Source organism: Silene latifolia, chromosome 1 (genome assembly GCF_048544455.1).
Source record: "Silene latifolia isolate original U9 population chromosome 1, ASM4854445v1, whole genome shotgun sequence".
NCBI classification, from domain to species: Eukaryota; Viridiplantae; Streptophyta; class Magnoliopsida; order Caryophyllales; family Caryophyllaceae; genus Silene; species Silene latifolia.
In genome coordinates, this window is record NC_133526.1 from 289,586 (window position 1) to 358,282 (window position 68,697).

Sequence of the window (68,697 nt, forward strand, 5' to 3'; positions counted from 1 at the left end):
CGTTTAAAGTTCTCGTAGTTCGAATGCATTTTTCCTGCATCATTTGACGACAGATTTATGTGCTACACTATTAGTAGTCGTAATCAATTAATCGTAATAGATTCGTTCCAACAACACAAAATCTTATTAAAACCATACTAACTCATTACAATCATATCCGCATTATTAATCAATGAGCTACTGAAATCGAAGATTAGAAAACAAAACTATGTATCTTTTTGCATTTATCTCGAGAAACAACAATGGTTTTGAGCGATGAATGTTTAGGCAATTTGGGGTCTGAATATATAAATGCATCATAAACACAGTCCTCTAAAACTTTCTTATTCTTCAGATCCTTTCGCCTTACACTTAGCTCCATATTATAAAAAGTTCCCCCTCGCCGCTTGTCTTTCAAGTACTCGACTTTCAACACATTCAATAAAGGTAAACCGTAGCGCTGTTGTGGTGGTCTCTTGGACAAAAACCAAGAGATGGTTGAATCTGCTAGTTCAAGTATATAGGCATCATGGTAGTGCTTCTTATCAATAAGTGTATATTTTCCGGGTTATTCTGAGGGCGATGGTGACGGAGCTAAGCCTGGGCTTAGGCTTCGAGAAGTGGCTGTGACTTGAACCAAAATTATAAGTGTGAGTTTTGTCATATTTGTTTCACTTGATGATGATTGTTTGTAGTGAATGTGCATGTTATTATTGATGTAAAATGGTCGTATTTATATATACACTACAAGAATTCATGACACGGGCCGACTACAAATTTTCATATCAAGTATATAGTGATCATATCTTCATTTTACCAAATCTACTTGATTATGATATGTTTAGTAATTATGAGGAGATCTCCAGTTCCATTTATAGAGTTTTACTTATTCTGGTTGCAAATAAAGAAAACCCAATTGTTACAATTTTCCAATATTTGTAACACAAAAATAGAACAAAGTGATGAATGAAAATAAAAATTTTTTACATATGCATGCTCAATATCGCATGTCCTTGTGTGTACTGAGTAAGTACAACAATTTTTGTATAAAACTGATGTAAAATTAATTATTTTTTACCTAAATAATCCCATCAACATAACTTCCACTAACCACTTAGTACCAGGTTCCAACATTAATCGGGTAAAATTTGATCATACTATAATTCATTCTCATTTCTTACTCAAATTTATCTTCTAATCAATCTCTTTCGGCATTTCATTCCTCGTCTAAAGAACATCATTCACCCCAATTCAACTCATTTCCTCACCTTAAAACAACGCATCTTATTCACGTAAATTCAACTTGATTTCTTTTAAAAGTGTGCATAAATTGTGTCCAGAAACCATGAACACGTACAAATCCGAAACGTGTCCAAATAGTCAAATACCATGGGCACGTTTAACCGTAAATGCACTAACATTTAATATCTCTCAAAATGCATCAATAACACACACCAGCAACTCTCCTATAGGATCCAATAGGAGAAAAACCCAAGCAAAAACATTAATATATTAAGTTTTTGTTTTTATTTTGATAACTTTATAATTTATAATGAAAACTAACATAGTTAATTATGTAAGTTATTAATTTAAAATATTGGGTTACTAAAATAAAAATATTATTTCAAATTTTTATTAAGTAATTTTGTTGGGTCTTATGCTATTGGGTTAGTCTTATCTAAATATAGGTCTTATAGAATAATTTGTGCACACTTGTGGATCTCTGTAAACCAAAAAAAAAAATACAAAAAAAAAATGTAACTTCTATAATCTTAATTAACATATTCTAATCTCTTAATAAACATTTGTAAACTCAATGCAGAAGCGATAAAAAATTGATTTTTATTTTTAGTTAAATTTTTCAAATATGTTTAAAATTACCTTATGTTATTACTCTCTCGTTCTTGGTAACTTCAAATTCTATCCCCGTCACTGTCTCACTGATACTGAGGGAGTGAGGGCTACATTGATGCAGACTAGTTATCAACCTTTGGTTAAACTATTTTTTCTAACGCGTTTTTCAACATTTATTATGAATGATACGGAGTATGATTATATAAATATGTTTTGAGTATTCAAGTATTGGCTTGTTAAATTGTTACAAATTATCCTAATTGTTATTAAGCAAATTATTATTTTTGGTTCAAATGAGATCATTTATATTGTGGGTAGCCCAACTTCATGATTGGTGATTAAACATATGGTCATTTTATAAGAAAAATCGTCATATAAAAGACTTAAGTTCTATTTTCTAAGTAAAAATACCTCGAGCCAATAGTCATGCATCGTATTATGTGAGGTTTCTTATGATGTTATTTCAAAGATAAACAAAAGCCTAACCTAAAAACAATGACGATAAATATTTAACTGAAGAGTTTGATAAATATTTCATGTTATATTTTATTTTCTTAACCCTTCTTGAATCTTGTATTTTAATGTCAACGGGATTTGAACTCGTGTCATGAACATGACCGCTCACAATCCATAATTCATATTTCTTAGCATCATTTGACAACGGATTTATGTGTTACACTATTAGTAGTAATCAATTAATCATAATAGATTCGTTGCAATAACACAAACTCTTATTAAAATCATACTAACTCATTACAATCATATCCGCATTATTAATCAATGAGCTAATGAAATCAAAGATTAGAAAACAAAACTATGTATCTTTTTGCATTTATCTCGAGCAACAGCAATGGTTTTGAGCGATGAATGTTTAGGCAATTTGGGGTCTGAATATATAAATGCATCATAAACACAGTCCTCTAAAACTTTCTTATTCTTCAGATCCTTTCGCCTTACACTTAGCTCCATATTATAAAAAGTTCCCCCTCGCCGCTTGTCCTTCAAGTACTCGACTTTCAACACATTCAATAGAGGTAAACCGTAGCGCTGTTGTGGTGGTCTCTTGGAGAAAAACCAAGAGATGGCTGAATCTGCTAGTTCAAGTATATAGGCATCATGGTAGTGTTTCTTATCAAGAAGTGTATATTGTGACTTGAGCCAATAATGCTAGGAAGAGGGGAACCAAAATTATAAGTGTGAGTTTTGTCATCTTTGATTTGTTTCACTTGAAGATGATTGTTTGTAATGAATGTGGATGTTATTCATGTAAAACAATGTTCATATTTATACACTACAAGAATTAAAGACAAGGGCGACTATAAATTTTCATATCAAGTATATAATGATCATATCTTCATTTTAATAAATTTACTTGATTATGATATGTTGAGTAATTATGAGAAGATCTCCATATCCATATATAGAGTTTTACATAAATAAAAAATCATACCTAATGATTTTCTACCTTAATTTACGAGTACAATTTTTCAATATTTGTAACACAAAAATAGAACAAAATGAATGAAAATAAAATTGTTTCACATATGCTCAAGATTTCGTGTCCTTCTATTTAAGACTACCTTTGGAACCTGGTGGTGACTGGTGAGTGTAACAACTTGTATAAAATTAATGTACACAAATGTTATTATAAAACCAATTATTTTTTACCTAAATAACCCCATCAACATAACTTTCACTAACTACTCATTACTCAGTACCATACTACCATGTTCCAATATTAATGCCGTAAAACCGTTTTATAGAAGAATTACTCAAGGGAGTGAGGGCTATATTAATGTAGACTAGCTACTTAGCTAGTTATCAATCTAAAAACTATTTTCTCTAACGACTTTTCAACATCTATTAATATAACTTCCACTAGTCAGTACCAAGTTCCAATATTAATACCGTAAAACCATTTTACAGAAGATTTATTTGAGTGGGCGAGGGCTACGTACATTGATGTAGACTAATTATCAATCTTCAGTTAAACTATTTTCTCGGACGACTTTTCAACATTTATTACGTATATTTGTATGACTATATAAATATAAAATATGTCTTGAGTATTCAAGTATTGGCTTGTTAAGTTTTTAATATTATCCAAATTGCGATTAAACAAATCATTAAGGCTACGTTTTCTTTTATCTTATCTACGTGTAAATGACATGGTGCTGCCTAATTCAATTATTTTGAGTCAATGAAAAAATAATCACAATAATCACGGAATAGAAAAGAATACTCATTAGGTTTCTTGATTTATTTGTTTCTTTGGGACATATCAGAAGTGATAACAGTTAAATAATAAAATTTTATATAATCGTTTTATAAAAGACTAATTATTCTAACTAAGTGAAAATGTCTCGAGTCATGCATATTAATCGTGTTAAATAACACGACACGAACCCGACACGAAATTAACGGGTTTGGGTTGAGGTTCAACGACCCATTTATGTAAGTGGGTCGACACGAACACGACACGATATTTAATTGGGTCGGGTTTGGGTTGAGCTCTCTAAACACGAACCCGACACGAATGACCTGTTTAGTAAATTAATCCTAATTTTTTTTATCCTTCATCACATAAATATACTTGAACTTTCCAAATATTGATGACACACGAAAACACGACACGAACCCGACACGAAATTAGCGGGTTATGGTTGAGGCTTGATGACCCATTTATGTAAGTGGGTCGACACGAACACGACACGAGATTTAAATGGGTCGGGTTTGGGTTGAAGAATTTGTGACCCGTTTACATGTGACACGAACACGAACCCAACACGACCCGATCTGTTTGCCAGGTCTAAGTTTACCTAAAAACGACAATGACTTGCCAACATATAAAACTTTATGTCTTACATATGGACGATATAGTCATATACCCTAATAATGTACGTAGTATAATTGTATAATATGGATAACTACTAAGAAGCCATAATTAATTTGTACTCAACAATGATTGATAGGTACGTGATTTTAAGAAAAAAAATATAATGCACTTTAACCTTAGTCTAATTTGTCCCCTAAGATAACTCCATATCTATAAATAATTGATACTCGATATTATATTCCGCTCCATAATTCACCCTAACTACACATTATACCAAGGACATATTCATTACAAATGTAAGTTTATGTCTTGCTCTTTCTGACTTAATTTCAATTTATTTCAGTTCTACATATTCAGCTTTACTCAGTTTAACTCTATTATGTAGTAAGTTTCATCCCAAAATTTTGATACTATACTTATTTGAAGTTTGATAAAATCGAACACAACTCCAAAAAAAAAATGCACCCTAAAACTACTTGCAACACAAAAAGATCAAGCAAACCCGAAATAAAACAGAAAAACATGCAAACTATTCAAACAATTATCCATCACACTCAAATAATGTATATGAAACAGATTGATCATGATTAATTTATGAATTAATCCAAAATAATACAGCAGAATACAACTTACCACCAAATTATTTTATTGGTAGTTACATAATATTATATAACTAGTAATTTTCAAGTCAACTAACATTCATAATCATGACAACTACATCACCCCTTCTTCACTACCAACCTTCATTTCATATCTTTCATATATAAACTTTACATTTCATATCCCTTTTTGATCCAAACAACTTTTTCTTTGTAATCTTCTATTTCTCACATAATTTTCTTTTTTCGATATAATTAATTAAATCGGCGAAAAATTTAAACTTTCCATTTCATATCCTTTTTTGATCCAAACAACTCTTTTTTGGTAATCTTCTATTTGTCACATAATTTTCTTTTTTGATATAATTAAATCGTCGAAAAATGGTGTGGAAATTATGGCAAAAGAAGGAAAAAATCACAAATTTACAATTTTTTGGTTACCCATTTTTATTACAACCATTTTACATACTTTCTATTACACTTCTTAGTTTATTATTACCATTATCATTTCTTCTTTTAGCAAGATTATCAAGTGCACAATATCTATTATCATTAGCATCAATTAATCCTCCAAAAACATTTCTTTTTAATATTTTCCTACACACAAATCCAAATATTCTACATGCCCTAATACTAGTTATTAGCTTATCATCCTTAATACATTCATTAACAGGGAGAATAAGCTTAATAACCGAGTTCCCGGGTCCGATATTCCGGCCACGTGTCCATGCAGCATGGATATTCCTATGCACCTTGCAAGTTTGTGTAGGGTTAGGTATTGAGGCTACTATAAAGGCAGGGATTGATGGTGCAGGATTCGGCGGTGGGCGGTCCATGATAAGTAAACTAGTTTTCTTTGTTGGATTACATGAGACCATGGTCCATTGGGCTAGGACAATTGTAAGGCCCGTTGTGGACGACACTGTCTACGGTGGGCCTAAGGAGGAACAGTGGCCGGAGAAGTGGGCTTTAGCCGCTTGTTTCGGTGTTTTATCATGGTGGAGGTTGAGAGATGAGGTGGACTCCTTGGTGGTTTTGGTTGAGGTTAAAAGGGATATGATGATGAAAGTTGGGTTGGGGGATTTTGTTGGATTATGGTTGTATTATTTGACGGTTGCGATCGGGATGTCGAGGATTTTAAAGGCAGTAATGTGGTTTTTTATGAGGTTCTTTTGTAGAAGGATAGTTGATGATGATGATCAAGATTCTGATTTTGAACTTGATGATAAAGTTTGATGATCCTTCTTTTGTTTAAGGTTTTTGGTTCAATCTTTTGTGGTGTTGATATTGTATAAATATTATATTCATCAGTTTTTCATTTTGGGTAATTTTTCCAACTTGTGTTACATTCTTAAACGAGAGCGGATTCTCTATCTCATTTTGTGTCTCATCTTGTGTCCCACTATACTCACCTTGTGACACATCATTAGTTTAAGACAAGTGTACAGGAGATGAGACACAAAAGTGGAACAAATGATCTCAACTCTTCTTAAGCTGCTGTAAATGAAATATATGAAAACAGAACATATTTGACTCGTATTCATCTGTAATGACAATTTTCTTTTGTTTGGATTATAACCGTGGTTTGCATAAAATCGTGTCTATGAAGCCAGGAGTTGTGAGTCGAGAAATTGAAACTCGAGGCAGATGTCAGCTAGGTTCAGGATGTTACGAATAATATTTCTGTATATTGATCGGAAAATCAGTCAAGGAACAAGATTTATCATGCTGATAATCCAGCATGGAGAAAATGTGCCGAGCTATATAAATCCGTACAATCGTTTCTGTGGTAACATATGAATCAATGTTTAATGAATACAGACTAATGCTTGAATCACTATTTCAAGGGAATCGGGTTAGCGAGAACCTATAACAGCTGAGCGGAAGAACAGCAGCAGCTTCTGTTGTGTCGGTTTTGTCATGGCTTCACACCAGAGCATCTGACCAACCATGATCATCATCTACGCAGAATGTTCGCTCTTGGGGTTTCATTGCCAATCTATCAGTGAACGAAATTAAAAACGTCAAAAATATTGGCTGTATATATCATTTTCCTTGAATATTATCGGTAAATCCTGAATTAGAAGAAAAATAGACATTACCATAAGGATGACCTCCTGAGAGAATGGACTCCAAGGTCGAGATCTTCCTCTTTAGCACCACCGCCGCTGCCACCTGTTGTAGAAGTTACTTGGCTATTCAAATTTGTTTTTCCTCCGCCCTCCTTAAGAGAAACAGCATCTACGTTCAATTCAGACGTGTTTGCAACACAATGTTTCTGCAGCCACCTATCTGTCTCCCAAAGAACATGCATGATGCTTTCTCTAGCTGAATACCCATGGCTCTCGTAAGGTAGAATTACCAAGCGACATAGAGCCCCGTGACCCTTCAGCGCAGTATAGAAACGGTCTGACTGGTATTTTGATGTAGAGACCACAAACACAAAAGTCAGTAAAATAACACCCCACAAATTTTAGCAATCTGTGCAAAATCATCTACCTGCATTGTCATTGTTCCTGAATTATTGTCTTCTTCTCCGTGGATCAGTAAAATAGGTTTCTTGATCTTATTTGCTGCCATGAACGGGCTCATTTCCACATAAATGTTTGTCGCCTCCCAGAGAGTTCTATCCTCATTCTACCATGTCCACGATACCAACAAAACAGAAGAATTGGTCGAGAATTAGATTATGAAGGTACAACAGGTATTTTGCTAAATTGTGAAAAAAAACAAAATAAGAGTCCAGGTTAGGATATAGTGATATTATTGTATGAACAAGCTACCTGAAATCCAAAGGGGGTTAGAGTTCGATTATAGGCTCCAGATCGAGCAATACCACAGCTGAAAAGATGAGGCGCATGTGCCAAAAGGTTTGCTGTCATGAATGCTCCGTAAGAATGACCTCCAACTGCTATCTTGTTCGGGTGAGCCACCTTAAGGTCAAAATAAGAGCATTCAATGAACATCTATGCAATTAAGTTTTCCCTGATAGCCAGCAAATGATTTGTTCAAGAAACCAAAATTAAAAAAATGATTTTTAGGGGGAAAAAACTCACTCCTCGTCGGATGACTTCTTCTACTGCAGCCTCAGCACTAGCAACAAGTTGCTCTACATACCTGGTGAAAAAGATCGTCAGAGCAGGATGATGTAGACATACAGGAAAAGAATAAAAAATAACATAAAATCTCGCACTGCATCAAGCTTTCAGCAAAAAAAAAAAAAAAAAAAAAAAAAAAAAACAGCCAGTAAGTAAACATTGTAGTATTGTACCAATATTTTATGCCGCTTTCTTTATTGCAATAGTATTTTGCTTGATACAAACCTGGTGTATGACTCGGTATGCTTGTTATGACAAAGACTGCTTGCCTTCTTATCTCTCCGACCCCCATCTAGGACTCGAATTTATAAACTACTACATACGTGAATAGCAATAAGAAGCGCAAGCTCACAATTACCTATCATTTGCTTCTTCATCGCCCTCACCAATTATAGGAATAGTAGGTCCCGACAAAACAGCAAACCTACATTAAAGCAACTCGATCAAATGTTGCTCAATTCAGCTGAACTTGATGTAGTGACGTCGTAGCTGATAACTAAGCCAAGTAACGCTGTTAACCATTCTAGTTTATGTGACAGCAAATGAGACACGCACCTTCTAGCCAACCAAAGAAGGGGAGAAGTAGAGCCTATACTAGCAAACTCATTTGGGGAACCACGTACTTGACTAGCAGCATCTTTGCTCTTGAATTCTCCCGGATAAAACCAGATAAGACAAGGAAGGGGTCCATCTTTTGAGATGTCATACCCTGGTGGCAGGTATAGTGTTGCAGTAAGTTGCACCCCGTCTTTCCTTTCATACCTGATCATCTCCTTCTGTAAAGAAGCTAACTGGGGATAAGGATGAGGAAAATTTGTGATCTGAAATGCCTTTTTATCTGCCCAGCTATGTAAATAATATTGGGTATTTTCAGTTTTTGATTCCTTTGATGTAAGTATTTTCAAATCGTCGAGAAGAATATCCCCTTCATCTGCGTCATTCATTAAGGCAACAACTGTTTCATAATACTTCTCCTTGTCACTCTCCCATATCGTTTCTTTCTTGCCTGTATTACTGTAAATATGTAGCGTCAGACTGAGATTAAAACACACTAATACATCTATTGCCAAAAGGGGTAAATTATCCTTAGAGCACTCACATGTCAAACAAGTCGAGGAATGGGATACTTCCCTTGGGAGTGGCTCCGTCACCATTAAGCAACAAGTAGGTGGCTTCATCATGTTGCTTACGTATTTTTGCAATCACATATGATCCATATGACGTTCTCCGAAACATCGGAGAACCTGGATCAGAATACACATCTTCATACGACCTATCAAACAATATTCGTGGACTGACAACTTCACTTCCGGGAGATATAACCCACGTCCGTGTTTTTCTTGTTTTATACCAAGATTCATACACTAGAGCAAGAGAATCATCACACCATGATATACCCCTGTCAACAAACGGTTCACACAAAAATTTCAGATATCCACAAGAATCGTCACATTTCTCTTTTATTTTCTTTGCACGGTTATTTGTTGTTGCAATGTAAGCAATATTCTAGATCACAGATCCGGTAAGTTTTACTGTCAAAAAAAAAATGATCCGGTAAGATTTCAGTACATTAAACAAGTCTTCTTTTCCGGTTCATTTATGGAGTTTTGTACAGCAACGAAAAAGGAAGGCTTTTTTTAAAAACTATCTCGCATTTAGTTCCAATACATTAGTGAGACTGATTTAAGCTTCCAAAAGCGTTTCTGTACTTGCGTTTTCAAATAAAATTAACTACAAGTTAAAGCATTACTGCTCCAATATATTGACAGGTTATTTCTAAACTGTTGCGAATTTACTGTGAAATCAGCTCATATCTTCAGTATATTCTTGAATGATCAGTAGGGAAGCATTAAACAACCTTGTTAGTTTGACTTGATTGCTTACCCGAACATTTTAAATGTATTTGGTTTGAGAATATGAACACACAAATTTTAACTAACATCAGGAAAAGTAACACAAAAAGAGTTTACAGTTGTACCCATATCGAAGATCAAGTTTTTGCAAGATGGTAGGTTGTTCACCCTCACTTGCTTCAGCCGGTTGCATATAAACAATATCTCGAGGAGAAACTTCCACCTTTGCATCACCACCATCTTGAGTCTCCACCCTACAACATAAAAGTATGAAGTGTTACAAACCCAAAGAAGAACCCTGAGACCAAGATAAATAATCATTTACTCCAAAAGTCAGAGTCGTAGCATTAAAGATTCAAAGGTACTGAAACCCTAATATACATCCCTTGCAAAAACACATAATATACAAGCAGAACCGTACCAGTAGAGCATTGAAGGCCTGTCTGCTCTCCAATTGAGAGAACGTATCCCTTGCCTCACACTACTATGAGTAATAGGAATATTCTCAGCCAAAGGCAAATCACAAAGCTGTCTCACAAATTTCCCGTCAGCTGTCCATAGATCAACCTTTTTTGGAAATCTTCCACACGGTACTGTATAAGAGTACGGCCTGTGGAATGAGCTAATCATTAAGTACTTCTCATCGGGAGATGGGTCCAACGATGTATACACGGCTGGTTTTCCAAAAGGTTCTGCCTTTCCATCCAGAGATACCAACATCAGTTGTGAAGTTGTATAATAGTCAAACAGGTCAGCATCATATTCATCTTTCAGTAGATCTTGGTATGTTCTGACTTGAATGGTATTCTTTTGCTCGTTCGTCTGAATTTTAGGGCCAGGTGGGACCAAAGGCTTCTTGGGGGGGTTGCCACGAGACGTCGGAATGGTGCACACCAGTAGGGTTGAATCACCTAACCACACAAAACTTGAAAAGCAGACAGTCAAGTAGGTGCTACTTGGGGACTTGACATCCATTGAACAATTCAAGAGAGAACAAGCACCTACTTGTCAAAGATGGAATTTACATAGACGTCTGCTGACTGAAACAAAGGTTTTGCTAATCCAGTTGCCACGTTAGCAACCCATAAGCGGAGCCTGCTGCTACTGCCATCATCCTGTAGCAACACGCCGTCAAAGCAAAGCTGGACTAGTCAATGCCATGCTAAAAAAAAGGTTTGGAAAAGAAAAAGACAAGGCAGGATTCCCTAGACATAATGAAGACTGGACTCTCAAGCATCCATTAATTGGGAAGTAATGTGTTATGCTGAGCAATTAGCTATAAATTCATTGGTAAACGGTTCTGTAACCAAAGTATGTTAAATTCAGAAATTGACTTGTGTAGATTATCAAACTAAATCCAGGGACCAAGAATTCTTTTTTTTTTTTTTTTCAAAAAAACGTAAACGGATACAACAAGATTCATAATAGAACCAGAGAACCATACAATTAAGCCAGAAAGATGTTAGTACCTCCTCAACTCGAACAGTAAATGCTATATGCTGACCATCGGTTGACCTGGCCAAGAATCAAATGGAAAAATCATTGACTAAAAGCAACACATTTTAATTTTTATAAAATCTTATGTAAATGGTGCTCATGAAGAAATTATTAAATATCCACAGTCAGTTAAACTAAATTTTTTTGAGTTATAAACCTAATATGAGAAATTGAAAATATGAAATATAAAAAGATGTTCATCACGATCATACATACAATGAAGAATTTGCAATGCAATATACTTCTAAACATGAGGTCGCTTCAAAATAATGCTCAACAAGCCTTGATACTACTAGCAGTAATCTTGTTACTTATAAGTTATAACAAACTTACACGAGTTAATGCACAGTAAGACCTCGGATTTTTTTTTTCTTTGACAATGTGAAAGCATTAGTGGCCATTTTCACAAGCAATCATATGAACATGCCAGAGTATGGAAATTCTCTAGAACAATGCCCAGTAACAAACTCAAGCGAATAGCTAATAAACCAGATACTACTTCAGACACTTTCAGATATACATTTACTTCAAGCCATTTTTCTTCTTCTAAGTTACAGAACACAACCCGTCTATCACAACTTCGCACAATGCAAAAGTGAACTGATTATAGTTTCTCCATAAGCCTGCCTACGAAAGGCGTATATTATTAATGCATCATTCATCAACCCCCAAAACATATTATAAAGCCAAAAAACTGAGGAAATTGACAATACCAGTTAACAAAGTTGATCCTAGCACCATCAGGCAAACCCTGTATCGTCTTTTCTGGCCCAAGGGTACCGTCGCCCATTAATTGATGGATCCCAATACCTGTGTAGAACGACCTGCATACAAGTTTACCACTCACAACTCAACAATAATTGTACATGTAGACAAATAGATAAACAAGGGCAAGTGAACCTAGCAAATTAATGCCATTATGGTGACTTTAGATTTTCCGTTCTGTAGCAGTATATGTGGTTATGCACTTCTAGTCAATTCTTATACATATATAGCCGCTAACACTATATAAGGTTATTAAAGCAGCTACAACTCTGAATCAAGGGTGATTATACGAGTTTGTATGTTTACCAAAACAGTAGGTGTGGGTGAAGATGTTTCTCCGTATAATTACTCACATTCGACTCCTGGTGTTGCATTTGCCATCAATGCGAACACCAGCAAGCTTTTCTTCTGGTCTAGCAAGGTCTGCCAGAGGAGTAAGAGATCTTCGCTTGAGGAATAATATCTTATCCTTGTGAGGAGAAAAGGATAATGACGGCAAGGGAGGAGCATCGACAATATCCCTTATTTCAGGTGGAGGTAGCTGATATCCACTGGCCGCTGACAAATCATCTATGGATAGAAGACAAAAAGAGGTACATTAAGAGTACAAACCAAAGCACTAATTGACATTACTCATGTGTATAGCAAGTATTTATTCTCATGCAGTTCCAAAACACAAAGTTTAAACTGAGAAAACATGAAGTCGGATTCAAAACTCTATAGTTCTATAACTTCACCAGTGTGCTCACAAAGCCAAGCTCTATTTCAATTCACCAAGTCCCCAAATCATTCAACGAATTAACTTACTAACCAAAAGGCCAAATACAATCCTGACTCAGTTCGATTCTTCATTCTACACTACCTTCTAAAAAAGAAGAGGCTTTCCATACAAAAGATACTCAGAGGAGCTAGCATTGGCCCTAAACCCTCAAAACACTGACAAATTCGAAATTTTTAGTAAAAATTTCGACAATTCTGCTAGTTTACGGTATTGCCATACTACTTCACCCCTGAAATTTTTCGCCACCTAACTACATATCTTGATTCCGCCACAGCTACCCATCAAAGGTTACATCCTTTACAAACCCACTTCATCAACAACACCTTCAAAACCTCAACTTCAACCCCAAACAAACATCAACTGCTACTAACTCTTCTATTATACTCCTATCCATTTCAAAAGATACTTCCTTTACAATCCCAATTCCTCAAAAACACCTCCATAACCTCAATTTCAACCCCAAATCAACATCAAATAACACTAATTCATCAATTATACTTCTACCCAATTCAGAAGATACTTCCTTTACAATCCCAATTTCTCAAAAACACCTCCATAACCTCAATTTCAACCCCAAATCAACACAAATAACACTAATTCAACAATTCTACTCCTACCCAGTAATCCCAATTCATCAAGATCACCTTCAAAACCTCTACTTCAACTCAGTGATGGACCTAGTTGGCTAGCTGGGCGGCCGCCCCTTGAACCATTGGAAATCCTGGCTCCGCCAACTAATAATACTAATTCTTCTATTAAACTAGTACCCAATTTTAAACAACAAAAACCATAAATAAACAAAAAAAAAAAAAGTATTTAATTACAACAACAAACCTTGATCATAATTGAAATTGGAAGCAGACCCATTAAACCCATTTGCAGCAGTAGAACTATTTTCAGCAGAAACAGCTTCAACAGGAACAAGATTATGAATCCTACTATTACTAGTTTTACTCATTTTATTACCAAAAAGATGTTTCCTTGAAACTGAAGAAACAGTCCTAAATTGGCGGGAAGAGTTGATAGTTGCAGGGAATTTGAAGGGAACAGGAGAAATAAATGAAGGTGTAGAGAGATTAGAAGGACGAAGATGAAGACATTGATGGGTTGAAGAGAGTGTTAAGAAAGGTATGCGATGATAGACTTTACAAAATCGCATCTTTGTGTTTTGTTATAGTGTTGTGTTGTGTTGGGAGTGTTTGTGATTGGGTCGTAGTGCTCTGTACTTTATTATGTGTGACTGTATGATGTGCACATGATTTCTCACACTTGCACCATTGTTGGTCTCTATTCTAAGATTTGGGATTTTAATATCCATGCCAATGTGTGTGGCCATTGTGGCCCACGTAGTCGGGTTAAAATTAACCCGGTTTGAATAATCAGATCGGATATTTGTATTCAACCGATACCCGAATTAAGAATCTGAGGTTGACGCGTAATTTGAATAAACCGATTCAATATAACCGGATTCAAATGTTTATTGTTACAAATCAATATTATATATTAATTCCAAAAATCAAGGTATTTCAATGTAATTAAAAAAATCTATACAAATTAATTATATTATATATTTTTAAATCGATAGTACCGTGTGATGGACTTGATAAAGGTACCTCAATGTAAATATTATATAGTTTTAGTTAAAAGTATAATATAAAGATGCCTTGATGAAGAATATTTATGGAAATTACATTAAATAAAGTAATTAAAATTAGAAAACACAAGAATATAGTGATTTTCCTTAAAATTAACATGCCCCACTTATGGAATTAATTAGGATCATCATAAAATTATACATTAAATTAAATATAGTAAAAGTAATAGTAGCAGCAATGAGATTATTAAAATTAACGGTATTAATGTGGGAGTAGTGAAGTTATAATAATGATAGTGGGAGTAATGAAAGTAACTACGAATGTAGTGAAAGTAACAGTGGAAACAATGAGAAAAAGTATGAACAATTAAATAACCAATCGACTCAAGGAAATATTTTATTTATTTAAATATAGCCCGGATAAAATTAACGGGAATAATGAATTTAACAGAAAAAAATAGAGGAATTAGTAAAAGAAGCAATTGTAACCACAAGAGTAGTGAGCGTAATGATATTAAGAAAGAATGTCGTAAAAGTAATAATATTAATAGCGGGGTAGTGAATGTGTCTCATAATTTGAAATAAATTTTACATTTCATCATAATTACAAGATATGCCGTAGAAAAATATATTACAAATAATAAACGTGTGAGTTAGACAACTCCAACATAGTTTATTTCATTGTAAATAAAATTTAACGATAAATAGAGGTAGCCCGGGCGAAGCCGAGCACCAAACCTAGTTGTCCATTATTCCTAAATAATTTAATAACACATCTAATAATGACTCTACCAAATTTCATCTGAATTTTGAAAAACCCAATATGATCTGACCGCCTGACCAGTATCTGATCTGGTTGACTTGCATGCCAAGTTTAGACGCATGTATATAAGTCAAGCATCTTGTAGAATTATAATCGATGAGATAGATTTTAAGTTTTTTTTGCTAGTTCTTAAATAATGTGCTCCTGAATTGGATAAATGATAGGCTATAATATATTGTAACTTGACTTATCAAGTAAGTTTTTCAAACAATATTAATTTTTAGCTATGTATCATTCCAATGGTGAATTATGTAAAACTTATAACTTGATTAGGCGGGTCACATTAATCAACTAATTCCAAGCAAGGTGTCTGAAGTTAAGCTAATACTCCCTATGTTTTCATGAAATAACCTTATTAACCCACTTTTCTACTAAAAAAATAATGAATCCATAGAACTTATTCAACAAATGATAAGAGTAGCTTAATAGAGCAAGTGCAACTTTAGTACACATTATATTTTTCCAATTCCATTAATAAGCAATCGATCGGAAAATTTGGAAAATTTACTAACAGATCTCTTCTATAACACAAATTCTCATTATAGACGGACACTATTCGTCTATACGTATAGACGGATACCATTTTCCCTCACAAAATACTCATTTGCCATAAAGTGGAAAGCACATGGGGGTGTCACACCTTGTCCCCCTACCCATGTTATTAGAGGTCTTTACCCGTCTATTCGCCCCACCCGTCTATACCAAAACCTATTGCTTCTATAATCATTAACTTAGCACAAATGCAAAACAAGAACCAAAACATCACTAATTGAAAAAAAAAAAATCAAGTCGATATTAAAAATATCTAACCCACATATCATACGTGGTAGCCAACCATTGGACAAAACATGATAAGAAATATGTGCACCCAATTCATTGTCCATACGTCCATACCACATAAATCACTAAAACAACCAATCTCAATTCCATACGCTACATTATCATCCCCTCTAGGCTCTAACCCAAAAAAAAAAACTCAAGAACAAAGCTAAAAAAAATAAAAAATAAAATGGCAAGCTTGAGTTTTTCCCTAATGAGCCCTAAAGTGTTCACACCAACATGCACAAACCACGTTGAAACACCAAAGTTAGCCAACATGAACATGGTTAGGTGCGTTATTAGCAAGGGCACGTCTAAGAGACTTGTAGCGGTCCGAGCCACGCCAGATAAGCTATCAGCTAGCATTGAGCAAAGCATTAAGGCGGCTCAGGAGACTTGCGCTGAAGACCCAGTTAGCGGAGAGTGTGCTGCGGCTTGGGATGAGGTTGAAGAGGTTAGCGCTGCGGCTAGTCATGCTAGAGACAAGAATAAGGCTACCGATGTTCTTGAGACTTATTGCAAGGATAATCCTGAAACTGATGAGTGCAGGACTTATGATAATTAGTTTATTGATTAATTATTTGCTCCGTCTTGATCATTTGTTTACCTTTTATATTATTGTGATGAGTATTTAATCAAAGGTAAATTAATGATTGAAAAGTAGGGGTAGAATTCTTGAAGTTGTGGATGATGATTAATGATGGATTATTAATTATCATGTGGTTATGGCATGTATTTTGATGATATTGTTACTTTGGGTTAATTAAAAATGATATTGGTGGATGTAGCCTTACGGTTACGTTATTGATGTACTTGTAATTGTTACTCTTGTTATAAAGTTGTCATGGATGATTTTTTTGGTTGATCAAGTTAAGTGGAGATTAATGGCTTGTTTCTTGGGTTTTTTTTTTTCACTAATCACGTTTTTTCCGATAAGAATATATGTAAACTCGATAATTGCATCAATCTGAATCATTAGAGATGTCCGAAGTACTTTATAATCCCTTACAAAATAGTTTCATAAAGAAAAGGAAAAAGAATGTGAGATTAACTAACACAATAAATTAATAAAAAAATAATCAACATATTAAACTGCAATTGAGTTGATGAAGAACCTCGGATGTATTATTATAATTGAAACATTTGCATCTCAATATTTCTAGATGTGAAAGTGTGAAACCACGACAAAATTAGGTGTCGTTTGGTTGCCCCATTAAAAGTGGGTGAATTGGAAATTCACGTGAATTGAAAAAATGGAGGTCGTTTGTTTGCCCAAAATCATGTGAATTGCATTTTCCTAGGAGTTTCCAATTCCTCCATTATGGAGGAGTTTAATTACCTAGCTCTCCCTAGGTAATTGGAAACTCCCACATGAATCCAACACCCGCATGCCAACAAAACAAGTTTTGGACAATTCACGTGAATTGACCAATTCACGTGTTTTGTAAAATCATGGGAAATTAATTCCCGTATGGCAACCAAACGAGGCCTTATACTATGATCTAATTGAACTTGACAAATTACAATGACCATGACAAAATGGTTTAAAAATAGGCACAATATAAAAGTCAACTACTCATAATTTACATTCACACCGTCTTAAAATATTATTTCCGTGAAATTAACCCTGACATGATTATGCAAATATGCACCGATAAACTTGAACAAACCAATTTACCAATCCCGTATAAAATACCCAAATCGGAAAATAAATTAAAAACCAAAATAATCCGAACATTTAAAACTTAAAAAGTGGGCACTCTCTTAAAAGTGTTGGACTGGATTGTGAAGGGTGAATTATTCCCTTAGAACAAATATCCAAAGGCCCAACCGGAGTTATTGAATTAAGTCGCGGTTTATTGTGAACAACTAAACAAGTCTCGTCTTATCGGAAGTCGGAATTACGGCACTTCCCATTCTTCCCACTGCCCTCCGCTCCCCCACCACGGTACTCTCTAATCTCTACTCGTTCCATCCCAATTATTTATTTACCTTTTTATCCTAAATATTTAAATCAAAGCTAAACAAATAATAGGGACGGAAAGACTAATTAATTCCATCGTCAATTTATTTTCTTATTTAAGCCGTTATTGCTCTTGTTATGTTGTTTGTTCTTCTCTGATTAATGGATGCTATAATATCTAGTACTCCGTACTACTTCCTCTGTCCCAGTCATTTGTTTACGTTTGATTAAAATAGATGCCTCAGAATCACTAGCAGTAATTCATTTGTGGCTTATGCTAATGAACAGTGTTTGATCGACATTTTGAAACCCGGAAATTAGGTAAATTAATTCATAATACCCTACCATTGATTCCTGGGATGTATTTGCTGTTTCGGTTCGATCCCGTTCTCTATTTCCGTAATCCCCAATCCCTGGTTTGATGAAAACCTTTTCCTGTCTGTATGATTTTATCAGAGGAGCTACATATCGAGTCACATGACTGTAATTCGATCCAAATGTTAGACGAGACACCGTGTCACACATTGTCAGTAGGTTTGAATTTGTGACAGTCTGTTTTTCAGATCTGCTAGACTGCTACATTCGATAATGGAGCCTCAATCATCTGTCAAAGTGTCGATACGTCTAGGGTCTGAGGTCTACACAGTCAATGGAAGCACATCTGGTGTTCTCTCAGATCAGTTGGTGTCAATGAAAGAAGAAAGCATGATCATTTTGAAGGATTACATAACCAGGCATAATGCTCCTGCTGATGTTCCTGATGAACCACTTGAAGGATCTTCAGGAGACGAGGAGGAGGTCTTGGTGAAACCCAAATCAAAGAAACGCAAATGATTGATTAGTATGTTTCTGCATTCTCGGACTTCTGTCTAATCAGGTGTTAATTTGCAAAGCAAACTTTGTTTAGAAATGCTGATGCCTTTGAATCGAACACAAAAAGAATTTGACATTACTTGAGTAATATATGAATTGATATTGATGCTGAGAATCATTCGCAATCGTTCTTTTGCTTATGGATAGTGTTTGAACCACATATTGACACTAGGGAATTAGGGGAAATTACTTTTGCTTATAGATAGTGTTTGAACCACATATCTGTTTAGCAAGAAGGGCCTGATTGAACACATGTAAATCACGAAAACCCATTCCACCCATCGTCTTAGATTGACAAAGTCTATCTCAGCTCATCCAATGTATTTTTCATGTTGGGAGGCAGAAGAACCCCACCAGAACCAGGCCAAAACCGCGTTAGTCTCCTCAATGGTACCCTCCGTCAGAAGGAATAAACTCATCATGTACTTGTCCATTATCATTCCTTAAGGTAGCAAAGATGGTTTTTTTCGATCTCCCAAATAATAGTCGGGAACCCAAATATTTTTCATGCAAGAGCACTTTTAGTTTCGTCCCTGAGTTTTCGTGTAACCTTTTTAATTTACTGAAAAGAATCTCAGAATTCTGGTAGTTAATCTTTTCCCCATAAGCTTTCTCATAGTCGCTAATTATGTGTCAAAGTGTCGATACGCCTAGGGTCTGAGGCCTACACACTCAATAGAAGCACGTACATAACCACCGATATCCTGATGAACCACTTGAAGGGTGTTCAGGAGACGAAAATGAGGTCGTGGTTAAACCGAAATCATAGAAACACAAATAATAGCTATATATTTCTGTATTCTCGTAGTTCTGTCCAATATGCACTTTGCTAGACTGAATCATCTAATCAGGTCTTAATTTGCAAAAACGCGAACTTTATTCGGGAACACAAAAACTCCGGAGAGACGGTCTCTCAATAGCGTTATTGAGAAACCTCTCACATGATGGAGTGGGGGACCCACTGAATTTCTTTTTTTCTCTATTATGTCTCCCACTAATCTTGTCAAAAGAATTCAGTATCTATTTGGGTCATTTGTGAGGGAAAATGGTATCCGTCACTTGCTCCGACCCGTCTTCAGCAAGACTAATTGTTAATTACACAAAATCTCATTTGTGACGGCACGTATCCGTTAATTTGGAGTGACGGATACCATTTTCCCTCACAAATGACCCAAATAGAGGAGAGAGGGAAGCACATGGGGGTGTCCCCACCTTGTCCCCCCTATCCGTTTCGTGAGTGGCATTATCCGTCACTTGCTCCGACCCGTCTTCAGCAAGACTAATTGAATTAATTAATGCGAGGTATTATATATTGGTTCCAAAATCTTAAATGAACTATACTGTATCGAAATCAAATGCAATATATGTTATGAAAAATTGAAAACTCTTGCTCTAAACCTCTAGGTAACTAATAAATAAATATATAAATGGTACTAATCCATTATGAGCCAGGAATTTAAACGGTTTGAGCCATTCTAAGTTAAACTTCTTTTGCGTGCTTAAGCGAGTCGGGCGAGTCATCGTTCCAGTCAGTTGTTTTGTAGTAACACCAATACAACATCAGCTGAATCAATCCAGAAACCGCTCCCAAACCATTCGGAACCTGTCACCAGAATGTAAACATATTACATGACCATTCTATTTTAATAATAACTGTATGAAACTTGTTTAATGTGCTAGAAACTTACCACCATCCAGATATCAAAATGGATGCAAGCATAAGCGGTCCAGCAAATTCCGTTAAGGACGTTTGTAAGAGACAGCCAAAAAGGCATGTATTTCACACTCTTTGTCAACGGTGAGAAGTACATGAGAATGTTGAAGGCAACACATAAGGCTCCCATAAACACTGTCCTTTTTTCGGTGGTGTGGAAAACATTGAAGGTAATCATCGTTACTACTAAGGTAAATATCGCCGCAAATATTAGTCCAAAGGTGATCCTTTTCTGCAACAAATATTACAAATCAAATAAGATGATTGTAAACGAGAAATAAAAGGAATATAAAGAAATTGTGACATACGTACCCTGGTAAGACACCAGCCAGTAGAGTAGAGTAAAAAGATTCCGACATAGATGACCTCTAGGCCTAACCCAATGCCGTTGATTGTGACGACTAGGATGTGATCCGGGTTGACTGTGGGAAGTCCATAGATAACCCACATCACACAGTTTAATATTGTTGCAATATATGGGTCGACACTGAATTGTTGTACTGATTTGTTCTTAATAATGTTGTACATTGTTGGTCTGCAAAAATACAATGTGCTCGTATAAACCTTGTGATTATATTATATATTATGAATGAAAGAGACCGAGAAGGAGAAGTTAGAATAGCACATACACCGGGGAGAGAAACAGGCCGAATGTGATGACATTCCCTGAGACACGGCCAAAAATAAACCGATAATAATATTAAACATCATTCCTTGAATTCAATCGAAAAATATACAAAGTAAATAAAGAAAATTCCGCTAGGAAGCCTAGCTCTACATACATTCATGTATATTAAAATTTATTTATACATCTATTCTTGTCGAACTTACCGATAATTCCGAGAATGCTTCTAACAGTACTTGGATTCACCATCTTTATAATCGTACTTCAGGAGAATAACTGTTTGAAATAAAAGGATAAAGAATAACTAATATCATGATCTATGTCAATGTGACACATACACACATTAACTATTAACTACCATATTCGTGAGACATAACGAAAGAACACTATTTAACATTATAAAAGTTACGAGTAAAACATAACAAAGAAATTTGTGCTTGTTATGAACATGCATTAGTTTAAGATAAGACACGCCCCCTATTAATAATAATTCAAAAATACTCGTGTAAAACAGTTCTAAACAAATTTCGTAAAACTTTGCTTTTGAAAACCATTTTTACCCACCGTATAAAATTGTATCTGGATCTATTTTACAATTATATTAAGGTGTTAAACTGTCTTACACAAGGATTACTACTTTAAACAAGCAGATAACGCACATTAATATCAACAATAAATTAAAAACAAAGTCACGATAAAAAATAAAAATAAAGAGAGGGAATAAACATGTTACATGCCAAGATAATTTGTGACTATGACTCTGTGAGGTTTGTGCCCTTTTAAGATTGTAATTATACGTTAAGGGCTTGAACCTATTTATAGTGTTTAATCTGATCTTTTTTATCAGAGTTACTTGTTTGGAAAGTTTAGAAATCTTACTACAAGAATGATTTTCCATGCGGAATAGGATTGGTATTTTTGTATTCTTATCCAATCATCCCCTTAAACTAAAAGAATAAGAAAACTGCAAATTTTCCCACCTAAATGCTTTTAACTAGAAATTGGGTCTAACTTTATCTAGATATGTATTGGACCTAATATATGGTCTTTATGTGTCAAAGTATCTTATCAAACACCCCAGCTTTTATAGTTGGGCCAAATTTATTTTATTCATTAGGTATTATTATCTCATTAGTCAAATATATGTATTTTAAATATCATAAATTTTCTATTTAAAACATATGCATATTTTACTCATAATTAAAATCAGTGTGTGCTTTTCACTTTTTTTTTTCTTTAAATTTTTTACTCTGTATATTGTAACAAAAATTACAAAAATAGTTATATGTTTCAAGTGAGTAAAAATAAGCATAAGTTTTTGTAATTAAACTAACAATCTTATTTTTTAATCATAAACTTGTTCCGAGTAAAAATGTAAAGTTCGTTCTATTTTAATTCTTAGTATTTTTACACATTAACAATTGTAGATAATTACAAATAAAATTCAAAGTTCATTTATATAGTTTTTCTAACATGTGCCCTTAGGCCACATGATAAGAAGTTAAGTAGGGAAAGATTTTCAACATTATATCACTAATTATAGTAAATATGAGTTTTAATTCTAATTTGTCATGATATATTCTCAACAAACTTTCCCTACTTAACTTCTTATCATGTGCCTTAAGGGCACGTGTTAGAAAATCCGAACATTTATTAGCTCTAATTGTTTAGTTCTCTACACATAACTTTCTAAAATACCGTGCATTCGCACGGGTTCTATACTAGTACAACTGTAAATTATTAATTAAATGAGACTAATTAAGAGAAAAATAATGGATGTTAAAAGAAATAAATTATATGCGTGTAAATCTTACAAATAGAAGTTTGGTGTTGCAAAAAAAAAAGGATAAGATCAAAAAATTGTATAATATCTAAAATATTATGGAGTATTTAAAGTGTGAATCTAATAACAACCACCGTAAATAACAGCTAGGATAAGAATATATGATGACCATATTTCTAATACTCACCATTCAGCGTCTGGCTTAAATCGAGTCGGTTTGTCATTATGTTATTTTTATTTATTTGCTTTTTAAATACCTAAAAATACTTACAAAAAAACGAATATAGTTGGGAAATTATTAGAGTATGGAGTAATAATTATACCACAATTATAAATATCAATTTACAGATAATTAAAAATTGATAGAATTAAAAAGTATTAAAACATTAAAAAAAAATATTAAAAGAAACCGTCGTAATTAAAAAACGAGTTTTCGATCAAAGCTTTAACTGAGTGAGCTCAAGGCTCCGATGTAAATGACCTCGACTTATATTCGTCTATTCGGAAGACTGGACAAGACTCACACTTTGACACTTGACCTCAATCCCCACAACAGATTGCTAAATCTTCTCAATTTCCCCGCAATAACTTCCCGCCAAACCTAAACCCTAATAAATTTCCCCCAAATTTCTTACCTAATTTTCCCGCCACATTTTCTGTATAATCTTCATCACCTACTTTTCACCTCACTGTAAATCGTCATTTTCTCCAATCAATAAACAACACCAAATCACTTCCTTCTTCACTAAATCCCCAATTAATCCACTTCTTTCATCAATTCGAGTGATGAGGATTGGAGTAAGGTTGGGAATGTGGGAAGCGACGAGGTGTAGGCGGAAAATATTTCAGAGGAGATAGAATTGGTGGAAGATAAGACGGTTGGGACGGGGAGGTTGAAGGTTAATACTTCGTATTATAGTACTCTTTCCGTTTCAATCATTTGTTTACCTTTTAGATTCATAGTGATCTACATTTTAATCAAAGATAAACAAATGATTGTGACGTAGGAAGTTTATAAATTTGTTGAGGTATTCCCTCCATCATTTGACAACTCTGGTAGTTCAAAATTTGATAATAATATTACGTCTCTGTTTTACAGATCTGCTACATTCTATAATGGAGCCTCAATCATGTGTCAACTTATCAAGTGTTAATTTGCAAAGCAAACTTTGTTTGGAAATGCTGATGTTTCTGAATTTTCACAAAGAATTTGACATTACTTAAAGTAATAAATATATTTGTTCCGAAATCTTAAAACAACTGTACAGTATCGAAATCAAATGCAACATAGAGTAGTTAATTCTGAAATAAAACTACTGTTCTACGCCTCAAGGTAGCTAAATTATTCTTTGTTAATACGGATATAACTATATAATACTATACTAATCAATTATACGAGCCAGGAATTAAACGATCTCAGCCATTTTAAGTTCAACTTCTTTGGGGGACACGGGCGAATCATCGTTCCAGTCAGTTGTTTTGTAGTAACGCCAATACAATAACAACTGAATCAATCCAGAAAACACTCCCAGACCATTCGGAACCTGTCACCATAATGTAAACTTATTATAGGACCGTTTTATTTCATAACTTTATATTGAAATTTGATTACTATACGGGGCTAAAAACTTACCACCATCCAGATATCAAAATGGATGAACGCATAAGCGGTCCAGCAAAGTCCGTTAAGGAAGTTGGTAAGGGACAACCAAAAGGGCATGTATTTCACACTCTTTGTTGTAATCACTTTTTTCATGACCGTCAAAGGTGAGAAATACATGATAATGTTGAAGGCAACACATAAGGCTCCCATAAACATTGTCCTCTTTTCGGTGGTGTGAAAAACATAGAAGGTAATCATCGTCACTATTACGGTAAAGACGGCCTCAAATATAAGTCCAAAAGTGATCTTTTTCTGCATGCAGCAAATAGTACAAATCAATATATATATTAGAGTAATTTAATAATTACACCCTTTTATAAACCATTTTTCTAAAATTACTCCCTTATGAAAACTTTTTAATAATTTACTCCCATAAAATATTCTCAGGTTAAAAATTGCACCCAAATGGACTTTCCGGTGAAAAGTCATATTTTATGACCGTTTTGCCCCTGCCTTTTCCTTCTTTTATTTTCTTCAAACGGAGCTCTGAAAAACGCAGCAACAAGGCTCTTCATCGTCCCAAATTTCTGGGTAATTGGGGTAATATCGTTAGCTTCTGAGGTGGAAGGGTGGTTCTCAATGGGGATGGGGTTGTGGGTCCGGGTGTGAGAGGTGGTTGTCGGAGGTCAGGCAGAGGGTATGTTGGTCGGGTTTGGGTTGTTGACGAAGGTAGATGTAGATGGAGGCAGGGAGATGGAGGCAGGTGTTTGTTGGGTATTGAATTTGGTAAAGGGCAGGTGGTGGTCAGGGGACGGCGGCGGCGGCATTGCAGTGAAATGTGGTAGGTTGGCTGGCTGTTGGTTGTGGTCAGATCGAGCGATGAGGGCGGCGGATGTTGGAGGTCTGCCGAGGAGGATGTAAAAGGGTATAGAGGGGTATTTTGGTCATAAATTTAGGCGCTAAAACTGAAAATTTGAAAAGTGACGGAATAAGTCACCGGAAAGTCCATTTGGGTGCAATTTTTGACCTGAGAACATTTTATGGGAGTAAATTATTAAAAAGTTTTCATAAGGGAGTAATTTTAGAAAAGTGGTTTATAAAAGGGTGTAATTATTAAATTACTCTATATATTATGGCCTTTCGAGTACATTATAAAATCGTACTGAAACGATAATGAGTTTGTGACATACGTACCCTGGTAAGGCACCAACCAGTGGAGTAGAGTAAAAAGATTCCAACGTAGACAACTTGAAGCCCTAATCCAATGCCGTTGATTGTGACGACTAGGATGTGATCCGGGTTCACTGTGGGAAGTCCATAGATAACCCACATCACACAGTTTAATATTGTTGCAATATATGGATATACCTCGAATTGTTGCACTGATTTCTTCTTAATAATTTGGCGCATTGTTGGTCTACAAAAGAAGAAAAAGCAAAAAACAAATAAATACAATAATTTATGATTAAGGGATGCAAATTTAAAAAAAAAACAAATAAAAAAAAATGGAATAGCACATACATTGGGGAGAGAAATAGCGCGAACGAGATGACATTTCCTGAAACATCATAAAAAATAGTAACATTTAATCCCTGCTTAATTTAATTGGAAAAAATGCGTAGGAAAAATAGAAAAGTGTATTCATACCGATGATACCGACAATGCTTCTAATTGTGCTTGGATCCATCATCTTTGTAATTGCAATTCAAGAAAATAACTGTTTCAAACAAAAAGATTTGAGTTAATGAAAAAATAAACACTACGGAAAAATTCACATCGGAAATTTAATTTTATTCATATACTCGCTCCTAAGTAGTAGTAGTACGTAGCACTCCGTATTGTACAACCTTAATTAAGGTATGACATTATGTTGATAGAACGAAAGAAATAAAGTATGAATAAGAAGACACAATGATGGATAGAACAAAAGAAAGTCGGGTTGATACCTGATCGAGAGCGAAGATCGATGAAGACTATAGTAGGAAGCAGGACGTATGTAGCTTTGTTTGTTTTGAATTGGTGATCTGATGAATTGATAATGCATGGGGTAATTGTTCTTATATAGGCGCCAAATACATATTTCTGAGTTTAGGACACCTTCCATAATCTGGCAGGATTATCCGAATCCGGATAATTTAGGACACCTTCCATAATCGTGAAGGATTATCCGAATCCGGATAATCATTATCCGGATTATCTGGATTAAGGAATATAGTTTTTTTTTTTTGGTAAGCCTGGATTTTTGGTATGATTATTGTTCTTTGAATAAATATATGGTATTATTATAATTATTTTTAAAATTAAAATATAATGATTTTTGGTAAGATCTTTAGTAATTAATAATGCTTGGATAATGGGTAGAGATCACCCGTTTCACTTTCATGTCTCATCTTATATTTGGATCATTTTCACAATATGTATGATGCTCAATTTACTTCATAAGAGTATAAACTAAATCTTTTTGGTTTTTTTGTCATTAAAAATAGTGTAAACGAAATCAATATCCGTCTCACAATAATAAACTCGTTCAAGTGTCAAAGACATAAGTGTTACAATTAATCTCACTATAGAGGGTATATTTGTTTAAAGTGAAAGACGGGTCAAATATGTATAAAATGGTGATATTTTTAGGTCCTATTAATCTATTATACAACTTGTTGTTTGTCTTATACTTAAAGTGGGTAAATATTTAGCTCGTCTATAACAATAGATAAATATCTCCCATTATAATGAGATTTTATGTAAGTTTTATGTCCCGGTCAGAGTGGTGTGAGGTGTGACTCATAAAGTCATAACTAGTGATGCCATGAAGTCTACAATTGCAAACCATTAGTAGTATATACTCTATTAACAGAATAACACTGCATTAATATGATCACCATTAGTAGAAATATGAGTATATATGACTATATGACATGTGACTCCATTATTAAATACCAACAAGCTAAATTAATAGTACAACTACTTTATTTTTTAGACGTTCTTAAATAAGTATGTTGCACAACATTTTTATTACTACCTTTTAATAACATTTGACCACTATATGTCTACATATATGAACTAATATAGTAATATGAGTATATGACATGTGACCACTATTAAAACCAATAAGTTAAATGGTACAACTATTTGTAAATACCAACAAGCTAAATTAATAGTACAACTACTTTTTTTTTTTTTTTTTTTTTTTTTTGGTGAATCGAAGCGGGTAAAACAGTTCAACGAAAAGAAAAACTAACAGCAAGAAAATAAAACAACAAAAGCTAACTACTAAACTAAATGAGACGGGACTAGGCGAGGCCACACGACACCACCCACATCTTGCTGCATCAATTTGTACAGTTGGCTCGGCATATTAGAAAGATCATAGCGGACCAACTGCTGACTTTGCTTCACTCCTTCATTAGCTAACCAATCCACGCAAGCATTGGCCTCTCGATAAATATGGAAAATCTCGACATGCCAAGATGAGTCCACTATATGAACTAATGTGAGTATATGACATGTGACCACTATTAAGTACCAATAAGTTAAATAGTACAATTAATTTTTTTTTATGTTCTTAAATAAGTACAATATGTTGCAAAACAATTTTTTTATTATTACCTTTTAATATTATTTGTGGGGTATGTTTGTTTCGTCTTGTTATTAGATTTTGTTTTACTTATAACTATATGGGTGTAACTAAGCTAATTTAAATAGTGGTTTTAAAATTAGCCTAGAATTTTGAGCTTAAGCTTAGGTTCGGCTACAAATTATTGTCGGGCTTAATCAATCGGTTTATCATTATGTTATTTTTATTTTATTTCCTGGCTCTACAACTTACACTACTTTATCCATCTTTTTATTGTTTTTCTTATTTCTGGTGTAAAAAATAAAGAGAACGACTCTAAAAATTCAGAGGGAATATCAATTTACATATAATTAAAAGTTGATAGAATTCAGAAGTATTAAAACATTAAAAATATACTAAAGAAACTACCTAATTAAAAAGAGTTTCCGATCAAAGCTTCGAGTGAGCTCGAGATCGGCTCCAATGTAACTGAGCGCGATAGCGACTTAAACTCAGCTCGAGATTGGCTCCAATGTAAATGAGCACGATAGCGACTTAAACTCGTCTATTCGGAAGACTCGACAAGACTCACACTTTGACACTATACTTAGACCTCAATCTCCATTCTCCACAACAGAATCGCTAATCTTCTCAATTTCCCGCAATAACTTCCCGCCAAACCTAAACCCTAATAATTTCCCCCCAAAAATCTTACCTAAAAATTCCCCCTTTCTAATTTTCCCGCCACATTTGTCGAACATTTACTCTATTATCTTCATCTCCGTCTTCTCACCTCACTGTAAATTGTCATTTTCTCCAATTTCTTTCAACAATGGCGCCTTCACGTAAACTCGCCAATGGCAGATCACCATTAATCACTAAACAACACCAAATCACCTCCTTCTTCACTAAATCCCCAATTAATCCACTTCTTTCATCAATTCCCCAATCGAAAACCCCTAACCCTAACCCTAATTTAGTTGCTAGTCCCAATTCATCACCGCCGACAACTCCGTCTCCTCTAAACGGCAAATTGCGACCCAAATCCATGCCCAAACCCGTATTAGTTATCGGGTCGAATAAGCAATTGGAAGATTCATTTGGGGAAGAGGTTGTGAGTAGGAGGATTAGGGTTTACTGGCCGTTGGATAAGGAGTGGTATGAAGGGTGTGTGAAGGCGTATGATAAGAGTGTAGGGAAGCATTTAGTGGAGTATGATGATGCTGATGAGGAGTTGATTGATCTTAGTAAAGAGAAGATTCAGTGGATTGAGGATGGTGGGAGTCGTGTTAGGAAGTTTAGGAGGTTGAGGAAGGCGGTATCGGTTACGGTTGTCGAAGACAAGGAGGAGGATGTGGAGGAGGGGACTGTGGGTGGCGAGATGGTTGAGGATGATGATTCGAGCGATGAGGATTGGGGTAAGGGTGAGAATGTGGGAAGTGGCGAGGAGGCGGATGCGGAGATAGAGGAGGAGGATTTCATGGAGGAGGTGGAATTGGTGGAAGAGAAGACGGTTAGGACGGAGAGGTTGAAAAGGAAGCGGGGAGAAGGTGGTGGAGATGGAGGTGTGGGAAAAAGTTGTAAGGAGGACGGTGGAGAGAATGTGGATATGAGTGTTAGGAAGAAGAAAAGCGGGTTTTTGGTTACGGAATTTGGTACGAAGCTGGAGAAGGTGATTGCTAGTGTTCAAGGTAATTGATGGCTGGTTTATTATGTCAATTTGTATACGTATATCTGATAGTGTAATAATATTTTGTATATGTGTGTTGCATTTTGTTTGATGTTTGGTGACTTTAGTGTTTCTTAGCCATTGATATATGAGCTCTCTATGATTTAACAGAAGTATCAATTGTATCATTGCGCTGTGGCAAGAAATGAAACAGGTTTTGATTTTGAGAAATGATGCAATACATGACGAGACAAAATGTGTTAGAGGATACTTAACTTATGTAATGGTACTATAAGTATCATTTATTTAGAAGAAATAGGGTCTAATACATGTAAATGAACTTTACGTTGTCTTTTGTGGGATATGAGACGGGTAATGGAAGTAAATGCTTCAGGACTTTACTAGCAAGGATCCAAGAACAAGAGCTAATAATGTAATGGAGTCGAAGTTCTGAGCTTTGTTGTTCTTAGAGCCCGACTTTCAGGAATTGTATAAACTTCTGTATCTCTTCCATTTTCGCCTCTATGGAAGAGCCTTTAAGCCGTTCCTCAATTTGAACTGATAATATGGTGTTAAGCTTTGTACTTAAAGAGGGGGAACGCATCTACTTCTCTGTGTCGTGGGTGGGAGTTTGGTAGTAGTGTGATCTATTTGGCTGATCATCATTGCGTGAGCTTCACTGCATTATTGCTTTCTCGTCTCTCGTCTCTTATCTTGGTTGAGTGGTTTCTTGGCTTGTACTCCCTCCTATTCTAAATAACTGTCCCATTTGCCATTTCCGTCTATTCACATAACTGTCCCATTTGCCATATTTGGACATGGTTTTTTACTTTCCTACCCTTAGCTCTTTTCTTTATTTACTACCTCAACCACCCATAACCCATCATATTCAATACTTTTCATTATTTAACTCATATATTCTTACCCCTATACAATAATTTTCATTATTTTAACTATATTCCTTAATTTTCGTGCCATTGTCCAAATGGGAAACTTATTCGGAATAGGAGGGAGTATATGATTGCTTTCTTATTCTTATCAAAAACTTTATTTTGTAGAGACAAAACCTACCAATGTTGTTGACAGCATGGACACTGATGCTCTTGAGAGGTTTGGTATTCGTGAGGAGAAAAAGTTGCCATTCCTGGGCAAGTAAGTTTGAGCTAAACTTTTAACATCTTACTTCCCTGCTTCAGGTCATGTATCTAATGCTTTTACACTGCCCCATCACATACAGAGATCGCCGGGATGCGAAGAGGAGACTCCCAAGTGATCCACATTATGATCCGAAAACCCTTTACTTGTCCCTTCAATTTCTGAAAAGTCTTACTAGCGGTCAGGTAACTGCTTTATCACTTAATGATCCTCTGTATGAAGTTATCACTTAATGATCCTCTATATGACGTTATGTCTGTCTATTCGAAGTTGTTTGATTTTGAAATGTGTTGCCCTTATGTAGCGACAATGGTGGGAGTTTAAATCAAAGCATATGGACAAAGTTATGTTCTTTAAGGTAGTTCATACTCGAGTCTTTATATCAAATTACCAATCCACTTTCTAGCAATGTCAGTATATTGATGGTAGTTTACATGTTTTAGATGGGCAAATTTTACGAGCTTTTCGAAATGGATGCCCATGTTGGTGTGAAAGAACTTGATCTTCAGTACATGAAGGTGCGCATTTAGCTTATGTCTTGGCCATGTTCTTAAGATCCTCTTGTTGAATAGTTTGTCTATTCCTTTTATTCTGAACTAAGTTGCTCTTATTGGCAGGGAGAACAGCCTCATTGCGGGTTCCCAGAAAAGAATTTTTCAGTTAATGTGGAGAAACTAGCAAGAAAGGTCACTGTTCAAGTTCATTGTTATTTACATCTAATTAAGTGCTATTTGTTAGGGTTTACTGGCACCTCATTCTTGAATATGAGATTGAAATTGAAGCTCTATTTTTGCTATCTTCTTTTCGGATTGATAGGGCTATCGAGTATTAGTAGTGGAGCAAACGGAAACACCTGATCAGCTGGAGATCCGTAACAAAAAGGAAGGTTCAAAAGATAAGGTTTGGAGGATCAATAGTCAGTGTTTTTTACTTCTTACAATATGCGCTATTTTGAATTATGAATTGCTATACCACACTCCCTTCTCTCCCCAGTTCAACTTGTGCATTAAAGTTAAGGTTGTAAATCTTAACTTGGAATCACTTTTTCATTAGCCGCTTAGAGCTTCAAACCTCTTAATGTATAGGTGGTCAAACGAGAAATATGTGCCATTGTGTCCAAAGGAACCTTCACTGAAGGAGAATTGTCTACAAATGTGGATGCATCGTACATAATCTCAGTGACTGAAAGATGCCCAGCCTCTCCAGATAATAAACAAGAGCTTGTGTATGGTGTTTGTGTTGTTGATGTTGCTACAAGCCGCGTAATTGTTGGCCAGGTGTGTCTCTCTCAACTGTCTACTTTCTATCTACAGTTACTTATCTTAAAGTTTTTACCGGGCTTCCTTATAGTGTCCAGTTAAGTGGCGATGTTGTAGGCTTTCGAAAGGACAACTTTTCAGTCAGATTATCCTTATTGAGTTCCCTTTCTTTTGTCTTGGGTGGGTGACAAATTGGATTTTGTCTAAGGGCCATTTTTGTAAAGATGTTTATCCTCGTCCCACTTTCTTATGTTTATTGCTAAGATTCTTGGTACGGTATCGTAAATGACGGGGAAGTCTTGCCTTTTAGGATCAGGGAGGTTTCAGAAATTTGGTTCAAATTCATCTGCTTAAGTTCGCATTGGCAGCGTAATTAGTTGATGATAAGTCCTGGCGCTCCACTCCCCAGTCCCCACAGGCCACACCCGAGGCGCTAAAAAGAACAATTTAAGAAAGAACTGCGTCTATATGCTTCCCTCTGTTGATAACATGTTTCTTTTTCTCAGATGAAGGATGATGTGGAATGCAGTGCTTTGTGCTGCCTTCTCTCAGAATTAAGGCCAGTTGAAGTTATAAAACCTGCTAATATGCTTAGCCTTGAGACTGAAAGGGCACTCACCAGATACACAAGAAATCCTCTCGTTAATGAGTTGGTTCCAGGTCTGGAATTTTGGGGAGCTGACAAAACAGTTGGCGAGTTGAAAAGCTTCTACAGTTGCATCCGTAGACCCTCTGTTTCTTCTGATAAAACTCCAGAGGCAGTCTCCAACTTTGGTATGGACGATGATTCATGTGAGCTTCCTGATGTAATTAAGGAGCTTCTGACTGCTGGGGATGATGGTAGTCTTGCGCTGTCAGCTTTTGGAGGCAGTCTTTACTATCTGAAACAGGCTTTCCTTGATCAGGCTTTGCTCCGGTATGCTAAATTTGAGCCACTACCATGTTTTGGATTCCGGGATGTTCTTCAAAAACCGTATATGGTATTAGATGCGGCTGCCATGGAGAACTTGGAATTATTTGAGAACAGTAGAAATGGGGGCTCCACAGGGTAGGACCCATTACACTTAAACAACTATTTATTTCCTTCTTTTATATTTTTAATTAATCTTGGTTCCTTGCATTCTTAAAGGACTCTGTATTCCCATCTCAATCATTGTGCAACTGCATTCGGGAGGAGGTTACTGAAAACATGGCTTGCAAGACCCTTATATGATGTTCAGTCAATTAGAGAACGACAAGATGCTGTAGATGGGCTTCGAGTATGTTTTATTTCCGACTTCCATTAGTTTATGTTCTTTCGTGCTAGCTGTCATTCAGCCTCGCTCTTTATCTCCTGTGCATCATGACCAGTGTGCTCTAACCACTACCATTTAACTGCCTTCCTGTGTTGTGTGCTTGATTTAATTACACACTGGTTGTCAAAAAAACCATATAAAAGTTGCAGAGTAGGGGTTCCACCGTTCCAGTCTCAACTTATAATCCTGCTATTTCTCTATATGTTACAGGCTCTCAGCTACGAATCACATCTGTGTAGATGATGTTTCCATAATCTTGAAATTATAAACTAGGATGGCTAATAATTCCTATCTTTTTTAGGGCAATAATTTACCATTTGCTCTTGAATTTCGGGCCAAGTTGGCCAAGTTGCCTGACATGGAGAAATTGCTTTCTCGCCTCTTTTCTAGCAGGTGAGCACATTGTGTAACTGCATACCTATCTAACTTTTGTTAACTTTTACACTCTAAAAACTTATTGTTGGATTTTGATTTTGCCTAATGCAGTGAAGCGAATGGAAGAAATTCAAACAAGATTATTCTTTATGAAGATGCTGCAAAGAAACAGCTTCAAGAATTCATTTCAGCATTACGTGGATGTGAAATAATGGCCTTGGCTTGCTCTTCTCTGGGTTCTATTTTGGATAATACTGAGTCTGAATTGTTACACCGTCTGTTAGTTCCTGGTAATGTCAGATAAGCCTTCATTTCTTCTGTTGGTAACCAATATTCTCAGGAGTTTATACAGCTTCATCTGCTAACCACTGCATGCTTTTTACAGGCAAAGAACTTCCTGATGTGAGTTCTACTTCACAGCAATTTAGAGATGCCTTTGATTGGGTAGAAGCTAACAGCTCAGGTCGTGTTATACCTCACGAAGGAGTTGATGCAGTGTACGATATTACCTGTAAAAAGATTGAGGAGATCGAATCTAATCTAGAGAAGCATATCATTGAACAAAGAAAAGTAATCGGTGATAAATCGGTAAGGGCCATTCATATAATCATATTACCCTTCAAATTTGCGTTGAATGAATTTCTCAGTATCTATCTCCTGTCCTAATGGGATTCATTGATGAATATGTTTGTGATTGCCTCAGATCAAGTACGTGATTGTGGGAAAGGACAAATACCTTTTAGAAATGTCTGAAAGCTTATCCAGAAGTGTTCCTCGGGATTATGAGCTGCGATCATCCAAGAAGGTAAACATGTGAAATATATATGTAGATCATCTCTTAGTAAGTTTGAAGTTTGTTATTAAGCTTACTGGATTTGAGTGGAAACAAGTATGCATTCAATTGTCTCTTGAATGTCATTGCAGTCCTACAGAATGCTAGCTTGCTCTTATTATTGTGAATTAGCATCTCAATTGGCATTGTATATATAATTGTAGACAGAAAGATTTATAGCATATATAACTGACTCAGAAGCATTATCTGTGTATTTGAACTCCAGTGTCTTCTTTCTTTCATTTAATTTTGTTTTAAGTTTTCACAACTTGAAAATGCCAACCGTGCTTGAAATTGTTGTCTGCAGGGGTTTTCCAGGTATTGGTCGCCGTATATTAAGAAGATGGTAGGAGAGCTGGCGCAAGCTGAATCTGTGAAAGAATCTCACTTAAAAGGGATTTTGCAAGATTTAATTGAACGTTTTTGTAAGCATCATACAATGTGGAGAAGGCTGGTTACAGTTGTTGCAGGTATGTTGTCCCTGCAAGTTTTATTCACAGCTTTATCAATGTGGTGGTTATATTTATAAGACTTAGGTTTTGATTGTTAATTGAATGTGTTATTTATGAAAGTATGATACAAGTATTTATATAGATTACAATGAGAAGACTTGACCTAATTCTAAAGATATGGAAAATATACATTTCCTAAAGGTACAATATTTACTTAATCTTTGTCTTGGAGAGTAAGGCAGGATCTTCAGCGATGGGCTTTTCCTTAATTGGATCAATATGGTTAATACGCCCCCTCAAGATGGACGTCCTGGGAAGAAGGCCAATCTTGCCACGTAAATTTTGAAAATGACTTCGGGATAGGGGCTTGGTGAGAGCGTCGGCTAGTTGATCGTTGCTTGCAACGTGTTGAATGCGAATTGTACCGAGTTGAATATGCTCACGGACGAAGTTAAACGAAATGGCCATATGCTTCATGCGAGAGTGAAAAACTGGATTGCGAGCGTAAAGAGTGGCCGAGATATTGTCACAAAAAATTGCTGGTGGTGTCGTGACATTTATGTGGAGCTCAGTCAAGAGGTTTCGAAGCCAAATGAGCTCGGTTGTGACAGTTGCAACAGATCGAAATTCGGCTTCAGTGGTGGAAAGAGCTACACCTTTCTGTTTCTTGGAGGACCATGAAATGGGGTTTCGTCCAAGATAGACAATGTATCCAGAGGTTGAGAGGGAGGTGTCCTTGTCGCCACCATGGTCAGCGTCGCAAAATGCGTGGAGGCGAAGGGGTGTAGAGCGGTAAAATTGAATGCCAAGGTCAATGGTTCCATGGAGATAGCGCAAAAGCCGTTTGAGCGCGGTCCAGTGGGTGAGAGTAGATGATGTAGAATCGGGCGAGACGATTCACAAGAAAGCAATGTCGGGTCGAGTTAGTGACAGATATTGAAGGCTCCCGACTATAGCACGATAGTCGGGTTGGTTGTGAATGGGGTTGTGATCCTCACGAATCAACCGAGGATCGACAGCCATAGGGGTAGAAGTTGGTTTGGTTTCCAGCATGTTGTATTTGTCTAAAATGTCGGTGATGTATTTTGATTGGTTTAGGTGTAGTCCGAGTGAATTCGGAGTTACTTCAATGCCTAAAAAGTAAGAAAGAGGACCAAGGTCTTTTAATGAAAATCGGTTGGATAATGTAGCGATGAAGGTTTGCAATTGGTTAGGATTGGGTCCAGTGACGATGATGTCGTCGACATAAACGAGAATATAAATGCAGGAGGTGGGAGAATGGAGGATAAATAATGATGAGTCGGACAGGGATTGCCGAAAACCATAGGTGATAAGAAAGGTTTTTAACTCATTGTACCAAGCTCGAGGAGCTTGCTTTAGACCGTATATAGCTTTGGTTAATTTACAGACATGGTCGGGTTTTGATGGATCAACAAAACCAGGTGGTTGGGCCATAAAGACATTGTCCGTCAGATGACCTTGTAAAAAGGCATTGTTGACATCGAGTTGTCGTAGAGACCAAGATTTGGTTACAGCGAGAGCTAGGATTAAACGAACTGTGGTGGGCTTGACTACGGATCAAGGTTTCGCTATAGTCAATGCCGGGTCTTTGATGAAACCCCTTTGCAACCAGTCGAGCTTTGTGTTGCTTAAGAGTCCCATCGGGGTTGAACTTATTTCGAAAAACCCATTTACACCCAATGACATTTTGGGTCGATGAGCGTGGGACAAGAAGCCATGTTTGGTTTCGTTCAAGGGCGTGGAATTCGTCTTGCATAGCTTGACGCCATTGAGGAAGAACTAAGGCTTGCTTGACGGTGTTGGGTAGATGGTCATGGGTTGAAACATGAGCGAGATTGTTGGCATAGCGAGGGTTGGGCTTTCGAATATTGTTCACTAGGCGAGTAGTGATGGTTCGAACAGGTGGTTGAGAAGTGTCTGCGTTGGGAGGTGGTGTGGGGTCGATGGCGGGTTGGGCAGCGGAAGTTGAAGGTTGTGCCGAGGTGGTGGGGGCAGCAGATGTGGAGGGTGCGGGAATGGGAGTGGAGTGGGTAGTGGTGGTTGGAATTGATGCAGTCGTGGAGGGTGAAGGATTGCGCCGAGTATAGACAATGGTTACGGGTTTGGATGTGCGAATAGTAGTTTGTGATGGTGAGGCAGGTGGAGTGTCGGGGTGAGGAAGGAGAGGGATATGTAGTAGGCACCAGTCATCCGGTGTAGGTGTTGGTGAAGGTGATGGGTCGGTTTTTTGACACGGGTAGACATCGTCGATAAATTTCACATGGCGAGAGGTATATATCCTATGGGTTTTGAGGTCTAGACAATGATAGGCACTTTGGGTTGTCGAGTAGCCAATGAATATGCAAGGTATGGAGCGGTCTTCGAGCTTGTGTTTGGTGTAAGGTCGAAGCCACGGGTAACAAAGGCAGCCGAAATTTCGTAGTTTATTGTAGTCGGGTTTAATGTTGTGCAATTTAAAGAATGGTGAGTCTCCTTGTAGGGTTTTGGTTGGGAGACGATTGATGAGATAAACTGCCGTGCTAAAGGCAAACGGCCAATAGGATATGGGTAGGGCCGCGTGATGTAGCAAGGCAAGGCCGGTTTCGACAATGTGTCGATGACGTCTTTCGGCATAGCCGTTATGTTCGGGGGTATGGGGTGGGGTAGTGAGGTGAGAGATGCCGTCGGTGAGGAGGGAGTGATTTAATTTTATATATTCGCCGCCGTTATCTGAGTAGAAGCGACGTATGGGTCGGTTGAAATATTTTTCAACAAGGGCTTTAAATTGGTTGAATACTTTGGTAGTTTCAGATTTTCTTTTTAAAGGGTATAGCCATACATATTTTGTATAGTGGTCTACGAAGATGACGTAATATTTGTAGTGGTCGCGAGATGGAATTGGACTAGTCCATAGGTCGGAAAATAATAAGTCTAAAGGTGCGTTCGACGTGAGAGTTGAAGCGTTGAATGGCAATTTCTTGCTCTTTGAAATACAACAAGCATGACAGTAATCTAAATCATTCTTATGCGAAAATAAATTTTTATTGATAAGTTTGAGTACATCGTTTGAGGGATGCCCTAACTTATGATGCCACGATTTTTGCGTGGTTCCTTTGATAGCCGTGAGATTCACGGGTTGGGGGGGACACCATTCATACGTCCCCTGACTTGCTCGGCCCTGAAGGAGAAGCTTCCCGGTTTGCAGGTCCTTTACAAAAAACGAATTGTTGGTAAATAAAACATAAGCATTATTGTCGTGGCATAATTTGGAAATAGAAATAATATTGCGCGAAATTTTTGGCACATGAAGAACATTATAAAAGTTGAGGTTATGAAGAGTAAATGAACCTGTATTAGCAATGTTGAGAGTGGAGCCGTCACCAATAACTAAGTCATCGAGGCCGTCATAAGGTGAATGAAAGGCCAAGGTGTCGAGGTCATGGGTAAGGTGATGGGAGGCGCCACTGTCGAGTAAGAAATTTTGGTTGGGGTGGGGGTTGCCAAAGTTGGCGAGATGGGCATGAGGTTGGTTTTGGGGTTGGCGATATGCGGGTTCAGGAAACACGAGGTTGGGGAATAGCTTGCGAAAGAGAGGGCAGTTAGCAATTACATGACCGGTTTCACGACACCATTGACACCTACCTTTAAAGGGACGAGGGGCAGCGTTATTGGCGAGGTTGGGTGGGTTGGAGTTGTAAGAGTAGGAGGGGGTGTTGTTGCTACGCTGCTGTCCACGGGTGTAAGGTTGGTGTTGGCGATATGCGGGGTTGGCGGATGGAGCGAAGTGATTGGAGGTGGGTTCATGTTTCATGAGAATTTCATGTTGGAGTAGTTTTTCGTGAAGAGCCTCGAAGGTGATTGGCGTGTCTCGAGCTCGGACAGTGGTTATGACGGGTTTGTAGGACTCGTAATCGAGACCTTTGAGTACTTGTGCAATAACATCCTCAGGGTCGATGGTTTTACCCATGAGTGCTAGTTGGTCGACACAAATTTTGATTGAATTCATGTATTCAGATATGGTTTGATCGGTTGTTTTTGCGAGAGAATCAAAGCGTTGTTTTAGTTGCATAATGTGAGCTCTCGAGGGGTTGGCATACGTTTGGGCAAGGAGATCCCATGCCTCACGTGCGGTTTTGGCGCGAACAATCAGGGGTTGGATGGCCGAGGTGAGGGTACCCATGAGGGCACCAAGGATTAGACCATCTTGCTTAAGCCAAGTTAAGTAGGCCGGGTTGGGTTGGTCTTTTTTGTCGGCAGTGGTAATGGTTGGTGGTGGTGGAGATTCGGTTCCATCGACAAAGCCAAGGAGACTAAAGCCGAATAGGATATTGAGTAGTTGAAAGCGCCAAGCGGTGTAATTGAGAGGGTTCAACTTAACACAATGGTTGAGGTTGAGAGAGGTTAAGGGTTTGGTGTTTTCGTGTGGGTTGGGGACATTGGTGTCGGTGTGTGGTGCAGTCATGGTGATGGCGGAAGGTAGGGTGGTGGTTCGTTTGAATGATGCTCGGCGTGGACGAAGAAGAGGGTTGGATCGTAGGCCTTTTGATACCATATAAGACTTAGGTTTTGATTGTTAATTGAATGTGTTATTTATGAAAGTATGATACAAGTATTTATATAGATTACAATGAGAAGACTTGACCTAATTCTAAAGATATGGAAAATATACATTTCCTAAAGGTACAATATTTACTTAATCTTTGTCTTGGAGAGTAAGGCAGGATCTTCAGCGATGGGCTTTTCCTTAATTGGATCAATATGGTTAATAATATTAACGTTACGTAATAAAAAAATCTACTCAAAAATTGGGTATGACACCCACTCATTGATTTTAGATGTTTATGTTTCCTGTTTTTATTCTGATATGTGAACATGGCTATAACTTGTGCAACTCGTTTTGCAGAATTAGATGCTCTCGTCAGCTTGGTGATTGCAAGTGATTACTATGAAGGACCCACATGCCGACCAAGTGTTTCAAAAGCGTCCAATAGTAGTGATGTGCCTCATTTGATAGCGGAAAGTTTAGGGCACCCTCTCCTAAAGAGCGATACGTTAAGCAGGGGCGCATTTGTTCCTAATGACATTAATATCGGTGGCCCTGATCAAGCCACCTTTGTCTTGCTTACTGGTCCTAACATGGGTGGAAAATCAACCCTTATTCGCCAAATTTGCCTGGCTGTAATTTTAGCTCAGGTGAAACTCCTAAGCATGCATGAGAAATCAAGGAATCATATTCGTGTTTTGTTTTGTACTCAGTTATGGCTTTGTTCAATTGTTCCAGGTAGGAGCTGATGTTCCTGCACAACACTTTAAGCTATCTCTTGTTGATCGGATTTTTGTTCGCATGGGAGCTAAAGATCACATTATGGCTGGTCAGAGTACTTTTCTAACAGAGCTTTCAGAAACTGCTTCCATGTTGGTGAGACTCATTTAAGATACTGTTTCATGCTAACTCTTTAATCCGGAACAAGAGTTTTCAATCTACACGAATGCTCAATGGATGGCAAACTTGGCTTTCTGATGTAAACTAGATTGTCAGATACTCAGATGGGCTGAACTGGCTGAGACCTTGACACATCCAAATTAAATGAGAATCTACTTTGGATGTTCCAAACTCTTGACCTTTTCTTCCTAGGTTTTATTTTGTAGTCATGAACTCTCGACAAGTTTGGTTTGACCTAATGTTCCGTCTATTGAAGTCTGATTGAAGCAGTAGTGTTATTAATTTAACACACTGACATTTCTATTTCATATTATTGCCAGACATCTGCTACCCGTGATTCACTGGTGGCATTGGATGAACTTGGACGTGGAACTTCAACTTCAGATGGACAAGCTATTGCGTAAGTGCTGTTAGAGCTAAACTGACAAGTTCTAAGACTTTTTTATTGCCTCTGGCTTATAACTATAAGTTTCATATATTTTTTTTAACTTGTGAACATGCAACTTCATCTGACTACTGTATTGTTGATTTGTCTCTAATGGATTTTCTTCTGCAGGGAATCAGTCCTTGAACATTTTGTGCGGGAAGTACAGTGTCGTGGCATGTTTTCCACTCATTATCACCGATTAGCAATAAATTATGAAAGAGATCCCAAGGTTATCTTCCGTTTCTTGCTTGCAAATTGTTACATGTATAAATGTTTTACTCTGTATGTTTTCACGCTTCATACTGTCAAAATGTAAGAGCTTTGACACACTCTTTCTCCCTTAAAGTTCTGAGCAACGAGCTTGTAATTACAGGTATCTCTATGTCATATGGCTTGTCAAGTAGGAGAAGGAAATGGTGGTTTGGAAGAAGTCACATTCCTCTACAGGCTGACTCTTGGAGCATGTCCTAAAAGCTACGGTGTCAATGTTGCACGGATAGCGGGTAAGTTACCATTTGGAGTAATTCTTTGCATTTAAAATATAGCACCTTCTTTGACAATTCATGATCCATCACCAAATTTTAGGAATTCCTGACTGTGTACTACACAAAGCTGCTGCCAAGTCGAGAGAATTCGAGATGGCTTTTGGCAGGCACAGCAAGAGACCTTATAAAAATGTCTCGAGTTGGGAGGAAGAAGCTGCTAGTTTCATCCAAAATCTGGTTGGAATTACGTCACACGCTGATTTGCAAGAGATTGCCTCATTTAGTCAGCTTCAACGCAAAGCTAGGATTCTTTTGGAGCAATGTTGATCTTTAGGCACAGGACTACAACTCCAGGTGCATGTCTATTGTCCAACCAGCTACTTTCTCATTGCTATAATTTTGCTGTCGACATATTGGCCATTTTGCATATATAGGTGGTGACTAACTCGGGATCAGGTTTTGTTAGTCCTTATGGTCCTGTGTTTATCTAACCATTGTCGGCACCTTTTGTTTATTGGCTCTAACTGTGTACATTGTACATACATGATTGTTGTACTTAACTGAAATGCACAACTGTTGCAGTAACCATTAGATCTATGTATTTACAAATCTGAGCAAGGAGCAAGTTTAGCTTTTTAGTCTCGACTTTTGTATATGGAAATCAATTAGTCCTCGACAATGATTCCTTTCATCACCACCTGTTTCAACCTCTCTACGTGTTTTTGAAAGGTACTCCATCAAACATATTACTTGTGTTTATGTTTCTTAATATCTGTGAAAAACATTATTACCAAATCCTGGTAATTGACATAAAATGTTGATAGTATATAGAACTGCAGTACGATATCGATAACTTTGGAGCGAGAAATGTACATTGTAATTATATCCTTCTAATAAGGGAAGATTCTTTTAGTCAATCAGTATAATAAGAGACTAGAGTGATTTTCCCCCTTATATAAGTCGGTTCTGTACAGTGTTAATTACAAGCTGAAACTATGTGAGAGAGTACATTCGGCTCCCTGTTATATTTGGAGTGCTTGCTCTTCATCGACAGCCGCTTCACTTAAGTTGTCCTGGTGAATTATAGCATTCTGATATGGAAATTAAACACATAATAATAATAGTGATTAACTCATTAAACTAAATTGAAAATCCAAAATTTTCGTAACATAAAGATCCGTCTGAAAGTACTGTAGCTTACATGAATGTTTTGAGGCCGTCTGATACTATTCTGAAGTGCTGATATTGTCTGGATAATTATGCACATAGGTATTATTACTCCACAGCTTCTAAGGATTATTACCTGTATATTTCGTTCATGATATTACCAGAGTAAATCTTAAAAACAATGTAGCTTAAACACTAAAGTTTAAAGTGTAGATTGAGAAAGGGCGAAGTTTACTTACTGTTGCAGGTGAGAATGGGTAATGTGTTTCTCCTGCTACCGATTCAAACAGATATCTCAGTAATAAAAGAGCTGTAATCTGTCAACATTCAACCGAAGCTATTATATGAGACGATTTTATACCGGTTCATTAGTAATCTTAGAATTACATGATGAGTATGTTAATAATAGTCAAATATGTGATACTGTCTCATATGAGAACCGCCCAGGAAGGTGAGACTCGAAAGTCGACAGCTGGGTATTAAGATGTTTGAAATAAACATAAAGGTTGACAGTAACTAATTGTTGAATAATGTGTGTGTGTTTCCATGTTCATTTATTAATTAAATTGACGTTGAATATAGGGAGTTTGTGGTACAGACACTAGTGCAGTGTACACTAACCTGTGTTAACAAGAGGCCAACTAAGTGACCAAATGTGATGTGAGGACTCCTTTAAGATTAGGACATACCGAGTACTTTGTTTTATAACATATCCTGATGAATCATTGTCTCAACAAATTATGTCACCTCTTTATTTATTTATCTAATTTATTTTACTACGGAGTGTTATATCAATCGTATGAATGTGTTACCTTAATCTTTACGTAGTACGACTACATGCCATTTATTATACCAGTAAAATGAAAAAACAGTATATTATTTACGAGTAGTTATTGTGTGAGAAGGTCTGATATTGTAAAACGGTTTGTGATTACTTACAATGAGGGCAATAGTCTTGCAAGAAGAAATGCCTCTATCAATAATTGATGAGCATTCATCAATGGCTATAATATCTTGGTTTCCAAGTTGTTCTTCTCTTCTTGGGTCTTCCAAGCTTCCCCTGTTTCATATTATTGATTGATTCCTTATTATTATTGCTATTAATATAATAATGTCAATTGGGAAAGAATAATAGTAACATAAAATAATAATTCAAAAAAATTAAATACAAATATAAGGAGAATAGTAGTTTACCTAATTCTGACTACTTCATACAATAAAATGGTTTTCTTTGGTTGTTTTGGAATAGCTGTGTACCCTGGTTCATAATTCTGCATGCAATTTCATGTAATATAAATATACGGAAATGATGGGACTGAGAACCACGAATACATTGTTTAAGTATAGAGTCAAAGTTTGTGATATAAATATGAATAATTTATTTGTGTGTCACCCTCGCAAATTTTATACGATGTTTCATGCTCTTTTCGTTTCAGTCATTAATTTTTTTTTCAAAATTTTTTGTGAGCAGTATTTTATTAATAGAAAAACAAATAATTGAGACCGCAGAAGTAATACGAAGTACGTAATAATTTCTCTTTAGACAAAAATGGACGTAAAATTGAAGGTTCAAGTGCAATGAAGAAGCCTAGAATGCATGATGAAGTAAGAGACAGATAAAAGAGTTAAACTTTGAACTGAAGGCAAAGCCTAAGCTAGCTCAACAATAAGTTTATCTAAGATTCTACTCCGCATTAGACAACTTAGCAATATTGAAATTGAAATTATACTAGGATTAACCGATAAAATAGTAATATGAACTCGAAAAAAACACACTTAAAAACGTTTTTATTTTTCATTGCTCAAGGAGGACGACTGTCTCTACTAGCCCCTGGTTCATACACAACGACTAACTTGGTATATATTTTAAAAGAAATATACTTTCTTTGTTCTTTTGAATTGTTTACGTTTTTCAAAATATGTGAGGAGAATTTTAAAAAATGTAAACAATTCAATGGACAGTTGTTGTCTCAAGAAACTGTAGAAACATAATTAACAAACTTAAATTATGATTCATGATTGAATGAAAATATGAAAAAAAGGATTAAAATGAATTAGAAACAAACCTGTAAGCAAATTTCACAAGTAATGTTGCCTTTTTCATTACACCATCTCTGTATACATTCTCTATGAGCAAACTGCGACAATAAAAACCACATAACCAACTTATTAGCTATATACTCTTATCAAAGTCGGGACGAGGAGTCGGAAAGTCGGAAAATGAGATGACGCCAACCTTGACAGTTCCAGTGCAAGCACATGGAGCTTCTAATTTGCTGCTGCAACTTCCATATTCAACTTCATGACAAATTCTGCAATAATTTGTATCATAATCATCCACAAATAATATAACTTCTCCCATTCTTTTTCTCTTTGCTCCGATTTCGATTTTGATTTTTTTTTTTGGTTGAGTTTCTGTGTTCTAGAGTTTTTTTGATGTTGCTTTCCTCTGGTGTGCTCTGTTACGCGGTTTATGTAGGTATGTGTCGACTGGGGTTTATATAAGGTGTAAGGGGCAGTGTGAAATACCAAGATTACCCTTTCATGTTGTACTCCCATATCCAAAAATCGAAATTGATACTTATCGTATCAGTGACGTTTTTGTGCAGATGTCAGCTAGTTTATACTAATGAACTGCTAGTTTATATTAATGAACTGAATTTGACTTCTGTCAGCAGTATATTATCCTTTGTAGCGCCCTCTACTAAAAGTCATTATATACGCACCTCATAATCAAATGAAAAGGTTCGCACCAAAAAAAAAAAAAAAACAAATGAAAAGGTCACCATTGATATTATACATGATTCTAAAAACGTATAAGAGTCAAGGGTTATAATACAATTTTATATTATACTCGTATTATATTGTAAAACAATTTCACAAATTTCTCTTAAATAAACTGCAACTCCGTATTAATAAAATAAGGCATATCCCGTGTATATGGGATTGTACCCATAACTAATAATAATATTTTCATTTATGTATTTTACTTAAATGGTCTTTGTTATCAAAACTATAATCGATTTTGATTTTCTCATTGGTTAAAATGTACGGAAACTTGTTATATTGTGCTACTTTAAAGATTTCATTTTCAAATCGAAAACTTGTTATATTGTGCTACTTTAAAGATTTCATTTTCAAATTTCTGGGAGAGCGACCTTCCCTATTAACCCTCATATAAAATATTGAGCAATCAAGCTCTGATTTGATGCTTAATTGATTAGTAACCCGAAGTTCGTTAATTAACTCTTACATTTCCTCTTATATACTCCACTGTTTCTATCGTGGACTTCGTATATTGACACTTATAGCTTTGATATTGCATAATAAGTTGAATAACATGCTTAATTATACTAATTAAATCTGATTAGTTGAATAAACCAACTGCAAATACTTCACTCATACTCCATTAACTAACGAAAGTTTCATGCTATTGCATAGTATTCGTTATTTAGTTATATCATTTGTATAGCCTTAATTTCAACTCTCATTCAGCTCATTTCAGTTGAGCTCATTTTAGTTCAACTCAGCTTATTTCAGTTTTATTCATCTCAGCAAATTTCAATTTAGTTTAGCTCCATTTAGCTCACTTTGGTTCAGTTCAGCTTCATTCAACCCCAAAAAACGGGGCCTTATTATAAGACCTCTCACATAATATATACTCCCTCTGTCCTAGTGAATTGTTTACACTTACTTTATTTTGTGAGGGGAAAATAAAGTAAGTGTAGACTATTGTCTAAAACGAATGAAGTATTTTTTTACACTAGTATATGTATATTTAAGATTATGTCTCACGATATTTTAACATGCAGATTTCAACTGATTTAATTGATAAAGTCATAAAATCGAGATAGTACTCATAACTTAGATTCAACCTCACCAATATCAAAACCGTCTTAGAGCTCCCTTTACACAAATAATATGTTACATAAAACAATTTTACAAAAAATTTACTCTATTATATGTCGGACATGATGGTATGAAGTATACAAATTTGTCTTTGTGAGATGTTTAATTTGTTCGATCGACATATGCTCTATGATTGCAAGGTCCCACTAGAGCCGCCGTCCCAAAATTATAAATCCATCATGAGAAACAAGCATAATTGTGCGGTTTGGCCACATTTAATGGTTTCAAGACATAACTAGTTTTAAATTAGTATTGATTAATTCGTCAATTTTAATGATTAGTTTACATTTATTTTATTTTGTGAGAAAAAAATAAAGTAAATATAAATTATTGGCTAAAACAGAGGAAGTACTTGCTACCAAAATGAAACTATTATTGAAGTCTATATAATACTCCCTCCTATTCTACATAACCCTCCCCTTTCATGGAGGGCACGAGAATTAAGGGAGGGGAGTATTATATGATAAAGTATTGGAGTGGGGTAGGAGATTGGAGAGAGGGAAGGTATTGTGTGATTAAAATAAGTATTGTTGTGGGGTAAGGTGATTAAAATAAGGATTATTGTGGGGTAAAGTGATTAAAATAAGATAAAGTATGAGTATTGTGGGGTATTGTTGTGGGGTGGAGTGATTAAAATAAGTATAAAAGTTTGTCAAATAAGGAAATAGGGAGAGTATTGTGAATAGACGAAAAAGGAAATAGGGAGAGTTATTTAGAATAGGAGGGAGTATGATTTTCGGTGATAAAACTTGGAACATTATTTTTGATCAAAAAAGGATAAAGTTCAACTTAATTAATCATTAAATTAAGCTCAATTATGTATTAATTAAGAGGCTATTATTCAAGGTACTCCATGTCACATTAGATGTCATATTACCTAAACTTAGAGCTTGTAGGGTCTAAAAACTTTGTTTAGCACATACACATACAATGGAAGCAACACATACAATGGTCTATTACATATACTCCGTATATACAATGTCATAGGTGATTATGCCATATGTTTTTGAGCTTAATTTACAATTAACTTGGTTCAGTTAATATAAGTCGATTCAACTTTATCAAATTCAGTTTAATACTATCCATTTCAATTCAATTTGACTTAATTTAGTTATCTCCATTAAGTTAAATATAAATATAATTCAAAAGACCATGTTGAAATTCTCTATCTTCATTCCAATTAATCTCTCTTAAAACTAATTAATACATCCCATTTGCATAGATAAAACAACAATTCTTCCTTGTGACGGTCACAATTTGCGACGGGCAAATGTGACCACTTTTTGATAAAATGTAACCACTCAAGTACTGTTCATAAAATATCACTTTTTTTTTTATAAAAAAATGGTCACATTTTTTCATAAACTGGTGACATTTGGCCCGTCGCAAATGTGAATAGTGTTTGTGATGGAATAGTACCCGTCACAAATGAGAATTGGTGTGGAGTATATATAACTCTCTAAAATCTCCCTTTCTTTTGAATGCTCCAGCCTAGTACTGGTCTCCCGCCGGAGACTGACCATCCTCCTAATACTCATCCTAATACTCATCCTCAACATAATGACACCATTCTCAACAACCCCAATATTCAATATCCACCCTTGGCCAAAAATGCTAAGAGGAAAACGATGCACCTAAATGAGTTTGTAGCCAACTCTCAATTAGATCCCAGTTCAGGGGAAGATCTCTCTAATCCCCCATCTCAGCCTAATCAACAGGACCGACCACTATCAGGTCTGTCATATAAGGATAAAGTTCAAGGCTTTGGGAATTCGTTCTCTGCAAATGTTTCATTTGCATAGACGATTTGGACATGGACTCAGAGGATGATATAGAGGATAGTGAGGATGACGAGGACCGTTTATGTCCTCGGATCTGCCTTACCAAGATGGAGAAAGCTATCTTACGAAAGCCATGGAGGCACTCTCTTATTATTAAAATGTTCGACAAGAACATTGGTTACCTAGCATTAATGAGAAAGCTACAAGCAAAGTGGTCGATTAAGGGTAAATTAACCCTGACTGATCTTACTAATTCATACTATGTGGCTCGTTTTTCATCGAAAGAGGATTACGAGTTCGTTATTACTCAAGGGCCGTGGATGATCGATGACCACTATCTAACTATTAGGAAGTGGGTGCCGAATTTCGTACCATCCGAAGATCGAATCAAATATTTGACAGCGTGGGTTCGAATTCCAAACCTCCCCGTCGAATACTTTAGTGAGACCTTTTTGAGGAAGATCGGGTCTAAGATAGGCAAGGTTATCAGAATTGATAAGAATACAGCTGCTGCTGAACGTGGTCAATTCACTCGTATGAGTGTCGAAGTGGACATATCAATGCCAGTACTGTCGAAATTTCGATTATATGGGAAGGTGTATACAATACAGTATGAAGGATTGAAGATGATATGCTTTAAGTGCGGAAGGATGGGTCATAACTCAGAGTCGTGTCCAAAGACCGCTGAGGGTGATAATGAGATGGATTTAGAAAATCAAACGACAACGACAGAGACCATCCCTCAAAACCCTGTCGCAAATTCGTTGGAGGCAGGACTACGTCCCGAAGAGGAGGCGAACTTCGGAGATTGGATGATGGTCAAAAAACCACCAAGACGCAAGCCGGCAAATAATACGGGTCAGAAGGATCCGAATACGGAAAAGTCAATCTTTAATTTTGGCAAGAGTTCAAATCATACAGGCTCACGATTCGGGATACTTTCTAATAATACGGAAATTCCCGAAATTACACCAAATCAAATTAATATTCCAAATCCCTCTAATAACGCTGCTAGTACCTCCAATTTCTCAAAATCTACCAAAATTAAGCAAAGAGTCTCTAATTTTAATAGGCAAGCTAATATTCTGGTCAATTACAAAAAATCTACCAAATCTTCCAACACAATTTCCATAAACAATAATATTCTACCAATCCATAAAACCGTCTCTCAACCCAGCAACCCTAAAGTTCCAACAACCGTTTTACAAGATATAACAAATAACCCTACCCAAGCAAGAAAATTTAACCCTCCAGTAAATTCAAACACAGAGCAAAGAACAGAGCATCTGAAACAGGGTCTCTGTGCACAAACTCTGAACTGCTCCTCCACCACCACACGAGATGGACCCACACCCATACTTCTCCTATCTCGACCGCCCTCTTCCCCAGCCACGATATCTACCCCAACATCCGCAATTAATAGTGATCCCCCCGACATCGAGCATTCAAGTGTCGTTGACACCGGAGATGGAAGCCCCTTACCTGGCAGTGATGGTGTCGGAATGCCCAGTAATGGAGATCAAATTCAACCTACTGAAGGACGAACCTTCGAGTCTAGCAATGGAGATGTCGATACCATGGAGTATTGACAGGATTCTAAAACTAGTAAGCAATGCATATCTATCTTCCCTAAACTATTTACCAGATTTTATGAATACTAGAATACCAAATTTGTGCCCCAATTTACCCCATATCACATTCATGGTTTGGAATGTCCAAGGTACGGGAAGTAAAAAGAAAATAATCGCCATTAAGGATGTGGTTAAAACTTACAAACCAACTGTACTTGCTCTGGTTGAAACTCATATGGACGGTGACCATGCTACCAAACTCGGCAATATTCTAGGATATGATGGACACTCGAGAGTTAATGCAATAGGGTTTCGAGGAGGAATCTGGCTGTACTGGAAAACAGAGATTGTTTCAATACAACCAGTAACAGAGCACCTCCAATATATGACAATAGAGATCTCAAGAAATGGAGAACCTCCATGGTTCTTTTCCGCAGTATATGCCAGCCCGGATCCCTCGAATAGACGAGAATTATGGGGTGAATTAGAAGAATTTGCAAGGAACAACAACAGACCGTGGTTATTGGCGGGTGATTTTAATGAAACACGATCACTCAGTGAAAGGCATGGAGGACATGACAATATGGCGAGGAGATGTAATAATTTCAACAATTGGATTGAAAATTGCAACCTTATTGAACTAGCCTTTACTGGTGCTGCTCACACATGGGCAAGAGGAAATTCAGTCGAAACTCGTCAAAGTGCGAGGCTCGACAGAGCTTTATGCAACTCAGAGTGGAGTACTATTTTCGAAGACGCCATGGTTCGCCATTTACCAGCGATTCAGTCCGATCACTGCCCGCTTCTGATTTCCCCTAATGGCTTTGCCCCTCTTAACGCAGTGAGAAGACCGTTCCGGTTTCAAGCCTGTTGGCTCACACATGAAAATTTCCAAGATTTTTTAGACAACAATTGGCCTTCCACTGGTAATTTCCCATCTCGTCTGGATTCACTCTCTCAGAAGCTTCAAACGTGGAATTCGGACGTGTTTGGCGATATTTTCAAACGAAAAAACAAGCTCTTAGCTCGCATCTCTGGATGCCAACGAGAATTATCCATCGCTCGCAAAAGACATTTGATTATTTTGGAGGCAAAACTGCGTAAAGAATTAGATGAAGTTTTGGCACAAGAAGAACTCTTATGGTATCAAAAATCAAGGGTCGACTTTATTAAGGACGGAGATCGTAATACCTCATATTTCCATGTAAGAACCCTTGTAAGGAGGTGGAGGAATCGGATTACCACTTTAAAAAACGAAGAAGGGGAGCTGGTTGATGACCCAAATGGTATAAAGCAAATAGTGGTCGCCTATTTCAAAAATCTATATTCGGAAGAGCAACAAGAAATAGAAAATGATACACTCCCATGGAACCTTTTTCAGGACTTCAACAATGACGATTGGGAGTGGTTAAATAAACCGTACTCTGTCGCTGAAATAGAGCAGGTTATTAATCATATGGGGTCACTGAAGGCTCCGGGACCAGACGGATTTCAAGCCCTTTTTTATCAAAAGAATTGGCACCTTGTTTCTTCCTCTTTATGTGACATGGTTATAAATGCATTAGAAGGAAAAGGCATGCCCGAGGGACTCAACGACACGCATTTGGTTCTTATTCCAAAAGTAAACAACCCGGAATTAATCACTCAATTCCGCCCAATAAGCCTTTGTAATGTAGCTTACAAAATCATTAGTAAAGCTTTGGCAAATAGAGTCAAACGTGTCCTACCACACGTTATCTCAGAGACGCAAAGTGGGTTTGTTCCGGGGAGACAAATAACGGATAATATAGTCATTTTCCAGGAAGCGATTCATACAATGCGAAAGAAAAAGGGGAGAAAAGGCTTTATGGCTATTAAAATCGATCTCGAGAAAGCCTACGATCGTCTTCGTTGGGACTTTATATATGATACCCTCAAGGATATGGGATTCCCTCAACTAATGGTCGATGTTATTATGGAGTGTGTCTCTTCTACTCGAATGAGGATTCTTTGGAATGGAGAACCAACTGATCAATTCATTCCTACGAGGGGAGTCCGACAAGGAGACCCTTTGTCATCATACTTATTCGTCATGTGCTTGGAGAAGCTTCAACAAGCAATCGATCAGGAAGTACGCAATAACAACTGGAGACCGTTTACATTCTGTCGTAATGGGCCGAGCATAACCAATTTATTCTTTGCCGATGATATGGTTTTATTTGCCGAGGCCACGGAGGATCAAGCCCTTGTTTTAAGGTACGTTCTTGATAATTTCTGTCGGGCATCAGGGGAAAAAGTGAGTGCGGCGAAATCCCGAGTTTTCTTCTCTAGCAATACGGACGATAATATGAAGGAAGCAGTAAGTTCAATTCTTCAATTCGAAGAAACTGAGGACCTAGGAATTTACCTAGGAATGCCGACCATACACGGTCGTGTTACCCGCCACACATTTGCCCATCTCGAGGAAAAAATTAACAAGAGACTCGCAGGATGGGCTACCAAGCGATTGTCTTTAGCGGGGCGCACTACTCTCGTACAATCTACCTTAAATACAATTGCCAATTATAGTATGCAGTCGGCTAAAATCCCACGCTCTATATGTGACAATATTGACAAGAAAACTCGAAGATTTTTATGGGGCGGAAATGATAACAAGAAATCGATCCATCTTGTGTCTTAATTGGGAGAATTTGCAAAAGCCTAAATCTCTAGGTGGCATAGGAGTGGTGTCAGCAAGGCAAGCAAATGCGGCTTTCCTAACTAAACTCGGGTGGAGAGTCCTATCTGAACCGACGCGGCTTTGGTCACGAGTTTTGCGTGCAAAGTATTGCAACAACCGTTGTAATATAGATATATTCCAGCCAAGAAATGGAATGTCCAATGTTTGGGCAGGAATAACAGAACAATCCACGACCATAGTTCGAGGTACAGCTAATGCAGTCGGTAACGGAAGGCGCACTTCTTTTTGGAATCACGCTTGGGTAGATGGTTATCGTCCGCTTGATCACGTTCTAGCACCTGTACCGGTTCAGTTTAGAGATGTAACCGTGAGCGATATGTGGTGCGAAAACAGTGGTTGGAAGTGGGATGAATTCTCTAACTACCTTCCGCAAGACATACTTCAAAAAATGGCATCAATTTATTTAGAACCCGATCCCGAACTCGAAGATACACTCTACTGGTTGGGTACTACTAATGGGAAGTTCTCTATTAAGTCAGCGCTAGGTTTCCTAAAAGGCGATGATCCTACTACAGCACCCGAGTCTCCGGCATGGCGTATGATATGGCGTTTACCAGTACAACAACGTATTCGAATGTTCCTCTGGCTTGCGGCTCATGGTCGTCTTATGGTAAATGTCAACCGAGTGATAAGAAACTTGGGAGATAACCCACTTTGTCCCCGCTGTGAAATTGAGGAAGAAACCACTGAACACTTGTTAAGGTCTTGCCCAGTGTCGAGGCAAATTTGGAACCTGGTAGGAGTTCGGAATTCAAACACGTCCTTCTATAATTCCCAGTTCTCGGCTTGGATCGATAAGAATGCTAGCAATGAAGTTCTAAAGTTCGAAGAAGATTGGCCGATGCAATTCGCGATTACTTGTTGGTGGATATGGAGATGGAGGAATAATATTGTTTTTGGTAGAGACAATGAAAATCCAACAGACCCACACGCTTTCTTGGCCCAGCAATTCGCAAGTTCGAAACATGCTTTCGACTTTTATGATATTTTCATTCCTAAGCCTAGAAACCCGAATGTCGAAATCTTCATTCGATGGCTCCCTCCTCCTCATGGATGGGTTCAATTGAATACCGACGGAGCTTCTAAGGGCAACCCCGGTCCAGCAGGAGGTGGTGGCATTTTACGGGATGAGACGGGTAATTATATCAATGCTTTCTATTTTTCATGTGGTACATGCTCTTCCATGAAGGCAGAGTTATTGGCGCTCTTGGTCGGGTTGAAGAGGGCTAAGGCACTTGGGATAAATAAATTATTAATCCATATGGATAATTTGCCTTGCGTTAAGATCGTGCTAGAAGACCAACTCGTGAGTAATAGCCTGAAATTTATCGTTCAAAGCTGTAAGAAACTCATAGCCGAGCCTCATTGGGAGGTAAAATTGGAGCACACTTATCGGGAAGCGAATCGAGCAGCTGATCTTCTAGCTAATCGAGGAGTACAAGCCAGCACGATAGTTCAATTTTTAGATTATCCGTCCACGGACCTGCGTACTATTCTTAGAGAGGATGTTCTTGGGGTAGCCATTCCCCGTGTAATAGCTAGTAGTTAGTTATCGGGGCTTTGCCCCTCTTACGTACCAAAAAAAAAAAAAACAAATGAGAATTGGTGTAGATAAAATAAGGTAAGTTTTTCTGCTAATCTTTTGGACAATTTGCTTTCATCTTATCTATTCTATTTGATCCGTTTTATGTTCAACGATATTTCCGACTTAAAACCGTTTTGAGTAATGTTTTCATTTTGATTTTGTTGACTCCCTAGCATCACAAATTCAAACCGTCTTCCTAAATCTCAGAGACTTACACACACACTTTACACGACCCACATTTACACCTAGTGACCACATTTCAATCAAATGGTTAAACAATCAATTGAAGAACATTCCAATTCCAATTAAATTAAAAATTAAATCAACAACAAATAAAAATGTTCTTCTTAGATTGGTTTTATGGGATCTTAGCATCTCTTGGACTCTGGCAAAAAGAAGCCAAAATCTTATTTTTAGGTCTTGACAATGCTGGAAAAACCACTCTCCTTCATATGCTCAAAGACGAGGTCTTTCTTTCTCTCTTTTTCTCTTCATTTTTTCATTTTTTCCTAATTGTAATCTTATTGTATGATATTTTGTATGAAAGATTTAATCTTTGAGATGTTTTTAGTTTGTAAATTGATGCGTTTTGTTAGAAAAGATTGAATTTTGGAGACCCATATCGCATTTTACTGATTATGGTGTGATTACTTAATTATTTGATTTTTATTTAAGCGGAAAATTGACTTGGGATTGTGGTTTTTGGTGCAATTATCATGATATGATCATTGTGTTATCTTACATTTGTATCTATGGTGCATGGAAGTTGTCATATTGATTGTAGAAATGCAATAATTCGATGTTTGAATGAATAGAATTGGCTCTAATGGATGGTGGATTGTTGAATTTGAAAGAAAATCGGAAATGTCTGAACTCGTAGCTAGGAGTTATGGTCAATTAAACTCGTAGTCAAGGAAGTGCTGGTTATGCTTGTTTTGATTGTTGTTATGTTGTTAATTTGGTGGGGGTACAGAGGTTGGTTCAACATCAGCCTACACAACATCCAACATCAGAAGAATTGAGCATTGGGAAGATCAAGTTTAAGGCCTTTGATTTGGGAGGTCACCAGATTGCTCGTCGAGTTTGGAAGGATTATTACGCCAAGGTACATTTTTTCAGGATGATATGCTTTTTTGGTATTGAATGAGTGTGATCACCATCTTTTTTGTTCTCACCTAATCATCTGTCATTTGAAGAGTCTTGTGTGATTCAGTCAGCGTTTCGTATTGTAAGGTTTTACCAAAGCGTATATGCTAAGCAATTACTCCCCTAATAATTACTCATATCCCAAACTAACATCACCGAAAAGATTTGTAGTTTAAAAGACATTGATCCATTTCTCGTTCCCTCTCATTCCGTGCCCCCTTCCCTTCCCTCCACGTGTTGTATGCAAACAATCTCGTAGCGTATTTGTTTTTGTCTTGCGCCTTTGCTTTTGTTTCATTATCTTTAGTTTGAGGTAGAGATAAACTGTTTATTTTTCTTTTCTTTTATAATTGAAATATATGTTGCATCAACGTGGCAAATTGTGCAAGCATCTGTCATATTTGACAGAAAACCAGCTTTCTCAAATAATTGAAAATTTAGAGGATGATTCTATTTGCCGTGGGCTAGTTTCGTTAAATGATTGAGAACTAGCTGAATACGGTCTCACTTAAATGAATACAATTTCGAGGGAAACCCACTCTTTCCCTCTATTAGAGAACCATCTCAACCGAAAACATTGCTTAAGCTGATATTGAGCCCAATAATTGGTTCTTATACCTTAATACACCCCCTCATGCGAAAGCCCGTAAGCTACACAATGTCTGTGGGCTTGAAGCGTGGATAATGAACAAGTTCACCATACCTTGTGCTGAAATTCCATATGTGAAGTTCAAACTCATGAAGGTCAGTGAAGGCTCTCTAACCATGTTAGAGAACCATATTAACCAAAAAGGCAAAAACCGAAAGCTTAAGCTAATAGTTAAAGCTCAATAATTTACCTTAATGTCTTTCCCTCATATGTCGTCCCCTCTCCTTCCTTTCCTTCTCCTTGTCTCCATATTTCTTTAGAGTTCGTGTAGAAATCTCTTAACTGGAGTCTGTGTAGATCTTCAGAGACTGTTGGTTACTTTATACTTCATGGACACTTGCAGACTTGTCTCATTTACATCCCTCTGAATTTTGGTAGTCCTAGTATTTTGCCTTCACATTCATGCAATACAACAACAACATTACCCCAATGCCTCAATGGCTCCCGCAAATTGCGGGGTAAGGGGGGGTCGGATGTACGCAGCCTTACCCTTGTGTTAGCAACACAAAGAGGCTGTTTCCGAATGACCCAAGATGGAAATTGCGTCGAGAACTGCATCGAAGGACCACTACTTCATATTCATGCAATACAATAATTAAATACAAGCGTTTGTAGCCATATGCAAACCCAATTCCCTTCACCGGAAAAAAAAACTTGCCAATGATCTTACTTGAACAGGACTTGTTCTATAGCCTGGTACTTCTGTATCTTTGAGATTTACAGAGGTAAAAAAAAACTTGCTGTTGTGAATTTATGTACATGACATTCTTATATGAGAAGGTTTCATGATACAATTATCATGAGAACGACCAATAGGATGGGGTAGAGTAAATTTTTAGTGGGTTAGTTGTTCGTGGACGAGTTTTATTGTCAAGTGGGTTTGTCTTAGATTATACTATATGATTTATGTATTAAGGTGGATGCTGTGGTGTACCTTGTTGACGCATACGACAAGGAGAGGTTCTCTGAATCAAAGAAAGAACTGGATGCCCTTCTTTCTGATGAAGCGCTGGCTACCGTCCCATTTCTGATACTTGGCAACAAGATTGATATCCCATATGCTGCTTCCGAGGATGAACTTGGGTACCATCTCGGCCTTGCAAACTGTACAACTGGCAAAGGCAAAGTCAACCTCGCGGATTCCAACGTTCGCCCCATCGAGATATTTATGTGCAGCATTGTCCGCAAAATGGGTTATGGTGAGGGGTTCAAGTGGATGTCGCAGTACATCAAGTAGGGGAAGGGTTGAAAGATTGATGGCTACTTAGTTTGATATAGAATGTTTTCATTATGGTGCCGAATTATCATGGAATGTTTAGTAAACTTGCACCGTAAAATTCATACTAGAATTCAGGAAACCATTTTCCAGTAGAGTTCATATTATGATTACTGGAAACTCTTGTTGCTCATCAGAGACATTGTAATTCCCTACTAGGGTGGGCAAATAGTCAAATACGTATAGCTCGCTTATTTTTTAAAGCTTAATTGCTTAAAATGCCGAATTATAAACTTGATGTTAGTACATGGTAGACTAGCAAGAGCAAGTGAGGCAAGCTGATAATACAACATTTTGGCGAGATGATGATAGAATGCAGATTTGCCTGTTCTCCGGTGGATGAACGCGTACAAACCTGCTGTATTTTGGTGGTGAGTGCGGGCTTACTGACTACTTTGTTCCATGCCATGACAAGGTATTGGTATATTATTATCCATCGTTCTCAATTCAATCAAAACCTGATCCGATGGGCAGGTTTTCAGGTTGTATTTTGGGCTTCAAGTTGTTGATAAATAATCAAAACTACTGAAGGAAAGAATGTATTACTCACAAGAGCAACTAGTCACCATTGCGTGATTAATAAAACCAGTAGTTTTACTTTTATACCTATGTACGGGTGGTTATCAATAACAGGGTGCGGTTTTACAATAATTTATCCTCATTCGTGGTAAATGGTAGACCTGGATAGGGTCCTATAGGATCAATCCAAGTTCATATCCTTAAATGTCATATGAAATTCATATTAGGTCCCTAAAATTATAATCGACCATAACAAATTTACCACATTATCTAATTCATTTTATAGTAAAGTATTGTTTTCGATTCATTGGTAATTCTTTATATTTTGTGATGTGAATGTTGTGTTTTGGCTTTAAATTTGTTTCAATTTGTTTGTTAAGTTGATGAAAAGAAGGTCAATGAGGACACATGAAGAGGGACTAAGAAGGGATGAAGTCTAGAGGGGAAAAGCTGGTAAAAAATGCAATGATGTCGTGAATTATCGACGTATAACATGACTTTCACATTTAATCCAAAATTAGTCAATAACTCTTTTGGTGAGAATAATACATCAAACAAAATTTAAAAAAAAACAATAAAAAAATAGTAATAATAATAATACAGTGTCTGGAAAGAATAAAAGATAAGGAGTACTTGGTAGATATGTGAAAGACAATCGTAAATGGCTGGAAAGGAAATCGAAAGTAGTACGCAGTTGGATCCATATATTAAGCTAACTTATCGCACTTCCCGATCTGGTTGTCAAGAGAAAGTCGATATATTTTTTGAGCAGCAGCTGGCACCTTGCCTAACTGAAGCATATGAAGGGCTTCAGCTCGGGAAGTGACGTTGAAGGACTCGATCACGGCGTCACAAAATTGGGTGGATTTTATGGCTGTTAGACACCCCAAAGCATCAGATATACTCACATCGGGCGATGAGGGGTCAAACAACCACTGACACGATGGATATAATTCCGCAAAACTTTTCCCCTGGCCATGGCCATGCCCGCACAAGAGGGCAATGATCATGCTAATGCATACCATGCTTATGACTCCCTTCTTCAACCCCATTCTATAATATTGATTCTATTACTCGATATATTGTAGTATCCGTTTGTTGTTGCTTTAGTAATAAAGGATATGAAGAAGATTATTGGTATTTGATGTTTGATGATTCAGCTGTTTATATACTCTACTTTGTCCTGCTTTTTTTTCTTATTATAATGCAATAGATATATACTAATATAACTCGTACAAGATCAGATAACAGCTGCATGCCCCTCCTACCATAAATATAAATATAAATATAAATATAAATATAAATATATACCTCTGTATTTGTTAAGGCTGGAAATTTGCAATGATATCACAATAGAAGTATCATCCATCAACAAGATTTGATATCTTCAACTAACCACTCATGATCATAATTACAGTTGTATTACGTGATTACCACTCATGAGTGATGACATATAATCCTCTAACAAGGTTACTCTCACGCACGCCGCCTATGCCCCGGACTATGTCAATGTTCAGCTGCCATGCCATGCCGGTTTTCAGAACTGTATTATTGGAGAAGACATTATTTAGTTATGTAGCTAGCTAGTTGTCACGGGCTGACTTCTCTTGGCTCCCGTATCGCAAGCCACGTCGGAGTGCGCCACCCATCAACCCGCTGTAATTGTGGTGGTGAACGCCAGCTGACTCAACAGTGACGGAGCTAGGATTTTAGATTAGCGGAGACTAATAAGTAATGTTATAAAAAAAAACTCGAAAAAAAAATCGAAAGATTTTCATTTTTCAGCGGGTACCAACCCCCTAAATCCGCCACCCGCTAACTGACTACTTTGTTCTATGCCATGCCAAGCCGCAAGGCATAGATAGGTTGGGACTAGCTAGGGACTAGGGGTATCCATCCAAAATCATTGTCAATGCAATCACAAGTTGATCCAAGATCTGGTGGACTCCTAAATCTGAACCGATGGCCCGGTCTAGGTTGTATTTTGGGCTAAGTTGTTGATCCAAGTTCTTGATAAAAGAAGAATATTTTAAGCAAAACTACTCGGAAAGAATATTAAGAGTGACTAGTTAGTAATCACTAATCACTCACCCGTGCATGATCAAATACCTATGAAAAACCGCTTTTACGTATAATTGTAAAAGCAATTCTTTTACTTTTTTCATACAGATAATTTTTTGAATTTTTTGTTAAAATAGGCGATTTTGACTAATTATTTAACGAAATGGGCTGAGTTTGAAATTAATTACCCAAAATGGGTCAACGTCATACCCGAAGCTAGGTTTGAATCTAAGTCGCCATCTCGGTCAGCGACCATGCCCAAAGTGTAACCAAACCTTAATCCCCGTGCCCACTTCAAATGGGAAGAAAAGAGTGGATGGGAGGGAGTACTTGTTTAGTGTTATTGTAATTTCATAAGACTTTATTTTTATGCTTTTAGAACTTTAGCTTTATTATTAGTATCTAATAAAGGAAAATAGTATGTTACGTCGTAGTAAAATACAAAAAATAATATTATTTTAAGAGGGACTTTTCTTTTATTATCAAAAGGATATGGATATATCTCGATCAATCCGATCCTGCGATCCTGGATATGATATGGGAATTTCAGATCCTGTAAATATGGATCGGATCTGGATCTTATAAGATCCTATCCAGATCCTACTCATTGTCATCCCTACTCACTATCATCTTCTTGTGACACATTATCAATCATCAACTTCATCAATTTAATAACGCAATTGGTAAATCCCGCACACCCTTTTACTAAATCCCACACACTTCGCCCCTAATATTCCATAACTACCCTTCATCATTAAAAAAAACCCTAAAAAGGGTTATCTCTCTCGCAAACCTAACAATTCATCAACAACTCAACAATCACGGATCGTATTTCGATATACTACATGTAATTTCTCCATTTTATTAACAATTTTATTGATATCGTGTTTGAGTTGATTTAATTAATTTTTTTCAAAGGCTCTTCTACAATTAGGGTATGTATGAATTGGACATATTTGATTAAACAATATGCCGTTAGTTGGCCATATTATTATGTTGATTCAATTGAAATGGCAAACCTTCTTTGACAGATAAACATCATGCGAATTGCAACTTTCTGCAAATATTTGCAAGATGCTATAAATATTAAACTCCTTAGATTTAATTGACAATGGATCAATCGAAGAAGATGGTGTCTTCCCTTATTTTGGACATTGAAGCATTGAAGCATTTGCCAGATTTGGTTGCTGCGATATTCATTGTCGTCGACCACCATCGCCGGAGTACGAGGTTGTCTGTTGGCACAAAGTTCGTCTGTTCGACCGATGTACATGGTGCTCAGGTGATTGGGAAGGGACGAAGGGAGGATGAGACGTTTATTTTTTGGGTTTTTCATTCTTTTTCTCTTGGTAGGTGGGAGAAATGAGAGGGGTACATTCGGAATAAGGGGGAAAAATGTGCGGGATTAAGTAAAATGGTGTGCGGGATTTAGCAAGTCCCTTTAATAAAAGAACTACCAATTTTAATATTCTTATTAGAATGACGTGTCATAAGATAAAGACTACAATGAAACAGGAGTGACGGAACACAAAATTGTTAAGAATTTTCAAATTTACCTCAGCTTCCAACTCAACTAGTTTTACACCCGTGCAAAAAAATGCACGGGTCGTAACAACAGATGTTAAGTGGTTCAATATCGTAATAATATAAATTGTCTATAGAGACGGTATTGAATTTAATCGGGCCTCTTATTTATTATTGTAACCACATATAATGAATTGAGCTTCTTTATTCAAATGTTAAATTCAAATGACGGTATTGAAATTGTAAATATGATATTGTAGATGCCTGATTACTAAATAAATGTTTTTGTCTCATAATAATGCTTTGTAAGACTTCTGGTTTTTTTTTAAGATAAGAAAATTAGTGCTGATACTTTTTTATAATCATTAAAATCTTTACCATGTGTATTTTTTTTTAACATTATAATTATATGAATCTTTTTCAAATTTTGCTAAATTTTGTATATTTCTTAACATTATGAATTATAATTATATGAATGTGCTTTAATTCTTATCGAGACTTGCATTTTTTTTGTATAAGAATGTTATTTGGGTACCTATCAATAAGAAAACCAGTACAAATAATTTGTAATTTTATTCATTTTTTATTTTTTTAATTGTTTTCGTTCAGATGTATTCCTAACATTTTAGGAAAATATATATGTATAATATGTATATGTAATTATATAAAAAAAAGTTAAAACTAAAATTAAAATATCATAAACTCAGTAGTTTGAAAAGGAGTAAGAGAAAAACAAATCAAATGAAATATAGGAGAGATGGTAATTAACTGTGTAGGATGAACATGGGGGGTCCTACCTTAATTTTTTTTCTTTTTAATCTTTAAAACCATGGACCAATAGGAGAGTTTTATTGGCTTCAGCTTTTATAGATAAAGGATTTCATTGTTCAATGTCGTTTTTGATTCCTTTGTAATTCATTTTACTTTTTTAGTTTGTGAAATGTGTTTTGGCTTTTAATTTGTTTCAAATTGTTTGTTAAGTTGATGAAAAGAGGGACTAGATGGAGGGTAGAGGGGAAAAGCTTGGTCAAAATGCAACGATATTATTTCGAGTTCAATCCGGAATATATTTTTTTTTAATAAATAACACTGGGAATGCAAGACATTCATTTCTTTTATAACTCTTTCGTAAGAATAATAAATTAAACAAACATCAGATAAAATTAATAGTAACAATAATAATTAATAATATAATCATCAAGCAAATAAAATAAACAAACCGCAAAATAAAAGATACTTAGTACATATTTATAAGACAATCATAAATGATTAAAAAGGGAATCAAAAGTAGGCAGTCTTATCCATATATTAAGACAATTTATCGCAGGTCTTGAGCTGGGAGTCAAGAGAAGTTATATACAGTTCACGAAGAGAAGCGGGCATATCAATTGATGAAACAATGGTACGAAACTTATTGAGGGCGTCATCTCGGGAAGTGACGTTGAAAGCCTTGGTAACCGCGTCACAAAATTGAATCAGAGAATTTGGTAGTTTCATAGTTCGTAGACACTTTGAAACATCTTCCGCTCCCACTTTGAGTGATAAAGAGGAGCTAACCAACCGCTGACACGATGGATCTAATTCAGCAATACGACCCTCTCCTTGGCCATGCCCATGGCCGAACAAGAGCGCGATGGTCATGCTAATGCATATCATGCTTATTACTCCCTTCGACTCCATTCTATTAATTAATTATATTAATTCTAAGTTTATATGAAGATTTAATTTTAAGGAAAATATATAAACTCTAATGCTTCATTGTTTGTTTATATACTCAAGTTCTACAAGCTAAAGGTTAGACATGGGCACGTTCTTATAAACTTGTAACACTCTGGCCATCATAGGTTAGCTCTTTACCCATACTACACTCATTAATAGTCCGGCCCAACTGCCTTCTACTTTTGCCATTTATTTGAACCTACCATCCATCACCACTTCACCACCTACTTGCATAACTAGCTCGCCACCGCCTCAAGCCCTCGACCACTTAAGAGCACCGCCACTTTAGAGGTCGACCATTAAACGATACTCGTGACTTGGGTTCAATCAAAAGTATTAGAAATTAGTTCCACACAAAAGTAATGCCATCATTCAGGCGTATGGATGACAATATTTGACTAAATACGTTCCACTAGTTAAAAACTCATATCCAAACCCTTTATTAGAAAACCTAAACCAAATCTAATACGGACTCACTCATATGAGTCATATCCAAACCCGATCTAATCAACTTTTTCTTTTTGAAAATTTAAGCTTTATTAGACTTAAAATTTCAATTGTAGCTAATTGATTTTTTTTATATAGTGAACTTAAGTTTTAGATCGAGATTTGTATTATCTTGTGAATCTGGTATGATTTTGAAAAATTATACCGAGTAATGGATTAGGTATGAATTTTAAATTTTTGGATATAAATCTTAAGAAATAAGCCTTAGCCTGGCCCATGAGCGAATTTAATACGATCAGTGATCCAATAACTAAACGGACCAGGTTTTATTGGGGAAGAAACAACGGGCGTGATGTTGTTCCCTTGATGAACTGGAATATTATCCAACTGCCAAAGGCGATGGGTGGCCTAGGGGTGGGTGACTTACAGATTAAAAACGCAAGTATGCTCTTCAAGTGGTGGTGGCGATTTTCTGTGGAACATAAGGCGCTTTGGAAGAGAATTATTTGTTCAATTCATGAACTCAACCCCGAAGGAATGTTTAGAAGCGAACAAAAGGTGACTAAGTTTGGCCTATGGAAGTCGATATGCTCTGTCAGTGATTGGGATACGGACATTGGAAAAGTCACAAAGCAGGGTATCAGGATACAAATTGGAAAAGGTAATACGGTCAGGTTTTGGGAGGATCTTTGGATTGGCAGTGTAACTCTCAAAGAAGGGTTTCCGAGACTTTTTACTGTGTCGACTCAGAAAAATAAGTGTGTGGCTGAAATGGGTACCTGGCAAGGCGATGATTGGGTCTGGCAGCTTCAATGGCGAAGAAGATTTTTTCAATGGGAATTATCACTACTTGACCATTTAAATTTGATGATTGAGGGCTACAAACCTTTAAGAGATAAAAATGATTGCCATATCTGGGCTTTTGACAAGTCAGAATGCTACACGGCTAAAACTTTTGTTGATGCCTTCTATAACTTGAAATACAATGGAGCAGAGCATAAGCCTTGGTTCAGCCATCTTTGGAAAGGACTTGCACCACCAAGGTATGAGATAATTCTTTGGGCAATACTATGGAATAAGGTGAACACTAAGGATAGGATGCTTAAGTGGAAAGAAATGGCTTGGGAGGAGACGATGTGTACTTTTTGTGGTGAAGAATTGGAGACCGCCAAACACCTGTTTTTGCATTGTAGGTATTCTTGGAAGCTATGGACGAGTATTTGTGAGGCTTGGGATATGGCATGGATTTGTCCCGGTGGGATTGATGATACTTTTCTAATATGGTGTGACTCTCACTTTGTCGGGTTTGAGAAACGACTTTGGGACGTATTCTTCATTGCTATAGTTACTATTATTTGGGAATTGCGAAATGAAGCGATTTTCGAGAACAAAACTCCTAACTGGCCGTGTATTGTAGACAAGCTGTTTTTAAGAGTTGGGTTGTGGTGCAAATCGTGGAAAGACGGTTTACCTTATACCTTAGAAGAATGGTTGAACAATTGGAAAATATTTAGAACATGGAAGGAGAAAAGGATAGGGCAAAGGACGACTCCGCGACTTGAGTTTTGATGCGGGCAATTGCTAAGTTTTTTTATTTGTTTTTTTTGTGTTGTTTTTCGTTTTGTAAACTTGTTTGGGACCCTACTCGCTGTAGGTCTCGGGGTTTACCCCGCCTTTTAATAAAAAAAAAAGGTTGTTTAGGCCAATTTATACATGTGTACAAGCAAGATCTTTAAGAAAAAGGTCGCTCAACCTTATGGTTGACTAAATTCTATTTTAAATTTTTAATAACATGGCATGTCGTAATCAAAACCCAACAGATAGTGTGATTATGAACAAAAGTAAACTTGAACTTCTATCCAATCTAACGACTCCAATAAACAAAATGTCATACGAAAGTAATATTTGCATGTTTGTTTAGTTATTTTTACCAAGTCCACCTTCACAATCTATCATAACATGGAACGGTTTAACCAACACCTTCCTATAACTTGCCCTCTCTTTATTATATATAACGGAAAATTCAAGTGATAACCTCATAACCTCTGCAATTCCAAATTTACATTCGCGTCGTGTTATTGTTTCGTGTCAAGATTTGTTATCAGCTAGGTAAGGCGACCGTAATGGGAAACAAGGTGTCACATGGTTCTCAATCGACTCGGAAGGTAATTCTGTTAGACGGGTCGATCGAGGAAATCGACAACCCGTTGACGGTGGCAGAGTTAATGTTAGAGTACCCACAACAAGTGGTTGTTGAGCTAAATTCAGCACAGAAAAAGCCAACACCTTTACCTGCTGATTTCAACTTAGAGGTAAATAAAATTTACCTCATGGTTCCAGTAAAAAGAGGTAAACCAGCTCATTTGTCACCCCAAGAGGCTCACCATATTCTTCTTAGGGCCAACGCGGTGCTTAGGTCTAAAGCGTTGGTGTCTACGTCAAAATTTCTACCATTTTTCGCCAAAATCTGTCCTGCAAGCACCATAGACGAGTCTTATGGCAAGGTTGTGTGTCCTACTAAGAACAGGATTTTGGCGCCTGAGGAAAAAGAAAAGGAAGAATTGGTCGGTTTTGAGAGGCTGGATTATTTGAGCAGAACAGTTTCGGGTAAGGGTTGGAAGCCAAGCTTAAACACCATAGAAGAAAAGAAAAATGAGATGAAAAGGGCTGTTAATTTGGTAATTTTAGCTAATAGAGTCGGTAAGAGACTCGAAAAGAAGGGATTGGTTTGGGGTTAGAATCGAAAAGTGATAACAGATTTGTAATTAAGTACTTCTGTTCCTTTTTTCCTCTGTTTTTTTTACTGTTGCAGTAAGTTTGAATGGAGTTTAGACAAACATTGTATAAAATCTAGAGTCTTTCTGTTGTTGATTGATTGCTATGGCTCTAGAAATTTGTCTACTCGTCGGTATTCCGACTTTTCACAGGAACAGCATGCAGGTTACTAGGTTAGCATTCAAAATCATAACAGCAAATCAGAAATTCAGAACTAGTTGAATCACAATTTCAGTTTATCATTTTCATCAAATCAGAACAAAGATTAACCTACAACGCTTGATGAATCAAGATCGAACACTGGTTCAGAAATTAAAACCGGCAGCTTTGATCTTGGATTTCTTAACAACCTGAACTTTGAGAAGATTGTTATCTGAAGAAATTACCTCAAAAATACAGATATCTCCAACCTGTAAACCATTATGACGCGCAAATTTAATCCATCCTTGACCAAAGATGCTTTTTGAGCCGTGTTTTAAACATTTAACTTCCAATTGCGTTCCATCTGCACCCTCGAGCTTAATGAATTTTGAAACATTGGTACTACTACATCCTAACAATTCTCTAGCAAATGGCATCGGAATATTCTGCATTGTTCCAAACCAGTAAATAAATCATCAAGTTATTATACAACAATAACATTACCCAACGCCTCAGACTCAGACGGTACAACAAATGTACAGTCCACCAAATAATATGAAGACTCACCAAATAAAGGCCTCTGTGAAGACTATAAATGTGTATGGTAACAAGAAAGAAGGAATTTTTCGGAATGGGAATACCAGCAACAGTCACAGCTCTCAGCAGTTCCGTATATGGTCCAAACCAGTCTGGGAGACCTGCATTTTCAATGTAAGCTACTGATCCATTTTTTACTGACACGAACCTTGATAAGTAAAATACCGGTTATGTAAACATAATTTAGAACACAAATTCTCATACAAATTAATCTTTCTTGTACTAGTAGTCTGATTACCGGTGAATGAAGTGCCGTTTGTAGCAACAACTGGTTTAGTTACTTTAGTACCATGATTACTACTCACATCACGCGATTTAACCTCCTCCTCTTCCTCTTCCTCCTCGTCATCACCAACATAATCATCATCATCGTCATCAGTTTCACCATCCAATTCTACAACTTTTGCATCAGAACAGTCATCCGAGTTAACTTTTGCAGCAGAACAATCATCCGAGTCACTTAAAGACGAACCCAAGCATTCAAAATCACTATCATCATAATCATTGTCGTCATCAGCATCCTCTTCCACTTCCAGGCCTAGGTCTTCATGATAAACTTCCTTTTCGTCGAGGGAATTACTTCTTTTGTCAGATTGGTACGAGATTTCGCAAGTAGTTAAATCAAATATATGAACATTAAATTTCATATCCCCATCATATATGAAAACCAAGAAATATCCATATTCAATAGAATATTTATCCACAAACTTATTCCACCCTTTATAAAACCATAGCTTATTATCCTCATTGATTAATCCAACTTCCCATGTTTCACCTGTAGGAACCTCGAGGGTAACATTTGTAATTTTACATAGTTCGTCATGATACGCCTTTGCAAACTTCTCCGGAATCCTCTGTCACAAGCAAAATATATACGATAATAAATAAAACTTGTCACATTCCCTAATGTGGCATGGTAGGGTACTAGGGTTTAATGTACGCAATATTATCTCTATGTACACAATATATTGTATCAAGATGCTACTTTTTCGGATATTAGATTGTATATATATAAAATAAAAGATGTCATAAACCACCATTAAAGTCGAACTTAATTTCAGGAAGACAATCGACGAATAATCGATTCGATAAACACGTAAATAGAAA

At 36.7% G+C, this 68,697-nt stretch overlaps 11 protein-coding genes across 15 annotated transcripts in view; 6 read left to right on the forward strand and 5 right to left on the reverse strand.

The window, feature by feature from the left end:
- The first annotated feature begins 2,914 nt into the window (after window positions 1-2,914).
- On the forward strand, window positions 2,915-6,504 carry LOC141646535 (uncharacterized). Its single transcript, XM_074454751.1, has 2 exons — window positions 2,915-2,936; window positions 5,942-6,504. The coding sequence occupies exons 1-2, from the start codon at window positions 2,915-2,917 to the stop codon at window positions 6,502-6,504; spliced, it is 585 nt and encodes a 194-aa protein (XP_074310852.1).
- A 432-nt stretch (window positions 6,505-6,936) lies between these two features.
- On the reverse strand, window positions 6,937-14,544 carry LOC141591436 (putative glutamyl endopeptidase, chloroplastic). The gene is made up of 15 exons (XM_074411756.1): window positions 14,097-14,544; window positions 12,835-13,051; window positions 12,430-12,540; window positions 11,689-11,734; window positions 11,225-11,334; window positions 10,641-11,144; window positions 10,345-10,473; window positions 9,466-9,765; window positions 8,922-9,380; window positions 8,725-8,790; window positions 8,325-8,385; window positions 8,052-8,201; window positions 7,768-7,905; window positions 7,371-7,681; window positions 6,937-7,267 (listed from the first exon to the last, which is right to left on the reverse strand). Coding segments are annotated over exons 1-15 (2,928 nt in total). The 5' UTR covers window positions 14,422-14,544; the 3' UTR covers window positions 6,937-7,266.
- Window positions 14,545-16,595: 2,051 nt separating this feature from the next.
- LOC141591453 (calvin cycle protein CP12-1, chloroplastic-like) lies at window positions 16,596-17,367 on the forward strand. Its single transcript, XM_074411785.1, has one exon. The coding sequence runs from the start codon at window positions 16,689-16,691 to the stop codon at window positions 17,061-17,063; it is 375 nt and encodes a 124-aa protein (XP_074267886.1). The 5' UTR covers window positions 16,596-16,688; the 3' UTR covers window positions 17,064-17,367.
- Window positions 17,368-18,278: 911 nt separating this feature from the next.
- Window positions 18,279-19,924, forward strand: LOC141591454 (uncharacterized). 3 transcript variants are annotated; one of them, XR_012520857.1, is made up of 3 exons: window positions 18,284-18,446; window positions 19,025-19,480; window positions 19,541-19,924. XR_012520857.1 is itself a non-coding variant. In XM_074411805.1 (2 exons), exon 2 carries the CDS (start codon window positions 19,050-19,052, stop codon window positions 19,293-19,295), a length of 246 nt encoding a protein of 81 aa, XP_074267906.1. In that variant the 5' UTR covers window positions 18,279-18,446; window positions 19,013-19,049; the 3' UTR covers window positions 19,296-19,924. The 3 variants fall into 3 exon arrangements, 2 of the variants coding, with proteins under 2 accessions (XP_074267906.1, XP_074267905.1); XM_074411805.1 differs by having other exon boundaries at window positions 18,279-18,446; window positions 19,013-19,924; XM_074411804.1 differs by having other exon boundaries at window positions 19,025-19,924.
- A 722-nt stretch (window positions 19,925-20,646) lies between these two features.
- LOC141591462 (bidirectional sugar transporter SWEET5-like) lies at window positions 20,647-22,460 on the reverse strand. Its single transcript, XM_074411807.1, has 6 exons — window positions 22,407-22,460; window positions 21,880-21,949; window positions 21,678-21,714; window positions 21,361-21,583; window positions 21,023-21,280; window positions 20,647-20,937 (listed from the first exon to the last, which is right to left on the reverse strand). The coding sequence occupies exons 2-6, from the start codon at window positions 21,920-21,922 to the stop codon at window positions 20,815-20,817; spliced, it is 684 nt and encodes a 227-aa protein (XP_074267908.1). The 5' UTR covers window positions 21,923-21,949; window positions 22,407-22,460; the 3' UTR covers window positions 20,647-20,814.
- A 2,245-nt stretch (window positions 22,461-24,705) lies between these two features.
- LOC141641416 (bidirectional sugar transporter SWEET5-like) lies at window positions 24,706-27,081 on the reverse strand. Its single transcript, XM_074450092.1, has 6 exons — window positions 27,006-27,081; window positions 26,707-26,776; window positions 26,581-26,617; window positions 26,254-26,476; window positions 25,090-25,371; window positions 24,706-25,000 (listed from the first exon to the last, which is right to left on the reverse strand). Exons 2-6 carry the CDS (start codon window positions 26,747-26,749, stop codon window positions 24,863-24,865), a joined length of 723 nt encoding a protein of 240 aa, XP_074306193.1. The 5' UTR covers window positions 26,750-26,776; window positions 27,006-27,081; the 3' UTR covers window positions 24,706-24,862.
- A 2,094-nt stretch (window positions 27,082-29,175) lies between these two features.
- On the forward strand, window positions 29,176-42,698 carry LOC141591468 (DNA mismatch repair protein MSH6). Of its 2 annotated transcripts, none has more exons than XM_074411815.1 (21): window positions 29,176-30,303; window positions 31,340-31,433; window positions 31,519-31,621; window positions 31,741-31,794; window positions 31,880-31,954; window positions 32,054-32,122; window positions 32,253-32,336; window positions 32,522-32,713; window positions 33,202-33,743; window positions 33,825-33,954; window positions 34,292-34,383; window positions 34,477-34,655; window positions 34,751-34,953; window positions 35,069-35,170; window positions 35,505-35,667; window positions 40,553-40,842; window positions 40,931-41,068; window positions 41,413-41,492; window positions 41,649-41,748; window positions 41,893-42,022; window positions 42,105-42,698. In XM_074411815.1, exons 1-21 carry the CDS (start codon window positions 29,445-29,447, stop codon window positions 42,329-42,331), a joined length of 3,906 nt encoding a protein of 1,301 aa, XP_074267916.1. In that variant the 5' UTR covers window positions 29,176-29,444; the 3' UTR covers window positions 42,332-42,698. The 2 variants fall into 2 exon arrangements, with proteins under 2 accessions (XP_074267916.1, XP_074267911.1); XM_074411810.1 differs by having other exon boundaries at window positions 29,313-30,307; window positions 31,338-31,433.
- A 123-nt stretch (window positions 42,699-42,821) lies between these two features.
- LOC141591478 (uncharacterized) lies at window positions 42,822-45,644 on the reverse strand. Its single transcript, XM_074411827.1, has 7 exons — window positions 45,408-45,644; window positions 45,238-45,309; window positions 44,366-44,442; window positions 44,111-44,231; window positions 43,411-43,488; window positions 43,206-43,307; window positions 42,822-43,095 (listed from the first exon to the last, which is right to left on the reverse strand). The coding sequence occupies exons 1-7, from the start codon at window positions 45,531-45,533 to the stop codon at window positions 43,027-43,029; spliced, it is 645 nt and encodes a 214-aa protein (XP_074267928.1). The 5' UTR covers window positions 45,534-45,644; the 3' UTR covers window positions 42,822-43,026.
- Window positions 45,645-54,764: 9,120 nt separating this feature from the next.
- LOC141591448 (small COPII coat GTPase SAR1A-like) lies at window positions 54,765-58,407 on the forward strand. 2 transcript variants are annotated; one of them, XR_012520855.1, is made up of 4 exons: window positions 54,765-55,203; window positions 55,710-55,841; window positions 57,448-57,862; window positions 58,310-58,407. XR_012520855.1 is itself a non-coding variant. In XM_074411764.1 (3 exons), the coding sequence occupies exons 1-3, from the start codon at window positions 55,075-55,077 to the stop codon at window positions 57,766-57,768; spliced, it is 582 nt and encodes a 193-aa protein (XP_074267865.1). In that variant the 5' UTR covers window positions 54,765-55,074; the 3' UTR covers window positions 57,769-58,295. The 2 variants fall into 2 exon arrangements, 1 of the variants encoding a protein (XP_074267865.1); XM_074411764.1 differs by lacking the exon at window positions 58,310-58,407 and having other exon boundaries at window positions 57,448-58,295.
- Window positions 58,408-66,118: 7,711 nt separating this feature from the next.
- LOC141649293 (uncharacterized) lies at window positions 66,119-66,898 on the forward strand. The gene has a single exon (XM_074458114.1). It carries the CDS (start codon window positions 66,201-66,203, stop codon window positions 66,813-66,815), a length of 615 nt encoding a protein of 204 aa, XP_074314215.1. The 5' UTR covers window positions 66,119-66,200; the 3' UTR covers window positions 66,816-66,898.
- Window positions 66,899-67,042: 144 nt separating this feature from the next.
- The window catches only part of LOC141591486 (B3 domain-containing transcription factor VRN1-like), a 3,108-nt gene continuing 1,453 nt past the window's right edge, over window positions 67,043-68,697 (reverse strand). Inside the window, exons 3-5 of the mRNA XM_074411839.1 lie at window positions 67,829-68,444; window positions 67,561-67,691; window positions 67,043-67,439 (exon numbers count right to left, since the gene is read on the reverse strand). Coding sequence (XP_074267940.1) covers window positions 67,158-67,439; window positions 67,561-67,691; window positions 67,829-68,444 — 1,029 coding nt within the window. The 3' untranslated portion in view covers window positions 67,043-67,157. The remainder of the gene's footprint in view (window positions 67,440-67,560; window positions 67,692-67,828; window positions 68,445-68,697) is intronic.

Bases quoted from the DNA above. Each gene is read 5' to 3' on its own strand.
- LOC141591478 (XM_074411827.1), bottom strand. From the start codon at position 45,533: ATGGGAGAAGTTATATTATTTGTGGATGATTATGATACAAATTATTGC. The intron at 44,443-45,237 runs GTTTGTTTCTAA...AATTGCATGCAG, and splicing joins CTTGTGAAATTTGCTTACAG to AATTATGAACCAGGGTACAC. The intron at 43,489-44,110 runs GTAAGTAATCAC...GAATGTTGACAG, and splicing joins GCAAGACTATTGCCCTCATT to ATTACAGCTCTTTTATTACT.
- LOC141591468 (XM_074411810.1), top strand. From the start codon at position 29,445: ATGGCGCCTTCACGTAAACTCGCCAATGGCAGATCACCATTAATCACT. The intron at 33,955-34,291 runs GTATGTTTTATT...TATCTTTTTTAG, and splicing joins ATGCTGTAGATGGGCTTCGA to GGCAATAATTTACCATTTGC. The intron at 42,023-42,104 runs GTAAGTTACCAT...ACCAAATTTTAG, and splicing joins CAATGTTGCACGGATAGCGG to GAATTCCTGACTGTGTACTA.
- LOC141591453 (XM_074411785.1), top strand. From the start codon at position 16,689: ATGGCAAGCTTGAGTTTTTCCCTAATGAGCCCTAAAGTGTTCACACCA.
- LOC141646535 (XM_074454751.1), top strand. From the start codon at position 2,915: ATGGCTGAATCTGCTAGTTCAA. The intron at 2,937-5,941 runs GTATATAGGCAT...ATTCATTAACAG, and splicing joins GGCTGAATCTGCTAGTTCAA to GGAGAATAAGCTTAATAACC.
- LOC141649293 (XM_074458114.1), top strand. From the start codon at position 66,201: ATGGGAAACAAGGTGTCACATGGTTCTCAATCGACTCGGAAGGTAATT.
- LOC141591436 (XM_074411756.1), bottom strand. From the start codon at position 14,421: ATGCGATTTTGTAAAGTCTATCATCGCATACCTTTCTTAACACTCTCT. The intron at 11,735-12,429 runs GTATTGTCAATT...ATTCTTGGCCAG, and splicing joins AGGATCAACTTTGTTAACTG to GTCAACCGATGGTCAGCATA. The intron at 9,766-10,344 runs GTACAACTGTAA...GTTTGTTGACAG, and splicing joins AAACTTGATCTTCGATATGG to GGGTATATCATGGTGTGATG.
- LOC141591448 (XM_074411764.1), top strand. From the start codon at position 55,075: ATGTTCTTCTTAGATTGGTTTTATGGGATCTTAGCATCTCTTGGACTC. The intron at 55,204-55,709 runs GTCTTTCTTTCT...GTGGGGGTACAG, and splicing joins TTCATATGCTCAAAGACGAG to AGGTTGGTTCAACATCAGCC. The intron at 55,842-57,447 runs GTACATTTTTTC...TTATGTATTAAG, and splicing joins GGAAGGATTATTACGCCAAG to GTGGATGCTGTGGTGTACCT.
- LOC141641416 (XM_074450092.1), bottom strand. From the start codon at position 26,749: ATGATGGATCCAAGCACAATTAGAAGCATTGTCGGTATCATCG. The intron at 26,618-26,706 runs GTATGAATACAC...ATGATGTTTCAG, and splicing joins AAGCATTGTCGGTATCATCG to GAAATGTCATCTCGTTCGCG. The intron at 25,372-26,253 runs GTACGTATGTCA...TGCTGCATGCAG, and splicing joins CTGGTTGGTGCCTTACCAGG to AAAAAGATCACTTTTGGACT.
- LOC141591462 (XM_074411807.1), bottom strand. From the start codon at position 21,922: ATGGTGAATCCAAGTACTGTTAGAAGCATTCTCGGAATTATCG. The intron at 21,584-21,677 runs GTATGTGCTATT...GTATTTTTGCAG, and splicing joins GGCCTGTTTCTCTCCCCGGT to ACCAACAATGTACAACATTA. The intron at 21,281-21,360 runs GTACGTATGTCA...TATTTGTTGCAG, and splicing joins CTGGCTGGTGTCTTACCAGG to AAAAGGATCACCTTTGGACT.
- LOC141591454 (XM_074411805.1), top strand. From the start codon at position 19,050: ATGGAGCCTCAATCATCTGTCAAAGTGTCGATACGTCTAGGGTCTGAG.